Source organism: Amphiura filiformis, unplaced genomic scaffold (assembly GCF_039555335.1).
Source record: "Amphiura filiformis unplaced genomic scaffold, Afil_fr2py scaffold_593, whole genome shotgun sequence".
NCBI classification, from domain to species: domain Eukaryota; kingdom Metazoa; phylum Echinodermata; class Ophiuroidea; order Amphilepidida; family Amphiuridae; genus Amphiura; species Amphiura filiformis.
Window position 1 is genome coordinate 70,043 of NW_027306057.1, and position 72,089 is coordinate 142,131.

At 36.1% G+C, this 72,089-nt stretch overlaps 1 protein-coding gene across 1 annotated transcript; it reads left to right on the forward strand.

Annotated features, from left to right (window-relative positions):
- Positions 1 to 4,924: 4,924 nt before the first annotated feature.
- Positions 4,925 to 48,800, forward strand: LOC140145671 (calcium-activated chloride channel regulator 1-like). Its single transcript, XM_072167358.1, has 15 exons — positions 4,925 to 5,330; positions 7,140 to 7,431; positions 8,200 to 8,332; positions 17,548 to 17,725; positions 18,315 to 18,447; positions 28,685 to 28,797; positions 31,815 to 32,042; positions 33,535 to 33,724; positions 39,155 to 39,264; positions 40,172 to 40,295; positions 42,518 to 42,633; positions 45,043 to 45,325; positions 46,313 to 46,498; positions 47,293 to 47,541; positions 48,352 to 48,800. Exons 1-15 carry the CDS (start codon positions 5,151 to 5,153, stop codon positions 48,798 to 48,800), a joined length of 2,964 nt encoding a protein of 987 aa, XP_072023459.1. The 5' UTR covers positions 4,925 to 5,150.
- Positions 48,801 to 72,089: the final 23,289 nt, after the last annotated feature.

A 72,089-nucleotide genomic window follows, 5' to 3' on the forward strand; every position in this document is an offset into this window, starting at 1 on the left:
ATATTTATAATTATTTAAGTAGAAGATATAGCAATATTATATGCATCTTATCCGTAAATTCAGTTTTAATACTGCATGCATTATTGTTTCGTGTCAAATATTTACTCTATCTTTTTTGTCCTTCTTCTATTGGTATAATATAGGCACTCCAAAATAATATTGTAATAGGCCTACGTATGAAAAGTACGAGTATCAAACTATTAAGGCTTGGATAGGGACAGGTGGTATCATATAGGTCTTCATAATGATGATGATGATGATGATGATGATGATGATGATGATGATGATGATGATGATGATGATGATGATGATGATGATGATGATGATGATGATGATGATGATGATGATGATGATGATGATGATGATGATGATGATGATGATCATGATCATGATGATCATGATCATGATGATCATGATCATGATGATCATGATCATGATGATCATGATCATGATCATGATCATGATGATGATGATGAAAGAATTTTTTTTTAATTATATCGTTGTTAAAAAAACCATCATTCAAAATGAGAAGGTCTTATGATAGGAACAGCTACTTAAAAAAATTCAACTCAAATGAACACTAAAATAAAATGCTGAAATGTTCAACTAAATCGAACAATTACTTCATTTGGGCTGGGGTGGGGGAAAGCGGGGTCAAACATAATAAATGAGGGGCAGGCATCGTTCATGCTGTTTGGGTTTGTAAGGGGTGGAGTGGGTCTGAGGAGTTAAGGGATCTGCTTGGAATGTGTCCCCGGAACATTGGCGTAGATTTCTTTTTGACATGGGGGGTGGGGGAGGTGGGATTGAACAAAAATTATGGTACAAATGCCATATTTAAGGTATTAAAGCTGGTGACATATAGGCCAATGGTACAAAAGTGAGATAAATGCAATTTATTTAACCTTAAAAATTGAGTTTTTAAGGTTAAAATGACCAAATAATGAGGTTAATTAATAACTCTCAGAAGTAGACCTAATTTACCTTTTTTATGTGGGGGGCAAGAGCCCCCCTAGGCGCGACTGCTTACTCATGTTAATTGAAAGACCGTCAAAAATATGAAAGATAAACTTTGCGTTACAATTTAAATAATTTGTAAATTGAAATAGACCAAGGCTTACGACCTAAGACCTGCTCTGAGGATGGGCCAAGAAAAGCCGCTGTAAGCCTGGTCTAACAGGCTTGCGTAGACTACGGCTACAGAAGACTGATTTCGAGAAATGCAAATTTTACTGAAGCCTGGGGCTAATCCTACAAGCCTGGCCCACGGGCTAACGAAGCCTCAAGGCTATGGTAGCCGTGCTTCGGGAAATACGTTTTCAGTTAAGCCTGGTCTTACGACCTCTTAAGCCTTGAGGCTAGACAAGCCAATTGCTAAGCCACCCGTCGAGAAATTCGCCCATGGGGTTTTCCATTAGTAACAAGCCATGAATCAACTTTTGTGACAAGCATAGGCCTACTTTGTGACTTTTGAAAAGGGCAGTTTTTGCCTTCAATTTAGGCTCATTCAGCCCTGAAGTCATTAAAATCTCTCATTTTCACACAGCACTTAGTAAACAGTCATATAATTATTTCAAAGTTAGTTTTGTTGGTACAAAACGAAACCTTACGATGTTATGACGACATGTTCAGAGGGGGACTTATTTCTTTTGAGGTGTTTATTACAAAAAATGGGCACATCAGCCTTCATTTCAAACTGTTTTCCCATTAAAATCGACTAATGATCAGCGAATGGAAACACTGGGTGTTATCATTCTTTAGGATAGGTGCGGACCTGATTTAGTGGTGTGATCTCTGGAATATTTTTTAAAAACCTAGAGTGGGGCTCCCCGACCTCCCCCATGGTCATATTTGATATCCGGTCCTACCCCCGGGTAAGGTGTCGAGGTAATAACTCCATCACTAAAATGAGCGCAAAGGATGGATCTACGATTAGCTCAAGCCGTTTGGGCGTAAACACGCGCGTTTTTTTTATATGGCACGATGAAAAACCTTAGGGGAGGTTGTCCTCCATAGGACTAGGGTCAACCAGTATTGACTCGCAGATTGTCTAATTGTGATGGCATGCACTGATCAATGCCGAATATCTTTTTGGTTCAAAAGGTGAGTTTCAGTTGTTTAGTGTTTACTTTAGGGAAACTCCTGTGCTATCAGTACCGTATTGACCCATCGTTATTTACTAAGATTTGATTGACGGAATCTTCAGCCACTACATATATTCAGTTCCAACATAAATACTAATAATAATTGGCGTAAATATTTTTTCGAAGCGTTGCATCTCGATAGTTTGTGCAATGCATTTTGAGCGAAACCATTAATAGGCCCTATGTCATAGATGAAGTTGCCCAAACTTGTCCGAAATTGTCAAAATATACCAAAGTTGCACAAAGTTACATTAAGTTGCCTAAACATTTTGCAAAATTGTGCAAAGTTGCCCAAAGCTGCTTAAACATTTTGCAAAGTCACATAAAGTTACCGAAACTTTTCATAACGTTGTATAAAATTGTGCAAAGTTACTCGAGATTAATGCAAAGTTGCAAAAAATTGCAAAAAATAAAAAAAAATAAATGACAACTTTGTGCACTTTAGCACAATTTTGCAAAATTGTTGTCAATTTGGACAATTTTTGACAACTTTGGGCAACTTCCCCTTTTATATGGGGCCTATTAATGCACGGTGTGACTTATGTTAATTTCAAATGACATTGTTGTACATAATAAAATACTACAGTGAATGGGAGGCTTTGGATTTATGGTTCATATGTGACTGAAAACTACGAATGAGCCGTTAAGACGGCAAATTGTATTCTGAGTTACAATGTAAAATGTGCGTGAAGGTCTTATTCATAGGTCCCTCAATTTGGTGCGGCAAGTATCTCATAAAACACTGTTTAAACCAATCAATAATCCTATTGCTGAAGAGGATAATAAGCTTCTACCTATTTCTATAGAATAGTTCTTGTCTTTGTTTACTTTGGCTAAATCCTGTCCAAGTGCTGGATAACAAAGCATTGTATTTTGTCTAGGTATGTATAACCAGAGAAGATGTAAAGAAAGGAGATAGATCCAGCTATCCTCAAACAAAATATGTGTGTTGCCGCTCATTCAAAAGCAATCACGCTATTTAGGTTTAACAATAAAATACAACCAAAGGGTTCGAACCCATGACGGGTGTTATACACAAGTCGCTGCTTACTAGTTTTAGGGAAAGGTCAGTGTCTGTATACCATCAATACTATGCATACCATGCATGCAGATCCTAACATCCAGTTTATTTCAAATAAAATATGACCGAAGTTCCATGGCAAATAATAATTTTGCACGCTTGGTTACGCTTTCAACCTCTACGATTTATGATACAGCCTATTTTCAATTATCAAAATATCTTTATTATGGTTTGCAGGAAATAACAGGAAAATACATAAAACAATAAAATATAGATGATCAAAAATAATCCTTTATCTAACAAAATCCTAAAACACTCTCCTAAATAATTAATATATTTTCCAAAATGGGCGGATTTTTTTGGAGTCTTTACAAAACTACATTTCTTTCTTATAGTATCCACGTGTGGCATCCCTTCAGAGCAACATCAGGTACTTAACACACACACGTGTCATACTTTCAAGGGATTCTCTATAGAAACATTGGATATGGTTTCAATTCTGGAGTGAAAATTAATCAACCGTAGTCGGCAACCCACATCACATCAAAGGCTACTTTCAAGTAGATGTGTAACTACTTGAGAATAAAGGACTATGAATAGGTGCGACAGGATTACCTACGGGATTATCTCAAGGATATAATTCCGTTCTCCCTCCTTCTTTTTCAACTTTCCTGGTATAACCAACAATTAACAATGAGAGGACATTCCTGAACCTCGTTAACTTGGGGATGATTTGAATTGGCCGCCAATTATGACTGTTTGATATTTATTACCAGAAATGTGGAAAAAGAGCCGAAAAAAGGTACAATTTTGTTGAAGGAACATAGTTCAACAAACCATAACCCCGCTTCTGGATATCGTTTGAAGTCAAATGATATACCATTTTAAACCTTTTAATATATATTTTCTAAACACGAAATAACACAACATTGACAGGGCCGACTTTACGGCCGAATCGTGGTGTCCAGTCACATATCATCTAACATGTCTTATGAAAAAATAGCTCAGGCTACAGGTAAGAGTTATGAAAAAAGATGAGCTTTCTTCAGATGCCTAAAGATTTGACCAGTGTTAAGTGCTTCAATAGATTCCCAACATAAGTATGCCTGTCATAATATTGCACTATTTCGTAAGTAAATGAAAATCTGGGGAAGATTAGCAATGAGTCAAAGTATTTACCTCCTAAATCAAAGGGCAATATCATGATAATCTGTTGTATTAACTTAGAGATACAGAATTTAAGTGAGTAGGTAGCTACAGCTTCATACAAGTATCGACTGTTCAGTGCCAGGAGTGGGCAAGTCCAATAGCTGCCATGTGGAGCTGCCACGTGTAGATGAGTACAATATTATGTGTAACTTGTTGTCAAATGTTACATGGCAGCTATTACACTTATACACTTCTATAAGCACCTGTCTCATCCAAGTAAAAATGCAATACCCGTTGTTTCAACCTGTTCACTGCCTTTCTACTTTGGGCGCAAGTACGTAGCACTGTCAATATCAAAGTTCATTACCAATTACACTCCCGGGGGTTACTTTTTTTTTTTTTTCGACGGGATGTATGACTCAAGCTTCCGAACGCTCACCAATTTCTACGGGCAATTTTACCGAAAATAGGGGTCTATATTTAAGGATTTCCCGAAAATAAGGACCCATATTTAAGGATTTGCAGAAAATAAGGACCCATCTGAGGATTTGAGCTTGAAAATAGGAAAAGCAGCATGTTGTTCACACAGAGCATGGAAAATTTTAAAAGGAGACCCATGTCTAAGGATTTTTTTCTTCAAAACAAAGACCCATGTCTAAGGATTTTTCATGGAAAACCTACCCATTGGAGCGGCACATCCCCGTATGCCTTTACTATGTGAGTACCCCTCCCGGGATACCACTGACAAGCTATAGTTAAAATGATTAAATTGCTGCAGTCTTTCGAATTGTGGCTTCTGTACTTGTCTGACGTTCCGTGCCTCATGAGCGCACAGAATGGCACCTAAATTGGTATTCAGTGTAGCGGCTTTGGTAATTCTGGCTGTGGGGATTGGGCATGTTAGTTCGTTAACAAAACCATCGTCGATTAAACTTATTGATAATGCCTATACTGGGGTAGTAGTGGCGATCCATCGGGATGTTCCGGAGAACCCAGAGCTAATCGACATAATTAAGGTATTTTGGATTCATTTTATTATCATTCAGTAGGCATGACTAACGACATTTCATTTGTTAATAGCCAAATAAAAAGCTGTCTGAAAAGCGCGAGGCCTAATAAGTAAGAGCCGTCAAGATTTAGAAGATTGAATTATACGAAAGCTGAACAATATGAAATTATTATTGTTGGACTATTAACCAATGAAATGTCGTTATTCATGTCTGATAAATTATAATGTTGAGATACAGAGAAGAGCTAGAACCGGTAATTTTTTCTACCCATTCATGTCACGTATGATATATTCATTTTCACAATCATTGTTGTCATCATCATTACATCATTTTTATCATTGACAATGATTAACAATGATCATTGTCGATACAGAAATAGACAAGTCTAAACGCTAAGGGGTGGGGTATGAACGTATGGAAAGTATTTGTGTGGGACATAAGAGCACATCAGACATCGAATTGCATTCTAAATATTAAGAATGTCCTTCTGATATCAAATAATTTTGTTTGTTTTTATAATTCACGATATAATACACATTTTATGGCATTTGATTTGATTTGATTTGTTCGGGTTGTGACAACCCTGGATAACCCAAGAAAGCTTATTTCCATTGGGGTCCATTCGAACACCGGGACGGGTTGGGAACAGTCAGGGGTTAACACCCTACTCTGTTCGAAACTGACTGAGAGATACATGTACAGGTATGGCTCTCTGCACACGGGACCGACGGCTTAACGTCCCCTCCGAAGGACGGAGTACTTTTATGATTCATTTACCCAATTCTAAATGAACCATGGGGAGAGCGGAAGTCTAAACTTAATCTACAGATGTTGCCAATTAATTTCAGACTTTTTTTTTTTTCCCAAGTCAATATCCCAGCAAATCGCCACCGCCGGGAATCGAACCCGGGACCTCATGCACCAAAGGCAAGTACCCTAACCATTGCGCCACGCTCTCCCTTTGGCAAATGATTTAAAATTGACATTTTTGATATTTAACAGTCCTCGAAGTAAACTTTATAACTCTAATTATAAATAAATCCAAGTAAGGTAAATCATCCACAGTAAAGTGCTCAACCAAGAAGGGAGCTGGAATACATTTAAAATAGACTTGGTGATTTATTAAAGCATTATTTACAATATTGTTTCATGCAATCCAGCCGAAGCCGACCTACACTCGTCAGAATATGCTTATCACTGGAATTTTTGACTGTAAATGTATGCCAATTAAACTTCTAAAGATCTAGCACTAGCTCCGCGCGTTTTACGCTCGGTGATCGCGCTTCGCGCTCGCCGTCGCCACTTCGCGGCGTGAGCATTCCGCGCTAGAAATAGAAATCAGTTTCCAGTGATAAGCATATTCTGACGAGTGTAGGTCGGCTTCGGCTGGCTTGCATGAAACAATATTGTAAATAATGCTTTAATAAATCACCAAGTATATTTTAAATGTAACTCTAATTATATGTACTTTAAGATTATGTATCTGGGATGAAAAGCCGACCATCAAATGAAAATTGTGACCTTTCGTATTAAAGATATGGATTTTTTCCACAAAAAAATCGAACTATCAAAAATTTTAAAAATAACAAATTTTATAATTTGTCATAAAATTTGTATACTATTATTTGATATTAGAAAGACATTCCTCGTATTCAGAATTCAATTCAATGTCTGATGTGCTCTCATGTCCCACAGAAATACTGTCCAAACGTTTATACCAGAGCCCTTAAATCTAGATAAAATTAAACGTCGATTAAAATGTATACAATTTTTTTTGCTCCTGTATTATCAGAATATTAAATTGCATTATTACAGAAAATGTTCACCGAAGGCTCCGAGTATCTATACACTGCAACAAGAAAAAGGTCTTACTTTGATGAAGTAACAATTCTCATCCCTAAGACATGGAGCTCGAAACCCGAGTACATACAAGCCAGCAACCAATCGTTTGATCTTGCTGACGTTATAGTCGCCCCACCAAATCCACGATGGGCGCCAGATCCGTACACCAAGCAATACCAGGGATGCGGTAAAGTGGGTGTTCACATTCATTTCTGGGATCTCTTCCTTCTGGAACCCGACGTTGAGCTTTTTTATGGACCATTAGGTAAAGAGGATTATGTTAATTATCCTTTGTGTTTTTCTACTCTCTATAATGTACAATATACATTCCAAATAAATAAGCTTCCGAGCCTTAATTATTGGGATTTGAAATAATTGGAGTCTTATACAAACATTTTATCTGAACGGCTTTCGACGAAACATCGTAATCAACAGGCTTTAGTCATAGGCGTAGATCCCGTGGGATAAATCCCCCCAATATTTCAATAGGGGGATGGTCCATATCATGGAGCTATCATATCCGTGGAGGCGCAATAGATTACATAACGCATTGTTCCTTTGTGCCGATTTGATTTACCGACAAGCTATTCATCAAAAGCACACAAAAGTACACTTTATCGTGGATGTACAATTATTTACCACCCACCTTAATTTAAATTTAAATTAATTCAATAGAGGTATTGATCGATTACCCGTAACTACGTGCCATGACCAAAGTAACCTCATATTTGGCCATTTTATCCTAAAAGTGTAATTTTTCACGCGAATTTATACCACTTTTATATCATATTTCACCAATTTAGCTTCATTATGGATTCATCTTTTCAAGAACAATTTTCCAACACCATCTCCCCAATGTCAATAAGAAATCTACGCCACTGGCCTTACTTGAAATTTCACCCCTTGCATAAACGGAAACTCCCGTTTACCTCATGTTATTTGATCGTTTTTTGTTCGAAAAATACAAAAATAGGAACTATATAGAAATTTATCAGAAATCTAACATTTTTTTTATTAAATTTCGACGTTTCAGGACGAATACTTGTACACGAATGGGGCCACTATCGTTGGGGTCTCTTTGATGAATATCCTGATCCTGTAGGAGACTCCGATAACTATCAAGAATTCTACTTCTCTATGGTAACAAACCAGTGGGAAGCTGTCAGGTAAGCAACAAATAGCAAATTCACCGACAACTATCTAGAATACTACTACTCCATGATAACGAACCAACAGGAAGGCGTCATGTAGGCAACAAGTAGCAAATTTGCTGGTAAATATCTAGAATTCGACTATTGGTTTTCAATGGTTCTGTAGCCAAGAAAGCGGTTCTTTGTAGAACCTTGAGCTTTAAAAACCTTTAAGAAACCATTAAGAAAGAACCCTCGAAGGAACAGTAAAAAGGTTCTTTATCCAAGAAAATGATTCTTAGTACCAATAAAAATTCCCTTTAAAAGGGAAAGCCAGCCTCAATGTAGAAGAGGTCTTGTAATTAGTTTTGGTCAATGTGAAAGGCATTTTTAGGATCACGCTTACATCTACATGACAGTCCACCAAACCATCAACGATGAGAACATGCACACTGAAACAGCAGAAAACATTAATTCCTAATCTCATGTCAACTCTTTTAATTCATTACATGTACTCCAAATTGTTCTGGTCTGTTTGTTTTGTTGTTGTTGTTGTTGTTGTTGTCGTTGGGTTTTTTGTCTTTTCAGCTTTTTACCCACGATATCTCAATTTCCAATTTTGTAATACCAGAACTTACGAACTCAATATCTTCGCTTAGGAATGTCCGATTTCACTGCTTTCGATATATACACTGCCGGTTTGAGTTAACTTACATGTACATTTTATTTTAAAATAACTTAATTAATTCGCAATGTATAGTTTAAGCCTACTATATTATAATAGATAGTGGCCAGCACATTTATAAAGGACTGGTTACTCACTACAATCTTCACTCTTAAACTGTGTTTTTCTGAATGTGCTGATCATGTTGATTGCTAGTCGGAAACTCCTGCGAAGCTATGGACATATATGGCATCTTACATACTCCATTCTATAACAGTCTGCCTAGTGCCTTGTGTGTTTTCTCTTCAATCATTTTGTTGAATGTAATTTTATGAATCAAATAGTTATGTGTCATTTTATTTATAATAAAGAAGTTATTAAATTAATAAAGTAAGACAATTTATTTATCTATAAGTGCATGTCAAATGGGGTACATTGTTCAATACTATATGCATAAATTATGCCCATATTATAGCTAGGCCCTAAAACTTTATTTTGCATCGGATTTTTCCCGTTGAAAAGACAAAACTGATGTTTATGATAGCAACCATTTCATCAATAACATTTTGAGTCATTTTTATCCATAAAACGACACAGGATATGATAGATAACTACTTTCACATCAATATGGTCCATATGATCACAGATTGTTGAGAATCTGTGATATGATCCGGGGATATGATGAAGATTTTGATTCTATAGATCTGTTATCAACATGATATCACGCTGTTCAGTGGTCAAGGAGCAAGGACCCCCGAACAAGGACACTGATATGACATCATAGGTGATGTCAGATTTTCTTCTGCTGACCATATGATGCTATATATATTAACTATTATTGTTACATTTAGGCCTTTAAACTTTTAAAGTCATAATTAATTAGTTCAAACATAACTTTGGTAATACTCACTCGTTTTCGTTCGTTGAAACGGCAAAACATACTTACTTTTCCTAACAAATCGAATTAAAATATTTAAAAAAAAATTTAACCACAAAAAGTAAAAAAAAAAATCATTCCAATACCACTAAAATATAATCTCTTGAGTAAACTGACCCCAAACCTGAAACAGGTACCAGCCCCGAATGGGCTGGCGAAAAGTGTTAACACTACTTTTGACTTTTCTTAACTTTGTGATGAATCCCTGAATTTATGAATTAGAACGTCCCTGGACCAATTTAAAGCTTTAAGAGTCTTTATAGAACCTTATCACTGCTTAGGGTTCTGCATACAGAACAAAAAAAGGTTCTAAGTTGCACCTTTTTTTTCTAAGAGTGTAGGAACTAAAATGGTCGCTAATGACGCCTATTGTCTAGACCATGGATACATAACAGGACGTAAATTCCTCCCCGGTCAATTTTGTTTTATTTCGTGTTTAAAAAATAAACATCATAAACTTAAAAATTGTATATAATTTGACTTCAAACGATATCCAGAAGCGGGGTTATGGTTTGATAAACTTTGCTCCTTCAACAAAATTATAGCTTTTTACGTTTTTACATATGTCTCTTTTTCCACATTGCTGGCAATAAATATCAAACAGTCATAATTGGCGGTCATTTCAAATCATCCCCAAGTCAACGAGGTTTAAGAAAGTTCTCTCATTGTTAATTGTTGGTTATGCATACCTGTACAAAATACAATGCCTGGTAACCCACCACTTGAACAGGATTTAGCAAAAGCAAACAAAGACCAGAGCTATTAAAAGTTCTATAGCCATCTAAGGTAGAAGCTTATTATCCACTTCAACAATAGGATTATTGATTAGTTTTGACTATGAAAATGAGACGGATGTCGGGCCAGCAAGTTACCGATGAATATGACCTTCGTACACATTTTACACCGTAACTCAGTGTCAGTTCATGTGAAACTCATAATTCATTTTGATGTTTTTCGCGAGCATTTTAAATCATCCGCAGAAGATGAGTGTTTCGACCAATACGCGGATTTAGGGTTTCTCTACCAGAAGTCAATTTGTGCCGAAATTCCTTCCCACAATGCAATATGCGTATTGCATAACAAAGAATATTGATTAACCTCCGAATTGTATCTAATGTTATGCAAAACGCGTATTGCATTATGGGAAGGCATTTCGGCACAAATTGACTTTCGGTAGAGAAACCCTAAATCCGCGTATTGTTTGGTATCTTATTCTACGGCTGAAGGTGATGATACGTTTCCATCAACCACTTATTTACCACCAGTTCAATGACAAAAGGCGTGTCTAAGTCACAATTTCAAACATTTGACAAAAACCTGGTTTCTAAACTACTTGAGTACATAACAGTATCTGATTTGAATCTAATCACATAGTGAACGGTGTATGTTAACTTTAAGATAACGCCCACTCATCATGCTCATTCACACCCATACCATGTAGACAGAGCTATCTCAAACATACAAATTATAAGCACACCCATTCAAAGTGCGGTCTGTCAGTCAATATATCGAAATGAAACTATTTCAATCTAGCTATGCATATCGTAATCGAACTTTGCTCATTTGCATGCATTACAAAAGAATTCTGCCTTTCCAACATTTTTTTTACATGTTTGTCATGGTGCCATTTTGTTAATTAGGGTTCTTGGTTCTTTCACTCTAGTATTTTGCACGACGTTAGAGAGATGACATTTTGGTATTGAATACATGAATACAAACCCACCCAAGTCCATGGAAAGTGATTTTGAGAAAACAGTGTGTCAGTTTAATTCCTTTAGTTAGATTTACCTGGTCAATAGGGCAAGTTTTACATGCAAATGAGGGGATTAAACTGTATTAGGTATGACGTTTAGCATTTCAGGGACTTCGTGGGGCTCATTTTATACGCCGGTCTTGGGTAGGTTGTTTTTTGAATCACATACAAAGACAACAATATTGCAATGGGGGTACCACTAGTGAGATATTACAAAATAAATGTATGTTGATAAGCACACTGCCAAGGAATATAGACCACACAATTTCCTTGATTAAACCCTTTTTTTCAAAAGTCACTCTCCAACAATGGAATGTGTTACAAGCCCTGGACGTGGGTTGTTCTTTCATACATAATGGATTTCAATGAATGTGATCCAAGTCCCAAGTCCTGGACTTGGGTTGTTCTTGTCAAAGACCAATTGCCACCAGATCAAAAGACCGTTTGAAGATGCACCTCAGATAACGTGTCATACCGTAGCCTCTCAAAAACGTATAAGTTAAATTTTATATTTAATTATACCTGGATGAATTCAGAGACAGTATGGAATATTCAATAAAATTTTGAAATAAAGTATGAGGAACGTGCTTCTTTTTTTTTTGGATAGTGTTAGTTAATGCAAAACCAACTAGAATCCGTGTATATTATGAAGTCGCATTTTCGGTGATAGTCTTTTCAGTGATAGACTTTTCACTGAAAAGTCCTTATTAATATGTGCAGTAAGATATAATTTTCAAACTCGTAGCTGTATCAATTACGATTTAACCCCGTTAATAAACACACCCATTCAAAGTACGTTCAGATCCCACATACAATGTTGGAAATCCGGGTCAAACATACCAATTCCAGGGTTACAACTAAATTACTATCGTATAACGCAGTTAACAACTGGGTTATCTACATATGCCATGTCTGGGAAGTTCCGAACAAAAGCTGTGAGCAAATAAGTTAGTTTAATTTAAACTTTATCTGCCTTATAAAAACATATTAAACATGTTTTAGAAAAATGTTTTGTTTGATTATAAATCAATTAAATGATTAAAGTATAACTATCAGCGTAATTATATTTAATTTATGTATACCGGTGATACATTTAAAAATGTATTTAGAAATCACATTGCAAAAATGAGTGGGATATTACAGAAAAAAAAATAATGAGGTCAAACCCTGTTCTCCATTAACTCTACGAGGAGAAAGCTGAGTCAAATAACATCTCACGACCAGCAGAGGACAGACATTGCACTATTGCAACATCTGGTGGTTTTAAATATGTAGTCCTTGTACTTAGTTGACTTTCTAAGGCTAATATCATGAGAGAGGAGTGATTAAGGTATGGGGAACCAGAAATGACCAGGAATTTTGTTGCAAATTGTTAACACATATTATTGAGAGCTGCCTCTAAGTTAGCGGGCTATAGTAAAAAAGGTAGTAACTAAATCTTTGTGGGTTTTTGGCTTCTTTGTGTAACACATCAACTATACATTTATAGAGCTAGCTATTCTTTTTTTAATGAATTCCTGAAAGTACTCAAACCATTATTAAAATATTAAACATTTTAAAGGAGCAGATTTATTTGTTGACCCTTTTACAATCTGCATGAGAAATCCGCTCTCAACTAAATTGATATTATTGCATGTTAAGGGTGTTGGCTCAAACCATGGAAGTAAGAGACATGGAAGCTGGTCGATCCAACACCTATTGAATTATTTACGTAACATTCAATAGAGGGTCCGTATCAAGCTATTGTGATAACAATGTAGTCAGCGTGTCTTTGATGTGGATCATACTTGCCGCCTTTATTGCCAGTTCGTTTTTACAGGTTTATTATTATGAGCAAAAATCGTGTTTTTTCTTGATTATGTTTCAAGTATGTTGTTTATATTCGAAAAAAAGTGACAGGGCTGTTAGATTTGTAACCCATAATTACAGAAATCCAATCAAAATATCGAATTCAACCCTATACTTACAGATTTTCTTAAATTTCAAAATATTGGAAATCATGCATTTACTTCTAAACCGCTAATTAGCCGTAAAACTTGATATGCGCACTTGGCACATGCGTTACATTATAAAATTAATCCCTCATCTATTTGTGTGCCTGGGGCTGCCCTGAAATTGCTGTTGACCAGAATTTTCCAGGGTCGGGTATTATTTTTACATTCTGCGTAAAATAAATTGTATTTCATTTCATTTTCTGTTTTAAAACTGCTATCTGAGAGTCTAGCATATATACATTATTTTAATCGGTAGGTTTTTACATAATTACATATAGGCCTACCTTTAATAAAATTGTATAAATTAAACTGATAGCATTCTGATCATTACGTAGGGATTTTATAAAATCTGTTTGTGTTCATAAACCTAGTCATGCACTGCGGTAATATAACACAGCCCATTCCCTCATTTCAAATATATAGTTTTGGTTTCTCTATTGTTCAGAAACCAAAAATCAAGGGATTAAAATGTGGAGATGAACTGGTATGCAATCATAACACTATTGTGCTGGGAGGACACAAGAGGGTATATATAATCAAAAGTATAATGGCCTATAACCATACGTATATAATAGCCTATTGTGCTAACATTTTCATTATCGATATCTATCAACGCGGACGACTTTTGATGCTCTCTGCCGTAGTTGGCACACTTCCATGACACCATAAAATGTGACCTGTCACGGCGAATGAGCCGTAAATTCCTCCCCCGGTCAAAATTGTTTTATTTCGTCTTTAGCAAATATATATCATAAGCTTTAAAATGGTATATTATTTAACTTCAAACGATATCCAGTAGCGGGGTTATGGTTTGTTGAACTTTGCTCCTTCAGTAAAAAGGTCCATTATTTTGGTGCTACAATATATCTCTTTTTCTACATTGCTGGTATTAAATATAAAATGGTCATAATTGGCGGTCACTTCAAATCATCCCCAAGTCAACGAGGTTCAGATACCCTCTCATTGTTAATTGTTGGTTAACCCACCACTTGAACAGGATTTAGCCAAAGCAAACAAAGACTAAAGCCATTTACTTAAGTATAAGCTTATTATCCTCTTCAACAATAGCATTAAAGATTGGTATTTGACTGGACTGAAATGAGACACTTGTAGGACAGTTATTAGGTACATTATGAATACAAGCTTTATGCACATTTTGGACTGTAACTCTGAATACAATTTAGGGAATTTACGGCTCGTTCGAGCTGTACGGTCACAAATTACATCCGAGTTCCGAGATTCGTTTGATAAGTTATGCATAGACATCATGTGCATATATTGAGGGGTGGGGGTGGTGGTGTTTTGTTTATTTGTCTGAAATATAAACGATGCATGATGATGTAGATGATTTGATTATGAATTAGATTATTCCCGGAAAGCACAACCCATACCTCTTACCTATGTTCCTCCGCCACCTATATATAACCTCCTCCTCCCCCTCCCACAGTCGATATCGACTCTTCCCTATTATTTCACTCCACTCTTGAGCCCCCCTCTCCCCCTCCTTCCCTTCCCACTTCCAATGCTCTCTCCCCTCTGTTTCTCTTTCTCCCTTACCCTTACCCCCTCCCCCTCACACACACATACCCTCTTTCACTGGCGATCTATTCTATCTCCTCCTCTCTCTATTCTCCAATAAATAAATTGAATAAAAGTTAGTTTAAACCAGCTTTCTATGATATTGATCTTCCGTCATGCGACATGCACATAAATAGAGTTGTGTATAATAGTGTTTATAACACTGAAGTCATAATCTGTCAAGTGCCTATTGTAATGTCTGTGGAAATATTTCGATGGTCTATATATTTTCACAGTGAAATCAGCTTAGGCTAATTCGTAGTCTCAAGTCAATGCTTTCAAACTAAATCAATGCTTTCAAATGTAGACTGCTTTGTTCGACTTCTCTGCTCGTGAATATTGCAGTGCCTCATTTCAAATATATAGTTTTAGTTTTGGTTTTGGTTTTGGTCACGTGGTTTCCTATTGTCCTGCCTAACCACTTGAATCATAAGATATCGAACTCATTGTTTCTACCTTTTGTTTAAAACCGAACATTTGTGTCAGTCAGTTTCGGTTTTGGTTTCAGTTTCTTATAAGTGGTGTGGATCGTAAAATTATTTGATTTGAAGTTACCTACTCTAAGTATACAAAAGAAATGTTTAAATTTCGCAGTGCAATATTCACGAGCAGAGAAGTCGAACAAAGCAGTCTACATTTGAAAGCATTGATTTAGTTTGAAAGCATTGACTTGAGACTACGAATTAGCCTAAGTTGATTTCACTGTGAAAATATATAGACCATCGAAATATTTCCACAGACATTACAATAGCCACTTGACAGATTATGACTTCATTGATATAAACACTATTATGCACAACTCTATTTATGTGCATGTCGCATGACGGAAGATCAATATCATAGAAAGCTGGTTTAAACTAACTTTTATTCAATTTATTTATTGGAGAATAGAGAGAGAGAGATAGAAGAGATCGCCAGGGAAAGAGGGTATGTGTGTGTGTGTGTGTGTGTGTGAGGGGGGAGGGGGTAAGGGTAAGGAGAAAGAGAAACAGAGGGAGAGAGCATTGAAGTGGGAAGGGAGAGGGGGGCTCAAGAGTGGAGTGGAATAATAGGGAAGAGGCGATATCGGGCGGGGGGAGGGGGGAGGAGGAGGTTATATATAGGTGGCGGAGGGAACATAGGTAAGAGGTATGGGTTGTGCTTTCCGGGGAATAATCTAATTCATAATCAAATCATCTACATCATCATGCATCGTTTATATTTCAGACAAATAAACAAAACACCCCCCCCACCCCTCAATATACATATGCACATGATTTCTACATGTAGGCCTAGGTCTCGTATATATCCATACTTTATGTCTCAACGATGTCTATGCATAACTTATCAAACGAATCTCGGAACTCGGGTGTAATTTTATGGTATCATGGAAGTATGCCACCTACGGCAAAAGTCGCCCGCGTTGATAGATATCGATAATGAAAATGTTAGCACAATAGGCTATTATATACGTATGGTTATAGGCCATTATACTTTTGATTATATATACCCTCTTGTGTCCTCCCAGCACAATAGTGTTATGATTGCATACCAGTTCATCTCCACATTTTAATCCCTTGATTTTTGGTTTCTGAACAATAGAGAAACCAAAACTATATATTTGAAATGAGGGAGTGTCAGGACTTAGTACACGACTTCGTACTGCTATTGATTTTTAAGCGGGAACTTTGATTTTAGACATGGTACACGTTGATCATGCGTTGACTCAATTGATCCCCTTCCACCTGTACTTCTTTTGTTCAGTATCGCGGCAAGTATGATACTCACTTTCATGTAGTATTTGACCAGCTTCCATGTCTCTTACTTCCATGCTCAAACTAACGTTGTTCCTTGTTATGCAAATGAGACAGTTTACGCTTCTGTAGCTTCTACACAGATATTTCAGAGCTATACAGTTGAATAAGCGTGAAAAAAATCTTCCGCACGACTATACAGTGCAAAGTAAATATCGTATTTGTATACTCATGAAATGTAATGTGCAAAATGACCTTGGACCTATTTTGTCAACAATAGTGTAGTTTGCGAATAACATGATTCTTAATATAGGACCAGTTGACGAGTTTAATTCTGGCTAAATATTTTAGTATTTTGCGTTAAGGACATCAAGTATGGCAAAAAGACTGTTTGGGTACCGCAAATTAAATTCCTGACAAGTTGGGTCAAATATAGGGTAGTTCCGGCGAGCCTCTAATTAAAATTGCACCATCTCCTTTATTATTTATTATTGAAGCTTATCCCAATATTTTTTATTTAAAACTCCCACTATAATATTTAATTCTAAGCTACAACAGCTATTTATTTTAACTTTCATTTCTCTCCGTACAGGTGTTCCTATGGTTACAACGGGTTACCACTCAAGTTTTACCCCAACCACTTCCCTTACTATAGAACATGTAATGGTAACGAAGATGTGGGTTACGAAGAAGGGTGTGTGTTCGTTACATTTGAAGAAGGAACTACTGCAACAAGTTCTATTATGTATGGAAGGCAATACTATGACCAGGTAAGGCAATCAATCAATCAATCAATCAAGCAAGCAAGCAAGCAAGCAAGCAAGCAAGCAAGCAAGCAAGCAATCAAACAAACAGTATATTAATCAATCCATATAACAAACAATTTATTAATTAGTAATTGCAGATATATAGAAGGCCAAACATGAAACACTCCACCCTACGCCATACATAAATTCGCTTAGCCCCATTTCCCTAAAATAAAATTTTCAAAAAGAAATCTAGTTTGGCAGAGGAGGGCCTTGAAGCCATGTCACACCTTGTCGCTATTATGGCTATTCAACTTATGTCAGTATTATACATGTATAGTACCAATGCGCTAGACCAGTCACCCATCATCAGGAAACAAAAATTGATGTCCTTTATTATAGGCGCAACCGTCCTGTTAATTCTATTTAACTATTTACATAACTCAGACTGCAAAATTCCTTAATGACTGCTACTACACGAATTTTGCCAGTAGAGTAAACACTATTATCTTCATAATTTGTCTGCTTGAACAATATTGTGTAAATTTTAATTTTGATAACCCTGATCAAAGATCGTGATTGTATTGTCGTATTTATAATTATTATCTGACAGATCACACAATTTTGTGATGGCAATTCATTTGACGAGACGAACTTCCATAATTCTGAAGCACCAAACAAACATAACCGTCTTTGTGAAACCAAGAGTGCGTGGGAGGTTATGCGTGGAACATCAGACTTTGAAAGTAAGAATATACGATACCAAAATTTCCAGCAGGGCTTGCAGTAAATAATTAGATATAAAGAGTGGTGCAATAATTGATAGACGCAATGCATTATGGGGAAAGCAAAAAATGTGTGAACCAAAATCAGTTCTCTAGCTTCTCTTCTGAGCTGAAGTGTTTCATACCCCCTCTTTTTTTTTTATTAATGCGACTCAAATAATGTGATTACTTCATAAGTTAGTAGATCTAATCAAGACGCCCCATCAACTTACTTTAATCATACTTGAATTAGCATTGGGTAAGATATTATACTTCCGTAACTGTTTTTTGATAATGTGGTTATTATAACTAGTACCCAGCAAACACAAAACGTTTTCAACATCATTCGCAAAAGGTTATAAAAGGTTGTCAGAAAACGTTATATAAAGGGTACATTAATGGCATAAAACCTTTTCATAACAATAATAACATTTGTTGGTAATGTACTGCACAGCAAACACAAATGTTTTACAGAAAACATTTAAATGTCGGGTTATATAAAGGGTATAAAAACGTTTTAATAACATTTCAAAAACATTTTTGAAAACTTGGTACAAATCATTCTAAACAGAATGTTATTTTGGGGTTGAAAAAATATTTTGCAAAAAATGTTTGCCCAAAATATTTACAATGACGTTTTTAAAATGTTTTCACGACCTTTATATAACCCGACATTTAAATGTTATTAAAACGGTTTGTAAAAAACATTTTAAGAACGTTTCTGTGTTTGCTGGGTGCAAATATTTTAACATAATGTTATTTAAGTGTTGACAAAATATTTGGCCAAAAATGTTTGCAAAAATAGTTTACAATGACATTTCGAAAACATTTTAAAAATATTGTTGCAGTGTGTTTTCATACAAAATAACCCGACATTTTAAAGTTATTAAAACGTTTTTACCTAAACCAAACCCCAAAATATAACTTATTTAAAACGTTTTAAAAACGTTTTTGTGTTTGCTGGGTAGCTATTAGTGACATGAAAGACTAAGTGACGAATGACTTAAAGGCCCATTCAGTGATTTGCTCATCCAGACGATCGTAAAAATCATCAAAATTCAGATTTTGGTACATTTGTCATTCTGATAGATAGCCTGCGAGTGGTTCAGTCGAAAGCTGTGTATTTAAGACAAAATAAGACATTTTACACGAATCTGTAATTTAGATACGGACATTATCTAAATTAGCTACATGTATTTGAACGGGGCTTCACCTTTGTCAGTACTGCTGTTTTCTTCGTTTTTTGCCAAATTTGTCATTTCAAAAATACCAAGTGACAGTTTGAATGACTTATCCTTTACTTTTAAGCAATTTATAAACAATTTTTTTTTTACACTTGCGCTGGGATCACTGAATGGGTCTTTAACTGTATTTATAAGCTGCGTAGGCGATATGTGATTACTGCAGATATGAAGTTCAGGTTGTTTCAAATGTGTGGGCGGGAAGCTCTACGATGAACCTTGGTAGTCACTAGTCATGGTAGTTCGGAGTTTAAATTCGTTTTCGATTTGCCGCTTATGCAGTGTCTCTGAAAGAACTATACCGTCAGAAAAATAATGCAACAACGAAACAATATACTAGGGTATGTTATTGCATGATACAGCAGCCACCACATGTATTTTGACCTCTCCGTTCTGGAATTTTAATTATGTTAAATCCAGTTATAAATTCATGCTACCACGTACCCAGTGCTTTATACTTCACATAGGCGTAAATCGGGGGGGTAAATCCCCTAATATGTAATATTTTGCCAGGTGATACAATAATTCCCCCAATGTTTTTTTTTTATCTTTCGACAGCCATAGTGTTACTGTCTATGATTTATTTTAAAACAAATTACAAAATATAAATGATGGCTGATTTTATGATATAAAATTTTTAACACCAGAAAAGACAGAACAAAACGAACACAGACAACAATGAAACATACACAAGGACAAGTTTCCCATGTTATTTTCATTGGGTATGCACAGAATGTGAAAAAAGGGTTTAAAGGCGAGGAAATGCAAATAAAAATAGGATGGCAGGCAAATTATCTCAATCCTCATTAAGGTCAAACGAAAATTTCTTAAAATGTTTGCCCAATTTACCTTTACCTTCAGCGATCCTATATTCAGTATTAAGTTTCATTCTCACAAAGTTCATAAAAGCTTGGAAACTGGGAGAGGTCTTTTCAAATTTACATATATGAATATAAAACTTCAAACATGAAAGTTGATTACAATTTTGTGCTCAGAGTCATAAGCATTTATCCCAAACATTTTTTGGTAGTTAAAAATTGTAATAATTATCACCAGTTTTGCTTTCAATAAATTCAGACTGTTCCACAAGCATTTGATTTTATCACAATTACAAAAATAAATGCACCAAGGATAATTTCCCCAATGTTGACGCTTGAATGTTTGTTTCTGACCAACATAACCTCATATATTTGGCCATTTTAGTCCACAAAATACCAATTTTGCGCGCTTCGCGCGAGTATATGCCACTTTTGCACAATATTTCATTTTAGTGTCAATTTGCAAAATTTTTCTCGCACGAATTTGTACCATACATTTAATCGGTCGCCAAAAGGTACTGGATTTACTACACTCCATTTTTTTTTCAAAACCACCCCCCCACCCCAACGTCCAAAAAATATCTACGCCACTGAGATTGCTTCAGGTACAGCGCTCACTGACTGCTTTATGGAATCCGTGGGCAGGATTCAAAATTAATCATTGTAAATGGTTTATATTAAGTAGTAAAGTTTCAAAGAAAGCCAACACACCTGTTTGAGAATAGCTCTTGGTTAACTTTGCGCTGCTGATTCCAAATCACGTATGTGTTCTTTATAGACGTTGTAAAAAGTCCTCAAATGAGGTATAGTACATTTTGTGTAATTTGGTATCGATTTTACTTGATTGAACAGTTGTTTTTGGTACAATAACCCTAGTACTGCAAAGGGTTATGTACCAACCCACACAATGTTTCCATGCGGTGTAAAATAACGCGCATGTTTACGCCCAAACGACTTAAGCTAATCGTAGATCCATCCTTTGCTCTCATTTTAGTGATACATCGTTTACCCCAGCCCTTTACCCAGGGGTATGACCGCCCGTCAAAAATGGCTATATAGAGGGGGTTGGTGAAGTTTCTACAGTAAAATCCACTATACACACTATAATCATGTGTGTTTTCTTCTCGTGTATGAAGTAGGTTAATGAACGCGTATTGCTTGTTGCTCGAGAAATTAGACAAAATAATAAAATTCGGGGCTCGTGCATTAGACGCATCAACATCAATCATTACATGATTAAGAAACTTGTGTGGAGATGTTTGTCTCTTTTAGCTCACTACAAACATGACAAATAGCTACCGCGCCATCGAAAAAATACCTCGGCCCAAAACAAAACCCCCCATTTTCACACAATAAACTCAAAATAGATGGTGCAAAGTTATTATTGTCATTCATTACTGTAGTATCTGATATTTTGAACAAATCAAAATGGCATTTAATGTTATTTTATGCCATAAAACGCCGTTAAATATAAACAGTTTTAATTATACAGGGTGTCAAAAAAAGAGGCCCCTCATTGCGCCCTCTTTTTCGCCTATTTTTGAAAAGTTGATCAAATATATTTTGGTATGTAAAGAAACCTTTAATTGTTAGCTTTAATAAACCAAAACAAATATTTCAATCGGTTTACAACTTTTGAAGATATGCCCTTTTAAAGACAAGTACCCGTTTTTCACTCTGTCCACGGATAGCAAACAGAGTGATTGGGATGGGTCATGCTGTGGAGTGGCCTGCAAGATCACCAGACCTCACACCACTTGATTTCTTCATTTGTGGCAAAATCCAAGATCTTTGCCAACGTATTACTGCTATATTCGCAAGTAGGCCTATCCGGCGCACAATGTTGGTACGCAACGCAATTGATACAATGAGAGCTAATGAGGACTAGGGTTGAAACCTGTATTCGTCAAGGAGGCAACCAGGTAGAGGGCAGAGCAGCACAGTAAACTCACTTCGAAAGAACCAAAGACAAACTAAACAGCCCTTTTCAGTTCTACGTTTTATTCCAAAAAGAGAAATGACTTATGTTGTCAATAAGAAGAATGCAAGAAACAATAAAGTAAGAAAGTAAGAAACATAATAGAACAAAAAGGCATAAATTAACAGAGAAAAAACATAAGTAGTTGCAAAATTGCAAGTATAGCAAAAGAAAAGTCCCATCCCACATCAATTTCGCCCAAATTAATGACACTTAACAAAATCCATAACCCATAAGCCCACCGGTAAAGCCCATTCCCTAAAATAAAGTTGTTATTTTATAAGTTATCATCGAGGAATGTTTTACATTCATGCATGGTATAATGCACTTTTCAATCTTTGAAGTAGCCAAACCTCCTCCGTGGACAGTGAAAAACGGATACATTTCTTTACAAGGGCATATCTTCAAAAGTTATGAACCGATTGAAATAAATGTTTCGGTTTATTAAAGCTAACGAGTAAAGGCTTCTTTATACATATTCTTGATCAACTTTTCTGAAATAAGAGAAAAAGAGGGCGCAATGAGGGGCCTCTTTTTTTTTTGGGACACCCTGTATTATAACCTATCCTACCAAACAAATAGACCATACGAACTTGACATTAGCGCCGACAACAAGAGCTACCAATTGAATACATTAATACAAAAGCCACCTAAGTCCATGGGAAGTGATTTTGAGAGAAAAACCTGTGTATCATTTTAATTCCTTCAGTTAGATTTACCTGGTCAATATGGTAAGTTTTACGTGCAAATGAGTGGATTAACCTATATTAGGTATGACGATTAGCATTTCAGGGACTTCGTGGGGTTCATTTTAAATTTTGGTTTTTTGAATCATATACAAAGACAACAATGTTAGAATGAGATTACCACTAGTAAGATAATACAAAATAAAGCGCACAGGTATGTATAATGTTGATAAGCATTCTGCCATGTAATATAAACCACACACTTTCTTTTATTAAACCCATTTTTTCTTCAAAAGTCACTCTCTAGCAATGAATGTGTTACAAGTGGACTTTTATACATACTGGATTTTAATCAATGTGTTACAAGACTCAAATCATGGAATTGGGTGATTCTTTCATACATGCTATTTTTCACATGCTCAATAGACACAGAGGATGAATTTGAGTTGTTCTTTCATACATATGACAGGCCTATGTAAAGCAACACTTTCCCATGCTTAACTCAATTTGGTTTAAGTATGGACTTAGGTGGCTTTTGTATTCATATATTCAATTATAGAAGCGTGTGCGTTGTCATAACGCTTAGCGTATACATGCACGCGCGCAGAAGTCATTTTAGAGTCATTGTGTGAGTTATTAATGGCCACGCAATAAGTGCGCGGTCAGGCAATCAATCTCTTTTGATTGGATCGCACTTGCTGCGTATATTAAAGAGGTTATGAATAAACCATTATAACTACAACTGAATAACATGTATGGTAAATATGCACGGTGTGAGCATCGCCTTGCTGAAATCTCCTTTTTAGAAATTGCTAGAAACAAGTCAAGTTAAGAGTAGACGCGGTATTGTTGGTTGAAGAAACCAAAATATCAATTTTCATTATCTAAATCAATATATTATTGAAAAATAACACTTTCATGTTTTGTAAAAGTTCATTCTACAAATCATATACTTTGAAAACTTGCTTGTTACGTACGTTTTACAAAAGTGTTGTTGGCTCAGCCCTCTTTTCAACATAACTCAACAACCACAGGACCTATAAAAGTATAATATCTGTGATAATTTTTGCAAAAGCTCACTACCATTCGCAAGAGGCTGTGAACTACCAAATCGCAACAGTTTAAAATAGTTGCTAACCTTTAAAAAAGTTAAACGATACAGTCATACAAAACATTCTGTTATCATGGAAATCAACTTTGACCTTTGACACGCCACTTACGTGCACAAAGTGGTGTGTTCAAAACATTGCACAATATTGTTCTTAACATAGTAACAGACTTTGATCGGCCAAAATTATAAAATATCAGCATTTGTTTTTATTTATCTCCTTTTATGAATGTATATATCAATAGCAATTTAAGTGAGCATTTATTTCCTTTTATGCCTGCTGTTAAAGACCTATTCAGTGATCCAAGCGTAAGGGTTAAAATTTTAGATTGTTTATAAATTGCCTAAAAGTGAAGGATAAGTCATTCAAATTGTCATTAAGTATTTTTTTAAATGACATATATGGCAAAAATAACAACCCAAAAAACGAAGAAAACAGCAGTATTGACAAAGTTGACAGCTACCTTCAACTATATTTATAAATACGTATTCATAAATACGTAACGTGACCCATAGGTACAACATACCAAGACCAACAAGCGTGACCAAATCCTCATGCCATTGAAAAGAATAGAAACTCTTTTGATAAATATCATCAAATTTAAGTATTAGTTGAATAGCAAAATTATTACACATAGGAGGATTCCGAATTTGTAATAATATTATATGTTATTAAAAACAATATTGTGAAAATATTTGTTGACGAAAAAATATTTATCGACAGAAGTGTTTACAATAATCACAAAGTTGAACAAAAATATAATATATATATGCACAGTCTCGCAGTAGTTTACCGCCTTCGCATTCAAATGTACAGGAAAACCACCCGCTATGTAGAAGGTCACTTCGAGACACACTGTCTACAAGCTGTCATGGCAACGCGGAGGTGGTAACGTGCGTATTTATAAATACATCTATATTTATAAATATGGTCGAAACATACTGGTTGAACCCCATTCAGCTAATTTCTCTACTTAAGAAGAGAGATTACAGATTCGTGTAAAAATATTTTCTATTGTCTTTAGCTTAAGCTTCCAGCTTAAGGGGAGGGGTAAACCATTTTTTTTTGCATTTTACATCCTATTTTGGTTCCGTTATGGTTAATGGGTACTTATGTGAAGACGACACAAAATATAAAATTTCAAGGTCAAAGGTCAAAGGTCATCTCATTTGCATAATAATGGGCGGCCATCTTGGATTTGGGGTACATGTAAATCCCACAGTTTCTTGGGATAAGCTATTTGAATGATTTTTTTTCCTTCAATACATACAATAAAGTATGTTACATTGCGTAACAGAGCCCCTTTTTGAGATTTTAACACTTCAAGTGTCATTTTGAGGTGCGAAAATAAAAAAAAATTGGCCAAAATCGGGCAAAATTTCAAATCATATCATATCGCCACAAAATAAATAGAGTACAAATTGCAACTAGAAACCACAGTTGTGTTTGAGCAAACACGAATATCTATGCCCGTGACCACACCTAACCCCCCTTCCGCTATTCACAAACGAAAACTTTAAGCTTTCATTTGATATACATGTAATGCTCATAACACCAGACTGGCTCACACTCTCTCTAATACCCTACCAGGCCTTTTTATGCTAATTAACTAATTTGCATATAACTCAAAACAGAAGCAAGCGTCCAATGAAAAAATAAATCGCCTATGGGTTGTTGCTCATAAAATTTGCACATTTTGGTACCAATGACGATACACTTCGGACAATATTTGAGAATTTTTATGCTAATTAGCTAATTTGCATATAACTCAAAACAGAAGCGTCCAATGAAAAAATAAATCGGCTATGGGTTGTTGCTCATGAAATTTGCCACATTTTGGTACCAATCACGATAAACTTTGGACAAGATTTGAGTATTTTTATGCTAATTAGCTAAATTTTACACATATTGCTCCCTGTAGCTCTTGACCTTTGACCTCTGGAGTCGAGGCTACCACAGGGAGTATCTGAGGGTCATGGGTCATCATTGTACCAAGTATGAATCCTTTGGGTGCTGTAATTCTTGAGCTAGAGCTGTTTGAAATTTTACACATATTGCCTCCTGTAGCCCATGACCTTTGACCTCTGGGATCGAGGGTACCCTAGGATGTTTCTAGGGGTCATGGGCTATCATTGTACCAAGTATGAGCTAGAGGAGAGCAAAGAACTGTTCTTGAGAAGAAGGAGAAGAAGAAGAAGTCGAAGACTAAACACAACAAATACAATATCTATGCCCCCGTTCCACGGGCATAGATAAAAAAAGGGCTCTCTTACGCACTGCAGTATGGTTACCAAAAGAACATTCCCGGATTACAGACTTCTACTACTTTCCGTTAACGAGAAAAACCCTGGGATTTGTCGTCAAACAGCCATTTAAAAATAACGCCTTTAAAACCTAGAAACACCTATAATTGTGCCAAAAGACACCATATTCCGGAATATAACGAGATTGGGCAAGGAGACATTCCCAACTTTCCTCTCTGTTACCCCCCCTTCCACCTCGTCTCAAAAATCAGCAACACACCATTCGGGGGAACATGCCACTGATTTTCCTTATGTTCAGAATGTTTGATTTTAACTCTCCCTCCCGATTATAATTTAATCATGTCCGTTTCACCTCGAAAAAAATTCCCGCCGGATGCAACCAATGTCATGTCGTGAATTATGAGCCCCCCCCCCCCCCCATGGTGGTTTTGAAAGGACCAAAAAAATTGTTCCCATCCTGGCCTCCCTTGCTAGTGGCAGGATGTAAAATGTAAAAGGGTGGAGCCATGGGCTAGGTATTATGATTTTGTAGGGGCCCATACTGTTTTCCTAAGCCTTTTAGAGCGTGTTATTTAAAAGGCATGGGAAATCCCCGCCAACTTGGGCATTGGCCATCAGTCATCAAGACTGACTTTTCCTCCAGGGAAGCCCGTAACCGGGATGTATTGGGAGGGGGGGGGGTGATTTTGAAAAGGTGGACTGGGGGTGGATTTTGTACTTTTCTTTCAAAATTTGGACGTTTATGACCAAAGAGGCCTAAAAAAACCCTATTTTTTGCTCGCTACGCCCTTAAATTAGATTTTTGGGGTCAAAAGGGGGAAGGAAAAAAAGAGGTGGACTGGGGGAGGATTTTTAAACAGGTGGATTTTCTTTCAAAATTTGGACCTTTATGACCAAAAAGGCCTTAAAACCCCTAAAATCCAAAGGACTGCAATATTATTGTAGTTGAGAAAAATATTAGGACACATCAATTATCGCCCATGCCTAAATAGTACGTCATGGTGACATGCTGTACTTAGTTGTTGCGCGAAATTGTGTAAGCTTTTACTATTTATTACTCCTCTTTTTCTATATCTTCATGCATGTTAACTGAAATTGAATCCATTCTTATAATATTTGGATCAGTTCCATCCGTTTCCATCCATTTCGCTAAATAGTAACTGCCATTGGATGAGATGCTGTTTTATTGAACGTGGCATTGAGAGGGCGAGATGGCCGCGCGGTCTAAGGCGCTGAGCCGTCGGCCGGGATAATACGATCTGCGTGGGTTCGAGCCTTGGGCATGCCTTTGGTGAGAATTCATTAACCTATCCCAAAATGTTCCTACAATTATGTTCAGTTACTGCGAGGTTAGTGTATCAGAGATATTTTCTCTGAAAGTGTGAAGCAGTCTCTGCTTCGAAGCAGTACAGAATATAATTGTATAATTCCTTCTCGCCCCCATACACTACGTAGCACATGCAGATATATGTAGTGTATGAACGGTGTCTCGTGGTTCGGAAAGTCACGTAAAGCTGGTGGTCCCGTGTACAGGAAGAGTCAAATCCTGTGCACGTTAAGTGTCAGAGCTATTCGAAAGAGAAGGGGACCATCCCCGGTTCTGATATCTGTATAATCACCTCCTCTAAGTTCCAGAGGACTTCCAGTTTAGCTCAAATGAGCTGCTATAGGAAGTACTAGAAAGGAAAGGAAAGGAAAGGCATGCGCTATCACCACCGCGGCCGGTTTTCGATTCACCCGGGCAGATCCCAGGGGTTCCCTGTTCATTTTTCTTCTGTATTCGAACATTCTAAAACCTTTTTCACATGGTAGGCATGGGGAAATCGGGAATTACCATTTTTTTCGGGCGAAAACATTTTGTACGCTCCCTTGTTTCTGGAAAGTCGTCTAAATCACCCGCAGTGTAAAAATATTGCTCGGTCGTTAACTATAATGAAAAACAGGTCATTGCACGTATACTATACAATCCAGAAAACATTCATCCACATTCTATAATTTTACAATTTTGTAAAAATCCCAAACTCCTGATCATAGTTGTCACACAACTACAATATATCTTTGGCCGCTAAATAATACTAAGTTTGATTGAATAATACTAAAACTTCTGATATTTTAATTTTCAGATGAAAACAACCCTCCCACAGATGGAGACGCCGACACTCGCCCAGACTTTATCTTGGTTCAGCATACTGATATACGTGTTGTCTTGGTGCTTGATGTATCGGGAAGTATGAATGTAAGCACATGGTTATGTACATTATAATGTTCTGCTTGATACGCTGGGTTTGGGTGGAGATTTATTTGTGCCTATTATGCTGCGATCACATAGAAGTATACGGTACACGGTATTCGCTATACGAAATACGCTCATTCGATCAGGCTGAGTTCACATAGTATACTCCTATGTGAACTCAGCCTGATCGAATGAGCGTATTTCGTATAGCGAATACAGTATACTCCTATGTGAACTCAGCCTGATCGAATGAGCGTATTTCGTATATTTCTATGTGATCGCAGCGTTAGCGAACGTCTGGCACTAGGACTAGATCTATTCATATAAACCCTTCGACCACTGTGACCCAGGCTTGGAAGTACATACTGCTTCCGTGCGAGTAGTCCATGAAATACACCGGTTAGTAAATGTAACACGTTTGATAATACAATTTTTTTGCATTAATGGGCAATAAGAAGATATATTTTACAAGATACGTTTTTTACTCAAAAACATTCCTGGCGATAGTTTGAGACAGAATGTATACCAAAAATGTTGAATTTTTTACCTAATAGAGGCCTTGCATGTGACGTATCATCCCGTAAATATGGCGGACTACTCAAATGCATTCAACAAAAGCATGATTGCAATCTACCGTGACAGTTCGTCTCGCTCATATAACCCTGCACTACGATCGAATAGGTTGATGACAACATTTGATTGAATGGACTGCACTCCGCCATAACTACGGTGAAGGACACCGGTTCAAATCCTTTGTTTGGAGCCAATCGATAAAAGAATGCAAGGCCTCTATTGGATTTGAAGTGCATTTTCCAGCCTACCTCATCATTGAAATCATTGACAATAGAGTACAATATGGTTAAAGCGCCAAGTTATGGTAGTTCAGTTTATAACATGAGATCGTTTACCACGGCTTCAAAGACTCTTCATCGTGTTCATATGAATATTTAACTTTGGATCCCGGTTTTGGCTATTGTTTGAAAGTATATTTTCTTTACGAGTTGACGGAGCAACGAGTATTGGATGGGTTATCAATGAAGTGTCTCTCCGTTGGCTAAACGTAACTGACAGAGGACATTTGGCGAGGTCAATTGATGATTCGCCATGCCTTTGTGCTTCTTTCATTGTCTGTAAGGTATCGGTAACACTGACAAAGCGAGATGGGTTCAAATGAATTTTTCTTGGGGGATTTAAAAGATGTGAACGACAAAAACCTGTATTCAAGTTTTATTGGATTGACTTTGACAGACAATTTCTGACGAAAGAAAACTCTGATCATGTTTACAGACAGTGAGAATGATTTTTTCCAGATTGTGCAAACATTCGGTGACTTTTTAGGGTTATTTAGCATTTTCCATAACAAAATCCCAAGTTATCAACGCTGCTACCGTATAGAACAGGTTTTTTCGTCGTCTTATACATTAGAGCTTACTTTAACCACTTATCACAACACAACTAATTTTTGTAACATTTTAAAAGGTACACAAAGGTTGCCTGAATAACTTTAGATATCGGATTTTGTCCAAAAATGAGCATTCATTGCCCAAATTTGACCTCACAGATGAATTTATCAAGTCTTTGCCCTTCTAAAATGTATACTTTTATATTCTTTAGACCAACAATTTGGCAGTTATGAGGCCCGAAATTTTCCATTACGTTTCACTACCTGGAGATAATTGATCAAAAACTGGACTCCCCCTGAGGTTCGTATCTGTCAATGACTTGACCAGATCACAAGGATGTCATTATAGCTAGAGGCAGTATTTAACACATATAATGGGTCAATGAGTTACATAAAAAATGACATTGTGTGGTATTTAGTTCCCAAGAAGTGAATTTGTCTGAGGCAAATTGCGGTCAAATGTTGATCCCTCACTACAAGAGTTATTACCGCCGATTTGGTTGAAAAAGGAGGTGAGACATGATCAAATCTCTCCAGGTAACAAAACGTAATGCCATAATTCCAGGGTTAAGACCACCCTTAATTAAAAATTACATTAAGAAAAATGAAAAAGGCCGACAATGTTCTTTTTTCCCTTTTCCTAATACAAGTATGAGAAATAAACAAAGAGAAACATGGAAAAGCAATTAATAGATACATTTGTTTTTCTCGATCTAATTGCAACTAAGAGAACAGAAAACATCCAAATATGTTCACGTATTCGTTTTTCTAACACAAATGTAAAAATATATGTAAAAAGATGTAGGTGCAAAAACGCAGTTTCCGACTCATTTCGGTGGTTGGTTTATACGGTTACAATGTTCATGATATTTGTAAACATCATAAACATGTCACGTGTGCTGAGAAATATTGATTTCATTCTCAATTATATTTCTCAGTGGCCCTTATTAATCATGCATAGCTCTCAATTTGACCTCAAGTTGTGGAATATGAGGTTGGGAACAATTACCAAGTTGTGCAACATGATGTTTGTACCCAACACAACCCAATGTCACACCACCAAATAAATCCCCATACAGATATGTACTAAATTTGCCTCAACAAAACGTCATATTTTTCTTCGCAGGAGCGACTCAGTTCTTAGCGACAGCTATGATGGTTGAAATTAGCCCTGGCCTGATACCTCTGACTGGAAAAATATAGGTTGTTCGTCATTATTTTTACGACTGACCGTCGAAGTATACGATGTCTGAGAAATACCTAATTTACATGCAAAATCATGCCAGTGTTTGTACAGAAAAAGCTCCTTAAAATCATTAAAATATACTCGATCTCTCCCATCTGTGGTATACTTGCAGGATTTGATATTACTAATCATGACCAATCCAAATTTAGCCAAAGTTATGCAAATTTCTGCTCATTTGAATGCTTACTTTAGGCCATCTATGAGTTTTTCTGAGAAATGCATTCAGGGCACACAATCAAATAATACTATTTGGTGGTGTGAAATCATAAGCATATTTTGGTTACGGTATACTGGTACGGTGACATTCTCTATGAGTGTGATTTCAAACTATTAATATCCTATTAATTATTTAACCCGTTTTGTTCTAAACAGGATGACCAGAAGTTTGTCAAAATGATCGGTGCAGCCGCTAATTATATTTCTTCCATCGTCATAGAAGGGAGTAGGATTGGAATCGTTTCGTTTGCCAAGAATTCAAAAATATTGAGCAAACTGGTTACTGTCTATAGCAATGCTGACAGGAATGCTCTGTTAGATGCCTTACCTAAAACTGCTGAAGGCGCTACGTGTATTGGATGTGGTCTCCGAACGGCAATAACGGTAAGGCGACGATAAAACCCTAATCCTGACCGTCCCAGATTTTGTGTTCTGAGAATGTTTTAATTTTGACTGATATTTTTTGGAAACAAATCAGAACATTTTCACAAATATGTCTATCAAGGTCATTTAGCCTCTTCCAAAGAGAAACGTTTGAACAAAAAGCCGAGCAACTGACCCTACTTGTCTTATTGAAAAGGTGCCCCTGCAAAATTGCGTTCCCCGACCCCCTCCTTTGTCGACCTGCCAAAATTGCTTCCCTTTTGGCTTTCCAAAAAAAATCTTTCACCATCTTGCTTTGCATCTTCGTTCTTGTTTGGTCCTGAGACTAATATACCTGAATTTGGCCTGCATGAAAAGTTGGGTTTTTGGTGTTTTTTTTTAATTAGTAGGCCTAGTTTGTATGGCATTTCTTAAATATTTGATAGATACCTCCAGAAAGACATGAACAGGGTGGGAAGGGAGAGAGGGAGAGGTTGTGATGGTAGAATTAATGTTAGAGGATGGTGGTAGAGTTAGTTTTTGATATTATTATTTTGTTGATTATCAAAATATGCTACTAAATTCAAGGTATAATTTTAAAATTAAAGGTATAAAAAAACTTGAGACTTAAAGACTTAAAACTTACGACTGTCAATATGAGATTAGGGTGGCAACATGGGGGAGGGGGAAATTGTGATAAAACAAGTGGATATTTCAGGTCATCACTTATTGTCAGTGAAATGATGTTTACTCAATTCTGAGAATTGCAATACAACTAAGTTTTGAATTTCGAACTATTTTAAACGTCGAATTTTGGTAATAAAATGGGCAGGAGGAGGGGTTCGAGATGCAAGGTGTTTTGTGGCAAAATTGTGTTTTATAGTAGAGAGAATCACATTTTGTATGTTTTTAATAAATTTGTTATCTTTTAGGACTAGTTTGAGAAAAATATGGTTAGTTCTGTGTTACAGATACTATGTATTGTGTCAAAATGTGTTAAGTCCATGCTATTTTAAAACAAATTAATTCATTTAAAAAAATCAAAAGTCTCTAGATTTTAACTTAACATGTTTTTATGGTCCTATATATGTCACCTTCACTTCACTGTATTTTTATAGAAATCGAACTTCCATGTCAGAAATTGCGTTTTGTGTCAAAATGTGTTAAGTCCATGCTATTTTAAAACAAATTAATTCATTAAAAAAAAATCAAAAGTCTCTAGATTTTAACTTAACATGTTTTTATGGTCCTATATATGTCACCTTCACTTCACTGTATTTTTATAGAAATCGAACTTTTTTTCATTGCCATAAAGAAAATTCCTGATTTTCTTCAAAGTGAATCTTGTGGACTTAACACGGTTTGGAAATAAGCTCTTCATATATTCAAGTTCAAGCAGATTAACTTATTTACCGATTCCTCACTCAATTGCTTTTCACACACACACCAGCTCCTTTGACAAGCTAACACTTATGCTTTTGGACTAACGTTTTATATTCACTTTTAATTTTAGGTTTTAGAACATGACGGAGAACTAAATACAGAGGGCGGGCTTATTTTACTGTTGAGTGACGGAGAAGAAAATGAAGCTCCTTACATAGATGACGTCAAAGATGAGATCGTTGATGCAGGTGTTATTGTAGACACTATTGCCTTCACACAAGCTGCAGAAGCAAAAATGTATGAGTTGGCTATACTTACAGGTATGTTTGATATTCCAGTTGGAAGACATTACCTTAATCTCCCCACAGGGGGGGGGGGGGTTGATTTCAAATGGGGTACTCATAGCCCATTCAGGTAACCTCATTCGAAATTGACACTTCATGTGTGGCAGAATAAGGTCACGTCTTTTGTGGGTGTATGGATTTAAACTTGAATAGTCAATGGTGAGTTGAAAAATGATCTACATCCTACTTGAATGAAAATTAACGTGTTCTTATGATAGAGTATTTTTTTTATACCATCCACAAAAAATCAAAAATTTCAATCAAAAGATATTGCAATTTTATGAAAACTGCCAATGTTCATGTAACCACACAGGGCTGTAGTTGGTGTACTTCAGGTTGCACTTTTGACCTACCTAATGTCAAGTTTATTTACGACGCTCGAGTCATTGTTATTCAAAAGAACACCAAAATCACTTTCAAGTATCGAATGATTTGAATGATTTTTGTACGTAAACTATGCAGAGTTTATACAAAAACCAAAAAACCAGTGTGAATCAATTGAACACCCGTATGCAACGGTAGTTTAACCAGCTATCCCTGGTTTGAGCCGTTTTTTCAAATTGTATCGTTTAAACCATTATTATAAGCGATGCATTCATACAATCGAGGGTTCAGAACCAGAAATCCTTAACTCTCTTTGACAATCAAGTAGTAATTTTTGTTTGGCAAAACCAGTAAGTTTTTACTTACTAATATTTCGTCCATCTCGTCGGAGGACTTCATCAGATGTGAGCATCTAATCCACTTTCCCGGGAAACTGGCTTCCGGTTTTGAGTAGTCTTACTTCCAGTCTTCAAAAGTGGGTCAAATACGTGACTTAGGAAATAAGTGCCTTCCTCTATATTCATGGTCTTGGTCCCCCTCTTTCTGATCTCCATCGCTTCTTGTACTTCTCTTGACTTTCTGACATGCTCCTTGCCCAGTTTCTTGGAGTCATCCCAATTGACTACATGATTTGCCCTTGCGACATGATCCGATATGGCTAACTTTGTTTGTTCTTGCTCGGATGCCCTACGTTCTGACCGAGTAAACTTTTTCTCGTTGGCTTTCTTTACTTCCGCTTTGTGCTCCGCAAGTCTTATCCCAAATAGACGCGAGGTTTCGCCATCATAAGTGAGATCGCAATTTTGGCAGCCAATCTCATAAATACAATTGCCTGTTTTTAGCTTGTCTATGTTGTCTTTGGGGTGGACAGGACTTTTTTGAGGGTTTGATGAGGTTTCATAGCGGTGTCGACTTTATGCTTTTTGAAAATTCTTTGAACACGCTCGGAAATTCCATTGACATAAGGGAGCACTACCATACCCTTGCTTTTGTCCTCATTCTTTTGGTCTTTCTTTGCGGTAGGTTTCACAGCTGGTTTTGTTTTGAGTTGCATTTTTGATTTCACTTGGTCTACTGCCCATTTTGGATAGCCACAGTTTTTTAGGGCTCCTCGCACATGTTTCTCTTCATTTGCTCTATCCGCTTCGTCCGTGACCACGCTATACATGAGATCAAACAAGGTTCGGACTACACCCATTTTCTGATGGAGAGGGTGTTCTGACTTAAAACTGAGATATTGGTCAGTGTGGGTTGGTTTCCTGTATACCAGGAGCTTTACTGAACCATCAGGTTTCCGGACAATTAGCGTGTCGAGAAATGGAATTTTTCCTTCTTTCTCTTCTTCATAGGTGAATTTTATACTGTCTGTTTTGTCGACTGTGTTGAGGTGATCAGTTAAGTTTTGAACTTGGCCTGCTTTGATTATTTCTAGTACATCATCCACATAGCGACGCCAATACCGTGGCTTACAATCAATCGGGGCAGTCGCGATCGCTTGCTGTTCCAGAAATTCCATAAAGAAATTTGCTATGATGGGACTGACTGGGCTGCCCATCGCTGCGCCAAACCGTTGCCTAAATATGGCACCTCTAAATTCAAAATACGTGGTGGTTAGTATAAATTCGAGGAGTTCGATGATATCATCAACTTCAAGTTTGGTACGCAACTTAAGATCTTTGTCCTCTGCCAGTCTATTTTTAATCACATCTAGGGCCTCCTTTATTGGCGTGTTTGTGAACAAGGATACCACGTCGTGCGAGTTAAAGATTTCATTGTCCTCAATACACACTCCACTAAGATCCTCCGCTAATTCTTTCGAATTTTTAACGTGGTGTTCTGTGTTACCGATCAAAGGATTGAGCAAATCGGCAAGGGCTTTGGATGTCTCATTGCCGAGGGAATCTGTGTAATCGACGATTGGTCGTATTGGGTTATCTTGTTTGTGGATTTTTGTGGTACAATAGAGACGTGGTGTGTTTGCCGTGGTAGGGTACAAAAGCTTATATGTGACCCGGCAGCACAAATGAGCCGTAAATTCCCTAAACTGTATTCTGAGTCACGGTGTAAAATGTGTACGAAGGTTGTATTCATCGGTAACTTAAGCTGGCCCGACATCTGTCTTATTTTGATAGTCAAAACTAATCAATAATCCTATTGTTGAAGTGGATAATAAGCTTCTACCTTAGATGGCTATAGAACTTTTAATAGCTCTGGTCTTTGTTTGCTTTTGCTAAATCCTGTTCAAGTGGTGGGTTACCAGGCATTGTATTTTGTACAGGCACAGCGGCCTTCGCCGTTGGCCAAAGCGTTTTTAAAATGCGTTAGAAACAACTTGGTTTCAATGCTAATTATTGCGTGTTCTAGGGAAGTCTGATTATCTTTATAAAATAGCAGGGTGGGCGGGGTTTCGCTTAAATATTTTTTATGTAAAAAGTGAAGCATTCTACGTATAAAGGAATATATGAATATTAACTGCACAACATGTAGAACGATTCGTGATACCCAATTGTGGTACATTTGGTGTTGTTTAGGAGGGGGAGAATTTTATTTCAATTTTATATACGTCAAAATATTTTTTGAATTTACTGAAAATAGACGCTTAAAAAATGATGAAAAATCTATGTAATTTTTACATAGAACCCGATAAAGATTACTGTATCGTTTTTATGATAATCTAATCTTCCATTTTCTAAAAACATCTTGGGGGTTCTATGTGGAAATCTTGAATAAACTGGGGGAAATCCCAACGTCTATTATACTCCGGGGACTATAGGCCTACAAGAAAATTGCAGAATTCCTATACATTGCACGGACAGATATACCATGCACGATGCAGCCAAAATCGATATTATGTATTGTGTGCAGCACAATACACGTATTGTTGTATTTCTATGCTATACCCGAGAAATGTTGGAGTTGCCTATTGCCAAACCTGCGATTTGGTAGCCCAATTGGGCGAATTTTGAAGATTTTCCCCCCTTCCCCGCGACTTTTGACAATTTCCTGTCCCATAGAAACCAAACATTTGAGCGACTTTTCAACATTGGCTCCCGCGACTTCCGATAGTTTCCTGCCCCATAGAAACTAATGGTCTGAAATCTTTTGGCAACCCTGCCTATAACCTATATATATGTTTAAAATTCAATATGGCTACCAACAACTCATGTGGTCTAATGGATTAGCGCGCTGGACTTGGAGATTCTGTATGCAGCTGCGGCGTGGGTTCGAGGCCCACCTCTGCTGAACTGAAATTCACTTCTTTTTTAAATTTCATATTTGGGAAATATGACTGGGCGAATTTATCTATGACGAAGAGTGGTGTGTTGTACAGGTATGCATAACCAACAATTAACAATGAGAGAACTTTCTTAAACCTCGTTGACTTGGGGATGATTTGAAATGACCGCCAATTATGACTGTTTAATATTTATTGCCAAAAGAGACACATGTGAAAACGTAAAAGCTATAATTTTGTTGAAGGAGCAAAGTTTAACAAACCATAACCCCGCTTCTGGATATCGTTTGAAGTCAAATGATATACCATTTTTAAGTTTATGATGTTTATTTTTAAACACGAAATAAAACAAAATTGACCGGGGAGGAATTTACGGCTCATTCACCGTGAACGGTCACATATTGTTTCTCATCCATTTTGTTCTCTTTCTTAAATCTAGCGAGAATGGCTGTTAACTTTCGCTTGTACTTTGGGGTAGGATCAGCTTTCAGTTTTTCATAAGTTCTTTCATCTTTCAACATTTCATGGACTTTTTCTTCGTAATCTACTTTGTCCAGGACTACAGTTGACCTACCCTTGTCTGCGCCCATAATCAAGATCGAATCATTTTTCTTGAGGGAATTGATGGCTAACCTCTCCTCTTTCGTGATGTTAGACTGAGGGGGCTTCGCATTTTTAAGTACACCTACTACTTCAGCTCTAAGCGCCGGTCTTTTATCGGCAGGGATAAAACTGCATGCTTTTTCAGTGGCAACAATGAATTCTTCATTGGGAATATGATCGCAACTTACCGCGAAATTAAGCCCTTTCTGCAGTATTTTCTCCTCCGGTTCCGACAGTTTGTGCTTAGATAAGTTAGTCACCCATTTCTTGAGTTGATTTCCTGAAAGAACTACATTGTCCTGGCATTTGAGGGGCGATAATTTAGCCTCACATTTCTTTTTCAAACGCTCGAGCTTCCGAATTTGTCGGGTTTTGCATTTTTTCACTCTCCGCGACACGTGAGCTGTTTACATGGAAATCGACCTGGGTTTTCACTTCCGGGTTAACTATCGTTTCTATGTCAACATTGATTTCGTTGTGTTTACTTTCTAAATTGGAAATTTTATTACTGATCACTCGTATACGCTCCCGAACCAGTTCTTTTCCCGCTTTTTCTATGATCTTGTTCGCGTTATTCGTGCGTATTGGGCATTTCAATTTCAAGCTTACCGGCGTCAGATTTAAATCCTTACAACGGTGCGTAAAAGTCAGATGATTGTTATGTCTAGAGATCTTCTTGTTTACACTTCCAAATCGCGTATCTTCTTGACCGTGGATTGTCCGTATAAATTCCTGACTTCAGTGAATAGATTCATCAGGTTTGTAAACCAAATCAAGTAGTAATTTTTGTTTGGCAAAACCAGTAAGTTTTTACTTACTAATATGTCGTCCATCTCGTCGGAGGACTTCATCAGATGTGAGCATCTGATCCACTTTCCCGGGAAACTGACTTCCGGTTTTGAGTAGTCTTACTTCCAGTCTTCAAAAGTGGGTCAAATACGTGACTTAGGAAATAAGTGCCTTCCTCTCTATTCATGGTCTTGGACCAAGATCGTGATCTTGTTTCGAACTGGATATGTTGCTGTTAATTGAGATGACCATTTTGTCGCCGGAATTCAAGTTCAAGCCGTGTAAACAATATATTTTACCATCAAATGCCTACCGCAAAACGGGCGCGCGCGGCATCTTTGAGAAATACCGCATAATTAGCCTGTACGGATTGAAATTCCAGTTCGCGTGGGAACATACATTTCTTGTGCAGTTTACCATCGGGTAATTACAGTAGAATTTCTGTCCTTTTACAGGTGGCACTCCTTATTATTATTCCAACGAACCTGGTGACAACACCCTCATCGATGCATTTTCTGCTACAATGGAAAGAGGAGAAATTGATGACCATGACAGACGTGTTCAGGTTTGTTTCTGTTTGTTTGTTTATTTGTCTGTACTATAGAAAGGTAGAGGGCTGCATTATCAATAAAAAGCGTCGGTCATACGACCATGCACTAACATCGAATTTATAAATTAGGTATGAAAGGTGAATTCAAATTTGCCATCAAACCGCATCATTTTATACATCAAATTAATGCCTTTGAGTAAAGAAAGCCAAAACTGATAACCGTTTTGACATAGGACTTTCCGTAGCAAAGTTACATCTTGTCAAAGATTGACTTTCATCAAAAATATTCAGCCAACATTTAAATAAAGTATACATAGGCTTATATTTAATATTGAATGCAACCTATCTTAATGGCATGGCTCACTTCATACTAAATAATTCTGATCTTAGAATCAACCAGTTTGTTGATAGCGAAAGCCCGGGTAAAAAACAAATAACCGCAATTCAAAGTAAGTAGTCCACTTGGGAAGTTAATAAACAGAGGGAGTACGGTGACTGAAAAGATCAGATGTAAAAATCTATCAATTGTGCACAAATTAATACAAATCCCGGCTTTAATGCAATAATGCACAATGGGCAAGTGGACTACGGAGAAATCTAAAGTCGGTCAGGACCAATAGCGAAAAAAAAAAAAAAAAACCGCGAAATCGACGGGTTATATTGTGGCCTTTAGACATAACAAATACCTTTTTTGATCCATGTGGCTGGAAAACAATTTTCATAATCTGTAATTTTTTGAAGTGTAATAACACCAAAATGGGTTATGTTGTAATTTGTTCCAAAATACCAAGTTGACTTGATTAATATAACATGATGCGTGTGTATACATATTGAATTACTAATAAATCATATTCTAAGGACTTTTAAACTACAAATAAAACTAATTTATATTGTCGGGATAATTTTTTCACTATTTCTACAGCTGCTCGGAAATTCTTGGTTGTTGGATGCGCTGCAGACTCGTTCTGCCAGCTTGTATCTCGATGATACTGTCGGCAAAAATACAGAGTTTACCTTCCGATGGACCAAGTCAAATTATAATCCAGGTTAGTTTCTGACTATGAGGTCCATACATTGCTGTCAATTTCTTTTATGATTAATTAAGCTGATTAGGACCTTGGTTTGTCGACTAAGCCGTAGCAGAAACATATCAATTTGTAAGCGCTCTTTAGCAACGTCATAGTTCATTGAATTTTCAACCGTATGACAAAACAGGCGAAAATAGTAACTTTTTGCACAAGATTTGCAATTTAAAGAGAATTGGCCATTGCTCATTCTAGTGACGCTAGTATGTGGACAGTATAAGTGTGCTTTTTTATTTAATGACATAAATTTTGAAACATATTGTAAGGAACACTTGAGGTTTTGACTTTTAAAACCTACATTTTGGTCAAAAAATGTGTTTGGACAGGTAGTTTTCAACAGATTTTCCACATTCGCCTGGCTAAAACATTGAATTGCGTTATCTGTTGACCTAGTGACGAAAAGTGTTTTTAGAGGGAATTCAGTGTTAGCTTTCGTTTGATATTTTAAAAATCTGATTGGATGAAGGGATCACTTGAGGTTTCGACAAAAATCAATCAAAGAGGCACATTTCTAGTTAGAAATTCCACAGCTCTTACATTGCTATGCACTCAACCATGTAGTGTTATCAAAGACTGTGCGGAGATAATTCACTTCTTGCTTGAGAGCTCTTGGACGAAAATGTGTGCGCAGGTGTATCGAGGTGGAAACTGTGCGCATGATGGTTTATAAGAGAATCGTTTTTAGAAACCTTTCCATATGAAAAGTTTTCACGATACCCCACACAGACTTCCCTATGTGTGTCGAGTTTACCTCTTTTGTACTCACCAAGGAGGCAGGGTAAGAAGTTCCCCCCCCCCCAGCTCGAAATACCATACTGGGACAAAAGTGACCACAACTTTCTTTGGACCGGCTTTAGGCCTGAATTGTTCTCATTTTGGCACATTTTAAAGGAGGTTAAATCGGCGTAGAGAGGATATACATAAACAAACTCGATATAGGCCTTAATGTAACTCGCCCTACAGGGAGCCATTAATTTCGACAGATAGAGGGGAAACGTTGACGTACGGGTTAAACTCGGCGGTTTTGTCCGCTACGGCTTTCCATACCCAAACGTAAATGTAAAACCCAAATGTAAGAAGAGTAGAAGAGTAGAAGACCCGAAAGGCAGATTACTTAATACCCACATGTTTCATGGCATTCCTGATTACCACTCGTTGTGATTTCTTGTTCGAGAGTCTCTATATAAAAGGTGTCTTAAGTGCAGACTTGACATTTAATATGGAATAATTTTTTTCGCAAAATTCCAAGACTGGTCTGGAATTATTATAAAATTTTGATATTATAAAATTTATTGAGGTTTGATGCGATCTTACTGAACTGAAATACCAATAAGTGTTTGTCAGAACTGAAATGCACCCGTCATCTACCAGTTTTGAAAATGGGAGGAGCTTAGAAAAATATGGCTCTTAAAAGTGGTACGCACTCAGAAAATTTGAATGGTCCCCTGGGGCCAAATGTTATAAACTTACTGTACACAAAGAAAGAGTGTGAGTTCATTAGACAACCAGGAATCCGCACAGTTGTTTTGTACCGTAAGTTATTAACATTTGACCCCAGGGGGCCATTCAAACTTTCTGAGTACGTACAGCTTTTAAGAGCCATATTTTAAGTTCCTCCCCTGTTCAAAACCTTGGTACATTGTAAGTGTATTTTTGCTGTCATTAATGCCAGTTGCTGACGAAGTTTAAGAAATATCACCTTAAACCCCTATAAATTTGATAATAACAGAACCATGTTGCATAAAGTCCGAAATTGTGTCCCCCACAAAGCTCAAATTCAGCATCTCTAAATCCGCCATTTTAGGCTAATTCGCTACATTATGAGCACCATAATGTAACCATATGGAAAGCACATTTTCTATCAAACAATTATTTTACACCATCTCCCGACACACCCTAAGTAATATTTAGCCCGTGCGGTCTATGCAGACTCCGTCCAGACCAGTCTTGGAATTTTGCGAAAAATATTCCATATTAAATGTCAAGTCTGTAATATAAAAAGGTATTGCCGTCTATTCCATTTCCATATTGGGTTTGCTCTGCAGAATATAATATCATCTTTTCATTGAAATTTAATGTTAAGTACCGTTCGTTAGTTTCGGGTCTACCAATATTAATTATTGTTAGATATTAGAAGTTGATAATAACTGTATTTTGATAGATCATAATATCGTGTTACATAGGTATTGAAACCTGGGTGATAACTCCCGACAACACTCAACTAGACTCAAGTTACGAAGGATACACTTACGATTCTAAATTCAAGATCATCACATACAAGATAGTTGGTACAGCCGAGGTATGTATATACAAAATCTGTCAGAAAATGTATCATTAATTATTATTGTTCTTTAACATTAACATAAAATGGTATTTAAGGGGTCGACTGATTGCAACACTAGAGATTCCTATACGCCATGATCAAGGTCGCTTACGAGGGGCGGTCAGTAACTATTGAGTTGACTTGCAAGTTGTAACCCCGTATGTGATGCCATCAAGGAAAATCTGTCGGAACTCGGAAATATTAAGTTTTCAGTTTCTTAGAGGATAGTAAAAATATTTACAAAGCTGCATTTTGCAGAAAACCGCATTGAAATTGAACAACTAGTTCCAAACATAATGTAACATAATGAGCAATTCGGAGTTTCCAAAACAACAGGAAACAGAAGAAAATATTTCCTTTGAGTAGCTATATCTCAAAATATCTCAATATTTCCGAGTTCCGACTGATTTTGCTTGATCGTAGCAGATATGGATTATATGGCATTTCTCTATTATCACATAAACACTGTACCTTATCCTTTCAAACAACACAATTTATGTAAAATTATATGACACACCTGATTACGTAACAGCATGAGCCTAAAATCAATGGTGTACAGTCACTGGCTGAAAATTAGTCGTTTTTTAAGAAATGAGGTATATTTTAGATTTTCTCGGGCATTGGAGTACGAAGAGTAATGCTGCTTTTTGTAATAGTAGCAGACCACAAACTTTTGGGCTGCAAAGGTTTATTGATAATGTGTAGTCAAATATAATGTTATTTTTGGTAAAAACAAGGACTTTCTTTCTATAAACACTTTAATATTGCCAACAATAGCAAACATGGAAATTTATTTTCTGGCACTGACTAATCCCCAAACATTAGAAAATTCTACGTTAGTTTAAGGGGTACTACACCCATTGATTTTTTTGTGCATTTTTTGCATTTTGTGAAGAAATTACAAAAAAAATTGGACAAAGTGGTATGCAAAATGAAGGGCAAATCTTCTCGTTTTATTGGTGGCATCGGTATCAACGTAGCTTACATGCTTTTAAAAGTAGAAGCCAAAAGGTGGTACATCACAGATGATTTAAATTCACTTCATTTTGGAAAGCTTACTATCAACGGATTTCGTTAAAATTTTGGATATGTGTTGCTAACACATTAGGGAAATAAAGTTGATATGTAAAATGGGAATAAGTGGTTACTGATTTCTTTTATGACTTCATGAACTTGGTGCTCCACAACTATCAAAAAAGGAACTGGTTAAAATGCTTCTATTTTCAATGTTGAGCTATATTTTGTATTTTTAACTTGCGACATTATTTCACTGAAACTTAATTAAGCCACGGGTAACAGGTTACCACAACCATACTACAGCAATGTTGAAAAAGGTTGTATTTCTTGTCACCTATACCACCATATTGGGTAGTTTTCCGTAAGCTTAACTTTTGTGATTTTGGTAACTATTTTATATTTATTTGTGAAATCCATCTCAACTAGGCATTCTAAATTGTACTCACCATTTACATCCCAAGGTATATTAGTATATCCACCTTGCACTTCTCGCTATATATCCAGTTAAAGACAGAATATCAAAATTATGCCTCATTATGATATCACAGACTCTCACATGTGTATTCAAAATTGATGCTTAAATTTGACCTGAACCAATTGACCTATAACCTGACATACGGTGACCTAATAGCCTTTTCTTCTCCTAACAACACATGATAGTATTAAATTGACTAATGACTATGCATCCATTGTGTAAGTGTTTATTTAATTTATTCAGTGTTATATATTTTGCATGCACCACTAGATTTTCTATAGAGAGTATAACAAAGGATTTAATGTATTCTATTCATGTACCCTACTTGAACATGTTGAATAGAATAAATTATGGTTTGTTATGAAACACGCATCTGAGTTATTAGGATACAGTAAACAAAAAATATATAGGGCTAAAATGACTTACTAAAATGGTTTAAAAGCACTTTGTATGTAGATATATTTTATAAGTTCAGGACATGAGATGATGAACATATTTATGTACTTGATAAATTTGCAAGAAAAAAAAAAGAGGGGTACTGATGAAAATCAGGGTATTATTCCCCCTTAATTGGTCAAAATGTAACCTTATAATGTCATGACGAAATGTTGAGAGGGGGATTTATTTGTTTATTACTAAAACACATTTTGAGATATCATTACATTTGATGGGCTTTATTTCGTTTTTGGGACGTCCTGTATACCATATTGTAGCTAATGACGCCTACCTTTGAAGAACACTTTGTATGTTTTGGGTACCGGAGCAAGTCCGTTAGCTAGGCTAAATACACTTGTTAAATATAGGCGTCATGGACTACAAATTATGGCATATAAGACATATTGGCCCATTATCTCATTATATCTGTTAACTTTTAGACCTTTTTCTTTTATTAGCCTGGTTCATGGACATTCGGAGTTAAGAACCCAGTACCCAACGCGAAAGAAGAAGTTTTCTACACGGTCACATCCTACGCCACAGATCCCAATGTGGAACCTATCCTGGTAGTATCGGAACTAAGTGGTTCCATTACCGACTTTAAAAACGGAGAACCGGTCATAGCTTACGCAGAAGTAAGACAGGGATTCAGTCCTATTATTTATGCAGATGTTTGGGCTACCATAGACCGTCCTGGAGGCTACTCTCCTGTACTGATTCAACTACTAGACAACGGTGCAGGTACGTCCCAACTGTTTTGATACTATCCAAATGAGTACTAGTGGTCTGTTAGGGTCTATTCCCGATTTCAGGGGGAAAATGAAGTTTTTTATTTTCTCAAAAACGTGTTTCATGGACTTGGGTCGTTTCTTTATGCAAATATTCATATAGACCTACAGACTCAATAACATTTAAGATAAAAGTCGTTCTCGAGGTCCCGTTGTCTTAAAGGGAGGTAACGTAGAGCGTGTGTCATCATACAAGTACCTTGGCATCATGATAGATGACAAACTGAACTGGCATATACATGTTGATCATATGGTTAAAAAACTCAGCTCTCGCATGTATTGTTTCAGGAAACTGAATTTTTTTCATGTCGATTCTCGTATCCTCCTTTTGTTTTATGATTCAGTTGTAGCAAGTGTTTGGCGATATTGTTTACATTTGTTGGGGAGGGAACATTAAACCATTGGGGACAGGCATAGGGTGGAAAGGGTAATCAAAGAAGCATGTAGAATCATAGGCTCACCACGACAGGATTTCGAGACAGTGTACACTGATCTTTTGTTGAAGAAGCTCACCGATGTGATGGAGGATCCCCAACATCCACTCCACCATCGCTTGTCATATCATCATAACTCGAAAACTGGTCGTATATAACTGCCGCGTGCAAATACAGACAGTACCTGAACTCATGTCTCTCAAGCTATTTTTGTTTTATCATAATTCGAAGTACCGCGGGAAGTACCGTCGTTAATTTATGTTTTCATACCATTTCTAGGGAGTGCCTTTCATGTTGCTTATAATACCTGTTTTTTGTATTATGGTTGTTCTCTAATGTAGTCTATTTATGATCTCTTGTGCATGTAATTTCCAGAAATGGATTAATAAAGTTTAACTTGACTTGACTTGACTTGATTTTAACATGTCGCGGTTTTTTTTCAGACAATAATGACAAAAATACAGGCTAATTATTAATAGCTATTCTGTATTTTTTTTTTAACACAGGAGCCGACATAACAAAACACGACGGCATCTACTCCAGGTATTTTACGCAATTTACCACTGAAGGATTTTATGGTTTCAAGATCACGGTAGTTAACAACGGAACCGCCCTTAAACTGGGTGATCGTCCCGTGTCGAGGGCCATACCAAACTTACCACCAGAGGACGGTGATAAGCCACCCAAAATTGGTAGGTGATTTCCCACACCGCCTGATCGAGTTCGTTTATTTAATGCTCTCGTTCTTGATTTCAACTACAATTAAGCCACGCCTACCATGCCTATAATCGGAAACACTGAGGCTTTCGTCGTGACGACCGCTTGACATGTGACATCATAGTCCGGCAGTATGCGCGCGAATCAAGGCAATTTCCATTGTTCTTTGCCCTGTTACAACCGTATGACAAAACAGGCGAAAATAGTAACTTTTTGCACAAGATTTGCAATTTAAAGACAATTAATTGGCCATTGCTCATTCTAATAAGGCTAGTATGTGGACAATATAAGTGTGCTATTTCATTCAATGACATAAATTTGAAAAATATTGTAAGGAACACTTGAGCTTTTGATTTTTAAAACCTACATTTTCGTCAAAATTGTGCTGGGATAGGTGGTTACCAACAGATTTATCACATTCACCTTGTATAAACATTGAATTGCGTTATCTATTGACCTAATGAGAAAAGGTGTTTTTAGGGGATGTGTTAGCTTCGTTCAATATAATATAACATTTTCTGATTGGAACAAGGTTTTGACAGAGGCCTATTTTCCAGCTAGTAGCTCACACAGCTCTTAATATGCTATGCACGCAACACCGTGGTGTAATCAAAGACTGTGTAAAGACAATTCACTGCGTGCTTGGAAGCTCTTGGACGAAAATGTGTGCTCAGGTGTATCGAGGTGGAAACTGTGCATAGATGATTTTAAACCTTTCCATAATGTGAAAGTTCTCACACGTTTCTGTTAAACGTTTAAACTCCAACAGGCAATGACACCATCGTACCACCCTGGAACCCACCCCAGGAACCCACCGGTGATCCAGTGCCCTTGTTTACCCGTGATGTATCGGGTGGATCTAGCAATGTTCCCGAAGTCCCTCCAGGTTACGTTCCTGACACAGATTACATACCACCCGGACGGATCATAAATCTAAGAGTGACAGCAACATCTTTTGATTCGAAAACGGTGTCTTTATCATGGTCTGCTCCTGGTGATGACCTTGACTTCGGTGGAGGTATGAATTTGTGTTATTTGTAAATATTGAAGGTGGCGACTGTTTGATATTATTCAGTTGTGTTTTTTATCGTACAGTATATGTTAGGCCTACCACCAAAACAATATGATTACTAGAAGTTATTATTATTGCTTTAATTGTTTGGATATTTGAATATAAATAAGCAAAATAACTATGGCCAGTACATACTGTTGTGGTGTTATTGGAGGGAAGAAAGGTTTACTGGGGCTATGAGACAAATTAATTTTATGCAGATGCTAAAATCTATAAGGTAGTCAATCCAATCTAGTCACCCGCTACCTTTATGCCAATTTGTGTTATAAAATATCGTAACTTAGTATATGGCATTTTACAATCATTGGGGGGATGAATATCAAAAATATTAATATTTAATAATTTGCCATAAAATTTGTATTATAACGCAAATTTTATGAATTATTTGATATCATCAAGACATTTTAGAATGCAATTTGGTGTGTCTGATGTGCTCTCAGATCCGAGAAAAATACTGTGCCGAACGTCCCTCAAATATAATTTATTCCATAAAAGATGCAAAATGATTGTAAACTTGAGCGACGAGCGATTAGTATTTGACCAATAAAGTGGCGCGAAAACACGAAAAAAGCCCTCAAAAACCAATCGCTATCGCTCAGCGATGTAGTATAAATTCAGCTTAAGTCTTTGTGAAACGGGCGTGTCGTGTGTGCTGTCAAAACCGTAATCTATTTACAGTTGTTTGTAGAGGTAATGGGCAAAACATTAATGTTTTTTTTCTTTACACGTGTCTTCTATATTAATTTAACTTGATAGCATCATTTTACGATATAAGGATTGCCGACACAATTGCCGAACTTGCCGATAATTTCACTGAAGCTACCCGACTGGCACCAGAAGATATTGTAACGGGTGACCTCAACAATCCACAGGAATTTGGCAACACTGAACAGTTCGTCATCCGGGTCAATGTGACAGCGGAAACGGTTTCTTACGCTTTCGCTATCCAATCATGGGACGATGCTGCTTGGTCTTCTGACGTATCCAACGTAGTGCTTGCAACGATTCGGGAGTATATCCCGCCGACAGGTGGTCCTCCAACTGAACCGGGTCTATCAATTGGGGCTATTATCGGTATTGTTGTTGGTGCAGTTGTTGCTATTATTATAGTAATCGTTATTATTGTGGCTTGTTGCTGCACAACAACAAAGAAAGATAAAAAATCGAAAGATAAGAAAAATAAGAAAACACCAAAAAGTGTCTGAAAACCTAGATCAAATGTAGTAAAACAGACAATTGTCTCTAATATACCTTCGTAAAACGTCGTCTACAAGCATATAGAGTGCTTCTGATGAAAGCTAAATTAATCTAGGCGTCATTATGGCATTTGTGCAAATAAATTACAGATCCAAACAAACAAGTATTATTGTAAGACCAATCTATAGTCTTGGCATATTTACGCACGTATCGTATTAATTTAGCTTTCATCAAAAACGCTATATGCTTGTAGACGAGGTTTTACGGTATTGCCCTACTTACTGGTATATTGTTGACAAAGTAATTTGAACCCAGAATATTGGAGACGAGTTCTTCAAGTTTAGCTTTTAATAATACCCGGTATATGACAATGTAACAGCAATATCAATCATTGCCAAATAATTCATTATTATAATTTTGGTAATTGTTTATTAAATTATGTTAGATATTCTATAGAATAAAATGAAATGCGTGTGAATATTTGTGCTTTGCAACATGTTAACAAATTTTGGTGTTCGTGCTTAAAGGTAAATTAATCATGTCCTTCCATTCCATCTAAAAGCTGTAATTCCATTAAAAATACAACCATTAAGATTTTAGTATAGCGTAACAATGCTGTGGTATAATTTATTACGGTTTATTGTTTAATGGTTGTTTAATTTTATTTATTATTTTTTTTATAACAAAACATATACATTGCAATTCTAGATTTGGACAATACCAAAATGCTTTCACACAAATATGCGCAAGTATTTTGTTTAGGTATTTTTAACATTGATTTTCGTTTCTTTATAAAATTATTGATATGTTACTGCTTTTTTGTGGTTAGTTGTCTTCCTGAAACTGTTTGTGCGAAAATTGAGGGTGCTATTTATGAATATTTTAAATTTCATAATAAAAGGTTTTCAAATGAAGCTTTAGCGTTCTGTTATTCATTTTTTGATGTTTCATTTGACACTATACAAGTCTCTATTCCTTGTAAATATGCAAGCCATTTACAATAAATAGCGCCATCAGTGTTCATATTCAATCAATAAAGACGCTAGTTCTACGTGCATCAGGAATTTGACAAGCCATTTCGCCAAGCCAAGCTAAGAAATGTGACAAACGTTTTTAAGGTGTACGGAAACAAATAAGTATTTGATGATTTCGGTTATGAACCTGGAAGATAAGCTTTTTCATTTGTTTGACATATCGACTGATTGGAGCCAACTGGTGTACAAAATGATTAACCGCCTTTGTTTAAGCTTACCCCTTTTGTTCACCAAGCAACTTATACAGTAACAGTCAGTTGACCTTTTTATACTCGTAAGCAGTTGATATATTGGCACTGCCTACATGATTTGTAACACTTGGACCAGAAGTCCAGAGACAAATTTTATCTTTTCCAAAAATATAAATGTCCTTCACACGATCAACATCATGTAGTTTGAATAATAAGCACACATTATTTAACAACAATAATCACAAATTAAATAACAATATGAAAACGTTGTGAAGTAGGTATCAATAATCACGAAAATACTTTTAGCCATTGTTGGTACTTTGTAAATTTGTTTATTGTTTTTGTACTTAGACGCCTAAATATATTTCTTTATAGACATGTTAGAGGAAAATACAATTTCTCAAAATAAAGAAGAAGTAATATGAGTGTATGTGGAGTTATATTTGAATTAAATAAAGTAATAAATATGCTCAATAATTCCAAACTTTGGTCAACGAGTGCATAATTACCTACAGAAATGATGTCGTCTTCATAAAAATGCAATTTCCTTTGCCCTCCTAGGGGAATTTCCCATAATGAAATAAAACACCCATGGGATCTGGACAAATTTTCCAGAAATTGAACCCATCTTGGTTTCTTTGTCAGTTTTTGGTTTTTTGTTATGTAAGGCGCCACGTCAAAGTTAGTTTTCATCAAGCTTTGGAAAACCGATTGTGCGCCCCATTGTTCACTCGTTATGGCTGATCGATTTCAATTGTTTGGAGTTCCCTTGCACATCGAAACAAGATATTCCTGAAAAAAATTGGTGTCAGTTCCAATTTACAATGTAATTATTATTTGAATGTAATGTTAAAGATGGTTCCGAAAAATCAATTCGACAAATAGCAATTCGACAAATAAAAAAATAGGCAAATGTGGTGACTAATTTGCATATCTTGCGACAAAAATTGCATCGGATCTTACGACTGCCGCTTACCACAACCTCATCAAGTTACATCCCTATACATTTTTGTACGTCTCACCAGTTCGAAATGGCAAAAAAACCACCCAAAAACAATTTTTAAGTTAAGTATGCAAATTAGCGACCTAATTTGCGCCAAAAATTGCATCAAGTCTTAGGGCAGCCACTTACCACCACCCTACCAAGTTATACCCCAATACACCTCACCAGCTCCGTGAAACTGCCGCTTACCACAACCTCATCAAGTTATATCCCTATACGCCTCACCAGTTCTTCGAAATGGCAACAACAACAAAAAAACCAAAAAAACTATTTTTAAGTTAAATATGCAAAATAGCTACTTAATTTTCATATTTTGCACCAAAAATGCATCAAGTCTTAAGGCAGCCACTTACCACCACCCTACCAAGTTAAACCCAGATACACCTCACCAGCTCCGAGAAACTAATCTGGAAGCCAAAGGCATTTAAAAACAAAGTTCACACAATACAAATGTATAAGACCCCATTATAGCATAAGGCAATTTATAAGTCATTTTAAATGATTTTAAATGTGACGTATACAATTTGTCTATAACACAGGAGATATAAAATGTAGGGATTTGGGTACTTTTTGTTCAATTTTCACAGAAATTGAAGGATTTTGACCTTTGTTTTTGTTTGTCTGTTTACCCCTGGGTCGCTGAAACAAAGAATTATATTAATTAAATCACCTAATTTATAATTAATAAAGGACAAAGAAGGATAAAAGCAAAAGTGTGCTTCATTTAGTTAAAACAATAGTAACATCCCTGTTGTGTACAAAAATATAACTCTATACGACAATGCAAATCAGGATCAATTCATGGACTAAGTGCACAGGGATATGTTGAGTATGTAAATTAAATGGTACAGCCAAAATGCCAATGGGTATGTAATTTAACTAGAACAGCCTTAAATTGATATCGATATTAACATTGACGTCACAGATTCGATTTGTCACGTGATCGTCAAACCTGTACTAAAGGTGTCAGTTCTGCAGGAACTGACACAAAAATTATTATTAGTTTGGATGAAAAAATGCGGACATTTATTCTCAACCAATCAAACAAGTTTTATATCTACGGAAACCTGAAAGCATGAATAGGCATGTCCATACGTGGAAAAAGTAACGAGTGACAGGCTAATTGGATGTGTACGTTAAACGGACGACCCCCTCAATTTTGGCTACTTTCCCATTGAAAACCCGACGCTTGAGCCAAGATTTAGAATTTTTAATGAAAGATCGCGGGTTTTAGTAGTCACATAAATTTTTGAAGTAAGGTTTTTGTTGTCAAATAGGCTTTTAACTTTCATATCCCGAGCGTGGTTTTGCACCTTTAAACACACTCTGACCAAAGACAGAACAGCCGGTGAGAAATCAACAGCTGAATTGCCGTGTATAAGAAGTGTGTAAACCAGTGATTAGGTAGATGCACAAAAAGTGTTTTCATATGAAACACAGCTTGGCTCAAAACAAACGTTACATCACAAAATGCTCATTCGAGACATGTCTCTCAGCGAATAATGTCTAACCATAAGGACCAAAACCAAATCGCGTCTCGTAACCTCATTCAATTGACACGTGCTACATTTCAGACGTGACTTGAATGTCAGCATTTGGACATGTTTTGCTTAAAGACGCGAGTTTATGTCTGAAAAGCGTCTCAAACTGGCTACCATGATGAGGATGTATCTTGGATTGATTTTGCAGGCAAGAGAAATGATTTTATTTTTTCTATTCAAAGGATAACATTGGTATCCTAAAGATCTTAGAGGGTAACATACAGCCTGTCAAAGAAAAGATTGTGCAAGTGAAAAGCGCCCTCTTTTGCAATTAGAAAGTACCGTTGTGACATGATGCTTACGTCAACGTCAAGGGCGTAGTCTTAGCTCTTAAGGTTGGTCTTAACCTTGGAATTATGGAAAATTTCGGGCTTCATAACTCCTAAATTGTTTACAATCTGCAATTCTATGCTAAATTGTTGGTCTAAAGTATATAAAAGTATATATATTTAGAATGGCAAAGACTTGATAAATTCATTAGTGAGGTCAAATTTGGGCCAAAATGCTCATTTTTGTCCAAAAATTCAAAAAAACTGTTTTTGGCTCACTTCTTTTTCGTTAAACATAACCAAAAAAATTTTTGTTTTATTAATTTTAAAAAACTAGATTAAAATGGTCACAAAATGCTTAATTAAATAAAAAATCATAAAAAAGCCCGACATTTGCCCAAATTTCAAATATTTATAAAGGCGATTCTGGTACTTTTCGAGAGAAAAACAGTTATCAAAGTTATGACAATAGAATATTAAAAGTTGCCTTAGTATAAACATTTAACGTGCGTGAAAAACAGTGGCTTTTTTCGACGGGAATAAGCTAACTATGATGCAATTTTATTAGTTTCGCCGTCGAGCAATGATTAAAGGAGGAAATATGATAAGTGATCCCTCCCGGGAATCGAACCCAGGATCTCTGGTTTACGAGACCAGCGCATTAACCACTTGGCCACGGGAGCTTCATGATTAGGCAGACTGGGAATTCAACCAATAAGCGGTGACTTATCTCCTTCGTGCAAGTCATCCCAATGTGGCTCGGGCTTGACAAGCGTGAATATGAGGATTCAACCAATAAGCAAACTATGATGCAATCTTTAAAGGATGAAATAGGAAAAGTGAGTTTGGGTGAACTGGGTTCAATTCCCGGGCGGGATTACTTTTGATAGGTACATCGATACAGTGAACACAGCGCTTTGCAAAGAAAAACATGTAGATAAAGGCAATACAACATAGGAAACCCATCTCCCAGGCCATTGAAACATTTCTAAACATAAAACATAATCTTCTACTGATTACGATCTTTTACGGGCAACCAATGCAATTCGTTTAAGGGTACACGATGTATTGTATCGATTTTCATTATCTAAATGAATATATTATTGAAAAATATCACTTTGGTGTTTTGCAAAAGTTCATTCTACAAATCAGGTATTTTGAAAACTTGCTTGATTTATTGTTGTTAATGAGTTATGTACGTTTTACAAAAGTGTTGTTGTTTCCTTCTTTACAACATAACTTGAGAACCACAGGACCTACAAAAGAATATCTGTGATATTTGAATTCTTCTACACACTCGCTATGAAATGATCAATGATCGCCCGGCCACAGCTTGGAGATCGACTCTGCAAACACTTTAGGTCACATTCGCGTGCGTCCAGCAACATATAGTTTCCATAATCAATGTGCGAGAGAACCAGCCCCTATAAAATAAGTAAAGTATTTAGAACAGTCAATATGAAATATAATATTCATCTAAGTAAACAATCATAATTAAGCGATTTATGTTTTGGATCAAAATAAATCTTCAATTTTTGAAAAATATTATTCACATATTCTTTTACGAAGATTGAAATTGCACATCAGTATGAAATTACTAAATCGGAGAAGGGAGCTCAGTTTATTTCATGCCATACGAGGAGACACTGGTGCCTTAAACAAATATACGGATATTATAATCGTATATCCAAAATAAAACGCCTCTTGTATTGCATGCAAAAACAAAACAAACGGGAAATTTAACTCTTTACAAAAACAGTGAATATGGAGCAAGTGCTTGAAAATTCAATTGAATAGTCAATTCTGTCTCTCTCCTTTTTCAATCATTACAGACTAAAATACCTTATGTATATAGTATAATAGTTCAAACAAGAGTGCTAAAGACTGCGCAATAGCTATGAGCTCGGAATGCTGGGTAAACTTTCCAAACGGAAAAAAGTGATTTTTTTCCAAAACGTGAAACCTGTCAAATCATACTTAAAAAGACCAATTAATACATTCCTTTCTTTCAGTAGTTTATAAACGATATCATGTGTTTTAACACATGATACTGGGACAGGAGCAAACTAGAATATACATTAAAATTATCGTCAAGAAAAGGACCCTATTGGGGTGTCTGATATAAGGTTGTTTGTGTTTTCAACCAGGAAGGTACGTGCCTCGTGTATTGCAATTTTATATAGGCATACTAAGCACCAAGAGTACCAACCACAATTTTCCAAACTTATCGGGCTTATGTTGAGGAGTTTATTTCTCGTGTCTTACGGGTACAGATGTTACGGTCATTGTCTGATGAAACCAATTTTATTGAGCCTTTCTACCATGTCTACATTCTTGCAAATACAAAATGACTCAAAGGGAATAGAGCAAGAAAATGAGCAAATAGAACTCAATGTTGTTTAAATTGTACTCAAACTGAGGAAAAAAATAATTTCACTCATGTTGTTGCTCTGTTCCCCTTTTACTTTTAGTGCTGCACAGAAACTATCCAAGGGTAAATGTAAAAGGAAAATGGCTATGACTACGTAGCAGATAATTATCAATTCAAAGCAAGGTAGATACTTGGTTGGAAGGTACAGTTACTTTTATACTATTTGCTGATGAGGACGCCCTCAATATTTTTCAAAATTCTGTTTTTTTAAACAATTGTTATGTACTTTAGTAAACTAACATACCCTGCAAAAATCAAGACTTTATGTGCTGTAGTTTTGTCGATGTTCGAGATTTTGAATAAACCGCAAGACCCGTCCTTCGAACTCGTATACGATGTGCATAACACAGTACATACGATGGCGTGCGGGCAGTCGTGACATATCAAAAAAGGCGACAAGACTCACGTTCGAGTGAGTGGCTCGCATTGGCGACATATGCGCTACTATCAAATAGCGATTTTGTTTGTATTGCCTCGCCTGTTTGGGCCCAAATTAAAAGAGGACATAATCTGACAGTAAAATGTAACATTTTATACCAAAAAAATACAATTCTATTTCTTATGGAGAAGGAGGCGGCCTATATGATTCACCCTAGCACCCTAGCAGGTATATGTTATAATATGACTTTAAGAAATGTGGCTTTAAGGAAAAATATCATTTCAGGCACCAGTATGTTTCTAGGTATTAAGAGTTTTGAAATGAAAATGAAGTTTTAGCTTCCTATCTTGGATGAACAGGTATTAAGCCCTTACGATGTTAGAAAAGAAGTGGGTCACGTAAACGCTAAGCCACTCTCCCCGTATGTGATCATATATTAATTTTTAACAAAACATTATTATGATGTTCAATTCTAGACCTGAATAATACCAACAGCTATCAAATTAATAAATTGTATGTACATATATACGGGTATTTTGTACCAATTTTTAACATAGATTTTCGTATTTATATCAAATTATTCATCTTATTCTGCTTTTTGTAGTAATTTTAATTCTATAAACTGTACATTTATGTGCATAAAAAGGGCACTGTTTACATATATTCAAAATTTAAATTAGCCAAATAATATGAGTTATACCTTACATTTCGTTATAAAAAGTTTTTTGAAAATTCCCTTGTCGTTTGACAGTCTGTTTGTTGATGTTCTAATAGCATTTTACATGTGTCTACCATTGTAAAGATGCAAACAAGATTTTAGATAAATAGCGCCATCATTGTTCAACTTTTTTAAATCACTCGATTTTACATGCCATCAAACAACAGTGAAGCAATAGCGAAAGAGCAAAGATTAAATGTTAAGTATGGTGTCGCTCCAATTACACGGTGGTTGCTTATTAGTGCATTCTCATCTCAAGACCCTACAAAATTGACATGGAACATGATTGCAACCGACATACTAATAACCCAGCAGAAACGTTTTTACTTCATTAGTGCATTCTCAAGTTCGTAATTACAGAGAAATTATAGGCCTAGGTGCACAATAATTTCTATTCACCATTAGTAAAATATTGCTATGTAATGGGATGTCCAGGCATTCTTTATACTTTCAGAATTTCTCACAGACCAAACAAGTAAATGAAAAGAAAGTTCAACTTGAATTCGTGGCAGGTACATGTTGTTAAAGCTGACAGGTTTCAGTAGTTATCATGTAATAATCTGATACTAATATATAAATAAAGACTGAAAGAAGGATGATTTATTTACGCGCATTTTGATACCCCATTTGTCCAATTGCGTTCAATATTAACAACACAGCAGTGTTTTTAAAGAGAAATACCCGAAATTAAAAGTTGCAGCTATTGTTAATATTGAACAACATTTGACAAATGAACATGTATAAAACATTACGAAACTATACACAACTGGAGTGTATACATGTTGAGGCGCCAAGTGGACTTACGGTCGGTCTTCTTGTGCTTGTCTTCAGAAAGAAAGAATGAAAGAAAGAAAGAAAGAAAGAAAGAAAGAAAGAAAGAAAGAAAGAAAGAAAGGAAGAAAGAAAGAAAGAAAGAAAGAAAGAAAGAAAGAAAGAAAGAAAGAAAGAAAGAAAGAAAGAAAGAAAGAAAGAAAGAAAGAAAGAAAGAAAGAAAGAAAGAAAGAAAGAAAGAAAGAAAGAAAGAAAGAAAGAAAGAAAGAAAAAAGAAAAAAAAAAAAGAAAGAAAAAAAGAAAGAAACTTTTGATTACGTGTGATAGGGCTGACAAAATGATAGAATAGGTGACATACGATTGATTGGAGTGCATAAATTAAGTGAGGTTTTGTAATATAGTACTAGATTTTTTTAAAGTCCTGAAATGTGTTATCGAAATAACTGTTTGGCGATAACATATTGATTTGATTACCATTAAATAATATGTAAATAGGTTTTCCAAATTAAATTATTGCTTACCTTTCATTTAAATCTAGAGATCCAAAATGTACCACAGGCCATAGCATGTTTGAGAGTGATTTGGTGGAAAATTAGACAAAATTGAATTGGAAATATTGAACAGAGTTTGAATAATATAAGCCATAAATATTCTGCAGCACTTTAAACCAATATGACTTCTAATTATTTCCTAGTTATCGGGTTATATGTTTTAATATGGAGAAGGATTTAAAGCTAAAGTTAAAAGCTTGCGGCTTGTACGAGCAAGCGAAATATTATTGCAGTAATGCTCATACCATAAATTGCCTCTCCTCTGGCATTATAACAAAATGGGCACTATAATAATGATATAAAACACAATATTCCTTGAATGTGCTGACTGCTGAGTTGTGTAATAGCCATCAATGGATCAACACTATAGCCCTAAGTTATATGCCATTGACGGGTTAAGGGATATATGTATACAGGCATTACACGGCCTTAATATTATGACAGGTTCCGGGACAGGTTTAAACATTTAAATGTCGGGTTATATAAAGGTCATGAAAATGTTTTCAAAACGTTATTTTAAAATATGTTTGGCAAACATTTTAGCAAAATATTCTAGCTGTTTAGAATGTTTTGCATCAAGTTTTCAAAACTGTTTTTGGAATGTTATTAAAACGCTAAATACGCTTTAACCCGACATTTAAACGTTTTCTGTAAAACGTTTGGTGTTTGCTGGGACGTAATCACTAAAACAATGAGAGGAAGATACTCTTATTTATATGCCACATAGGTAACGAAGGGTTAAACCCCCCATTTATGTCTACATTCGTGATCGACATTAAAACGCATTCATGTGATGCGCTTCAACGTGATCTACTTTACGCGCAGACGGCATCACAACATGACTGCCCTTCACGCACACGCACTGTAACGCACTTACAAGAAACGAGCTCACTACACGATCATTTCCCGGAGGAAGATTTAAGACTTTTTCGATTATGAGTGTGCATCCCATGAGATGCATTAAAACGTTTTAATTCGGATCCAGCTCTCGTGTGGAGTCACACAGTGTCTGTTTAGTCATTTGTTTCCAGATACTATACGATTGTATTTCAGAGGGCATACAGTCAATTAGACACTCTGCCATTTGCTTACAAAATAGGGTACTACAAGCGGTATCAAAATGTTTGGTACCCATCAGTTTCGGTATTGTTAAGCCTGTCTCTTCAAAATGTAACATTGGATCCTCTTGATATGACTACAAATTACAATTTTAGAACGTGTATCTACAAATGAGATGGATCTAATGCTGCATTTTGATGTAGCAGTCTTTGTCGATAATTATTGGAAATTGATGGGTACCAATCATTTGGATACAGCCTGTATGTTCGGGACTTTTACTCGTTGACAAAATATCCCTAGATTTCTATGAATGTCGATGAAATCATGCTAAAATTATTGTCGAAAAAAAATGACATTGGCCAAAAGCATAATATCATTATCTAACTTATTTTATTAATTACTCCAGTGTGACATGTATTCGATTTCTTCACGATGACACGATTACACGTGACTTTCATATAATGCGTTCCTACATAAAGTCTTGCTGTGCACCTGCAGTATAAATATTTGAAAAGTGCAAGAATTACACGAATTACAAGAAATGCACGGTTGCAATTTGCCGATACATATTACATTCAAATTACATTACTTGCTCCTAACGAGGGTAAAATTGAATTTCATGAGAAAAGGTCAACGAAGAGATGTTAAAAACCTGGAATCCGCAACAATGCTACGCTTTATATATGTTTATGGTTTAGGAAACAATTTTCTTCTTTACTTGCACAACTCTATTAATTTTACTCAATATGGGTTGGTGTATGCTGTTTGTGAGGGGTGTTTACTTGTGGGTGTGTGGACAAATGTGTGTTTCCACGTGAACTAAATAGACCAATGACCACCACGTATTTTGCTATTGTTTTGTGCTCTATTGTCACTCTCCACCCAGGTGTATAAAAGGATACGGCATAGATTAGTGCTGGGAAGGATAAACAGGCTCGTTGTGCGAGCAAGTTTATTCAAGGGAATCGGGTCTCTGTACGTGAGCATTGCGCCGGCATGATTTTACCTTACGTAGGGCCGTATGGGACACATCGCTTAAGAATGACATTTGCGTTATATAAAATGTTCTTAGCAAATCCAAGAAAAGGTGATGTTGACATACCTCAATGACGTTTGGTGCTGTATCACTGCACTTTCTCAGAATGATCAGCTTTCTCGTCGCTTGCTTCCTGTTGGTAGTTGACGTAGATGGAGCTGTTAGTAACTGATCATAAATATGCGGAACGAAATAGTTGCCACAATCCTTGTTGAGTGTGTTAGCCTGTCCCCTCTTTCTTATCCATATTGATTCCTTTATGTGTCTTCTTTTTCTGTTGAATTCAATGTCTCTTATTGGAGGGGGGGGGGGTGGAGACCCCCACCAACAAGTTGATACTTCAGTCTAAAGAGGGCTAAAACCACGTGTCTCCGAAGTAAGACTGTATCAGTTGCGTGAAGTTATTGTGTTTTTACTTGAAAATACAGGGTAAGTCAACCAGTCAAGCAACCCCTCAGTCAATGCTCTATCCTCTCACTTGCTCACCATGTACGTTAAGTGTTCTTGACTTTTATATTTTGACAATTTTGGATATTTTAATGCCAGTACTACCCACAATTATATAGTTGATGGGTTAAGAAATTAAACTGCTATATCATATTTTTAGAGTACGCAGTGATTGGTACTGATAAAAGGCGTACGTTATCACTAAAATAATGAGAAGAAGATACTTTCGTAAAATGATATATTTCAAGAACAGTATGATCAATTGTTAAAATTTAAAAATGATGTGATAGCTGATTTATTTTTCAAACAATCTGTTATCTAGTTATATTTGGTTTGGGGGTTAAAATACCAAAAAAGTTAAGTTTCCGACGATACAGTAATTTCAGGGACAACATGTATTCGCATATTTCTATGAATGTTACATGCTTAACATGTAACCATTCTGAAACAAATTGATACAATTATTGTATTATATTACCCATTTCTTCAATTACGTTATGAAGTCCTTCTGAGCGAAATGCGATTTCTCCATGTAGTTCATATTCTTTCCTTATCTTTGTTTTTACATCGTGTCTTGTTTCGCATAATAATATTCATGTCTATGTACAAATTACATTTCTTGGTCCCGTGGCGATAGATTTGACAAATGTGAATTTTATGAGAAACTGACGAACAAGGAAGAATTCTACAACTTACTGGACTATCCATTTTTTATATTTGGCAAAACAACCAATGTTTGAAGATAATAAGATTACCAATATCTTACTCAAAATGAGGTATTTTGTTTCATGGCGAATTTTTCAAATGAGTTTCAAACAATGGTTGAGGATATGTGAATTTCGCATACTTTAATAACAGTGACACAGTATCTAGCTATGAACCCTGGTCTATTGAGGCAAATGTTGTAACACGAACTGCGAAGGTGATGTCAACAACCCCTTTCATATTTTTAAACGATAATATCAGATATACCACTGTGGTGATGTACTATTATATTTGCTACCAATGTATCAGTATCCAGTGATACCAAAGTAAGTACAAACATTCCCCACATAATATCGCTATGACGTCATTATATGAGTGCGCCCTCGCAAAATTTGGGAAAATATGGGATAATTGGGGAAATAATTATGTCTATGTATAAAAATAGGCCAAACGTTAATTTGAATATACGTTATGGAACTTTCTGCTCATTATGAAAGGAAATTTACATTTTAACATAACTATCAAGTTTGATTAAACATAGACTGTAGAACTTCTTTCATCTACAGCCTATGGGTTAAAGCTATTATACTTTATGATACTTTTACAAGCGCAAAAAAAAACCCAAAATGTTACTGAAGAAACCCCTCATAGGCTACACCATTCCTGGCTCTATTTTTTTTATGGTCGGCCTTAATTCAAGGCTATCTTTACTATAATCAGCTCGTAATACATGTAGATGAGAATCATTCGGTTTTTGTTACTGCGCGAGTCAAATAAACTTACGCCAGAGTTTATTCACAAAAGCGCGCGGCAGTTATGCAATGTGCAAAGCGCAGTTCGCGTAAGTGCTGCGCCGAGCTGTGTATATATGCGCCATTCTATATCAATACACGATGTCATGAGTCCAGCTATTACGAGTTGTTTCGTTTATAAAGCGGTGGTCACAAGTTTTTATCACTGCGATTAGCCAAAGTCATTTGAGTGCAAATCAAGCAAATTAGAGCGTTTTACTTGGAGGGGGTTGGTATAACCTCCCAACCTACAGAACCAGAGATAAGATTTTTTAACATTGTTTAATGACATTCGATAAAACAGCGACATTGGTAGGTGGATGGTCCGATTTCATCGCATGCATTGACATTTAACTGAAAACATTATGTTTCTACGCTATCAGGAATTGCTTTACAGTCCCGTGTTTAAGGATCATCAAGGATGTGCATGTATCGGTAAATGTGTCGTGTCTGGGGAATGGGGAAAAGCGCTGTATTGCCTGTGCTGTAAAATGCTTAGTTTTAGTGTCTGCGATCTTCAAAAAATAAAAATAAATGTTTCTTCGTTATTTCAGTGTGGTGTGTAGTGGTGGGGGTGAGGTGCGTATGTTCTGTCCGGAGGGGTGGGGGTGTTGGTGTGTGGGGGGTTTGATTATTGATGTATGGGTTTTCTTTTCTTTAAAATTTTCAATGTATCCATTGCTCAATTACCCAGCAAACACAAAACGTTTTCGACGTCATTCGCAAACGGATATAAAAGGTTGTCAGAAAACGTTTAAATGTCGGGTTATATAAATCGTATATTAAGAGTATAAAACGTTTTCATAACCTTAAAAATCATATTTTGATAATCTACTACTCAGCAAACAAAAATGTTTTACAAAAGTCGGGTTATATAAAGGGTATAAAAACGTTTTAATAACATTTCAAAAACATTCTTGAAAACTTGATACAAAACATTCTAAACAGAATATTATTTTGGGGTTGAAAAAATATTTTGCAAAAAATGTTTGCTCAAAATATTTACAATAACGTTTTTAAAATGCTTTCACGACCTTTATATAACCCGACATTTAAATGTTATTCAAACGTTTTGTAAAAAACATTTTAAGAATATTTCTGTGTTTGCTGGGTGCAAATATTTTAACATAGTGTTATTTAAGCATTGACACAATATTTGGCAAAATGTTTGCAAAAATAGTTTACAATAACATTTTTTGAAAACATTAAAAAATATTGTTGTAGTGTGTTTTCATACAAAACGTTTTAAAACGTTATCATGACTTATATAATCCGACATTTTAATGTTATTAAAACGTTTTTACCTATTAAACCAAAAGCCAAAATATAACTTATTTAAAATGTTTTTAAAACGTTTTTGTGTTTGCTGGATAGTTTAATTTTTTAAGTTCGTAAACATGTTATTATATAAGAATAATTATATACATTCAGACTGGCATTGTACTGATTGAATCATTCATCATTTTTTATTTATCTAATACTTTGCCGAAAAGGAACAGTCTTATATTATTTTCTAAACACAATTGCCTCTCAAATGAATAAAGATGCGTACACACGATACAATAGAGACCTTGCGGAATGAAGTTACTTTAACTTTAACTTTAACGTCTAGAGGATTATAGAGGATTATGTATTCAAAACCACTCTGCCATTAAAGCCGCTTGAAGTTAAAGTTAACGCGAGAATCTATAGTGTGCCGTAAATTATGATGAAATAAGTCATACTTTAGAACAATAGTTTGCCTATTTCCTCATAGACTACATAATTACCACTTATGTATTATCTAGTTAATAGACCAATTATTGGAAATCTAATTTGGTTTGGGTAAACAACATGCTACATGTTGCTGAAAATTACTGATTGAATTAAATCAAAATAAATTTTGTTCCAAACGTCACACTTGATATATAATTTTGTGTGTGCTCATGACGTACACCAAATCAGCTTGCGGAACCAAGTTTTTGGCTTGACTTCAACGCCAAGGGGATTAAGTTCCCGTAAAATGGTCTGGTTTTACTTGCGCCAGCAGTGTACGATACTTCTGGAAGAGTAAAGCAGGTGCATAACATTTTTATATATAACATGTCATAGGTTGTGCCTGGTAAGAGAGAGAGAGAGAGAGAGAGGGGTAGGGAGGAGGAGAGGGAGGGCATTGGAAGTGGACAGGGAGGTGCTTTGCTGGTAGCCAGGGGGGCTCCCCGTGGGACATCTTCTCTTCCTTCTTGGCCCTCCCTTTTGGATGCTGGCCGCCGTGATATTTTACGCTTTTAGGCCTTTTTCTGCCATGTTAAGCCCATTTTTGTAAAAACGTTTCCCTTTGAGAATCGGCCCACGCCCTCCTAACAGAAAAACCCTGACAAAATCACTGGGGAGGGGGAAACAGGAGTGCGAGTGGGTAATTATAGGAGGGTCAAGTTTGAGAGAGCGAGTACAGATAGAGGGGAGAAGGAGGGGGAAATAAGGAGAATGTAGGGAAGGGGAAACAGGAGGGGAAGGGGGAGAGAGATTCAGAAGGAGGGGAAAGAAATAAAGAATATGTATTTCATTAGGCTTTGCGAAGTAAATTGGAATATGGAATTGACAAAGCTGACGAGCCTTTATTAAATAATATTATATATATATATAGGCCTATAACTATCGTAAGAATATTAATTGAAACGTATAGGGCCTAGCTAGTTTCAAAATAATATGATAAGGAGATTAACGCTGGGTCCCGACATAATCCATGTTGAGTGGTATCGCGAGTTCATTCATGTTTACTCAAACGAAGCTCTTAAGGTAGAGTCTTTTGTCTTGAAGTGGGACTAATAACCATTTGACTAAACAAAAGAGAGACATTTGGATGTAGTTGGTAACAAGCTCTTACACATGCCCTTCTTTTGAACGCACATTGATACACATGTCCCGAGTTTAAGCAAAAAGACGCTGTTGGTACAGAAACCAATTTGACGTTCGCGTTGAAGTGAATTTGAGCAAGAAATCCAATCAATATTTTTGAAGTTGCCGTTAAAGTTCCAGTAACTTCATTCCGCAAACTCTCTAATAGGTAATTTCTAACGGCAGAATGATAGGACTATGCATCACTCCAGTTCAATTTCAATTAACTGCTGAAGTGTATCGCTTGTATAGACATTATTGATTGTAACACTATAATAAAGGCATTGATACCTCTTTTTATTATTTTGTCTATATAGTATAGTATATTATGTCTTTAGTAATAATATGTTATAGTAGAGACATTGATCCAAACATGATATTCTTCATTATCTTATAATTCGCAACAACATGATATCCAGATTTATGTTCATAATCAAGTTCTACTTGATAACTTTTGACATCATTCGGGTGACTGATCAAGTTGATTGATTAAGCGAGACGCCTCGTTTTTTTATGAGATAAGCCGGCATGTTTCCACGCTTCTATCTGGAGGAAACGAAGCCCTCAGGTCATATTGTAGCAAAGGATTCCATTATGTAACTAGACTTGTTAAGGTGACCCTCACACACATCTCTTTCAAATGATTGTTCTTTCGTGTCCAGAGACAAAAAGTCGGAACAGAACCCGTTAATCGTGTAAAGAAAATATACGTTAAATACGAGGCTGGCTTAAAGGGGCTACCCCATTCAGCAAGTTCGCCACATAGGAACTAACTTACACCTGTTACTTTGATGACAGACACATTTTTCAACTTGGAGTATATGGACTAATTCCCTAAGGATCTTTAACCAAAAGGGGGATGGCAAGTTAAGTAAATTGTAACACATTGTAATAAATATAATGTCATATCCTGCGTAGTACTACTCAACTTGTAGAGGCAATAAACGTCAGCAACATTCCTGGTGAAACGGCTAAAAACACTTGGGAAACGTCGAACATTTATTGCCTAAATCACTATATAAAATAGTGAGACTTCAGCACAACATGAAAACATAAAAGTGTACTCTAAATATCAAATAATAAGAGAGTTTAATTAGTTCAGTTTTTAAAATCTCCATTGTCATGTATAAGCTAAAAGAATAATAGTGCAATCATAGTAAAATCAGCAAATTTCAGTGGCAAATAGTTATCTATCGTAGTAACTGCTGCAAAATATTCAAAGTACAGAATATTCGACCTTTTAATGATGTATAGCAATGTGAATTTTCAAGATCTTACTTGTTTCTTCTTTAAAGCCCCTTTTTTAGAGCAACGTGAAGCATTACATTCTTTCAGAAAGCTTACTGAAACTAAACCGACAGCTGGGATTGACCATAATGTCATAATGTGTCATTGTCACTAACTTTATTCGGTTGCGTAGATAACTTGTCATGTAATACGGTGAAGTACGAGTTTAACGGGTACTATCCCTCCGGTGAAGCTTTACCGGTTAATGTACAGTATTTGATCTGTTAAAAGGAACTGTCAGGAGAATAAACCTTCGAGAGAATGCATCAAAGTCGTAATAATAAAGACACATTGTGTTGTAGCATTGTGATGTATAATCATGAACCATCTTGATAAGCATGTTTGTGTACATTACTTTCTCTTTTTAGCTGTTGCTGATAAACTTGCAGATAAACTTCTGAGTGTTTTGCAATACATCACTGACTCACTCACCTGGGATGGAACAGAAAGTGCTTTTTTGATACGAGGGTTATTCAAGAAGTTCTACCTCTATCATCATATCTCTGTTATCTTACATGCCAGGCAACTAAAATTGCCCATGATTATACTCTCAAATCTAGGCTAAAAAATAAATGTAATTTGATGAAAATGTGATTTTTGGCTGTTAAGATGTGTTGGTTAAAGCAAATACAGATTTGGTACATTGGAAACGGTTCAAAACTGAAGACAAAAGTTTAGTAAGCATCACATTGGAGTTTTGCTCAGGGTAAATATTTTGGTCCCATTAAAAACAGAATGAAACATGTTTGATACGAAATGAAAATATCGAAGGGTTCAACAGACACATAAATGTTAGTGACATTTGCCACTTTTCCACTAGACCACATTTAATGCTAATTCGTAATTATGTCCTATTTTAAACAATGGATGCATCTCGACGTGCAAATATAATGAACAGTTTTTTAATAACATTATGTAAAATACAAACACTTTGCACAAGACTTATTTAATTTTAACTTATGAACCAATTAATATAACTTAAACCAACAAGTGCTCACCAGATCAAATTCAACAACCTATGGAAGAAAGGTCAATACGGAGGCTATTCTGAACATGTATCGGTTTTGTTGTTTAAAAGACACGATACCCAGTAAAACTGTACTATCAGCAAGCATTAGATATTAGATAAGTAAAGCAATTTTATCATTTCATAACTAAATCTGTTAGGATTTCCACATAGATGTTGGCAACCTTTTTAATCAAAATTAGCATTTCCTTTCAGACCGTTTCCGACGTACTAATCTGTATCCACTTTAACCAACACATCTTAAAAACCAAAAATCACACTTTAATCAAATAACTTTTATTTTATTGCCAAGATTAAAGAGTATAACCATGGATAATATAAATACTCTGGCCCATAAGATAACAGAGATACGATGATGGAGGTAGAACTTTTTGAATGACCCTCATGTTAACGCTGACAGCCAAGTACAGGGTAATATCGCTAAGATAATTTTGAAACATGAGTTGACATGAGACAACATGGTAAGATACTGTTTATATTACATGTATCTGCTACAATTAATTTTGCGCCTCGATGATACTCAGTCGAGACAATGACTCTGATCGATTTTTATTATTTAATCAATATATTATTGAAAATAACACTTCGGTGTTTTGCAAAAGTTCATTCTACAAATCATACATGTATACTTTGAAAACGTGCTCGATATATTACCAAGTTGGCAACCTTTTTAATCAAAATTAGCATTTCCTTTCAGACCGTTTCCGACGTACTAATCTGTATCCACTTTAACCTACCCATCTTAAAAACCAAAAATCACACTTTAATCAAATATTTCTTATTTGTACAAGATTAAAGGGTATAACCATGGATAATTTAAATACCCTGGCCTATAAGATAACAGAGATACGATGATGGAGGTAGAACTTTTTGCATGACCCGCGTATTAACGTTGACAGCCAAGTACAGGGTAATATCGCGAAGATAATTTTGTAACATGACTTCACAAGAGACATCATAGTAAGATACTGTTTATATTACATGAATCTGGCACACACTCGTTGTATATTTGATACGCAATTAATTTTACGCCTCGATGATACTCAGTCAAGACAATTACTTTGGTCGTTACGACTTGCCTTTAAGGTTACACGACATATTGTTGGTCGTAGCAGCAAGAATCAAATCGATTTTCATTATTTAAATCAATATATTATTGAAACATAAGACATTAAATCATATACTTTAAAAACTTACTTGATATATTGTTGTTAATGAGTTATGTACGTTTTACAAAAGGTTTGTTGGATCAGCCCTCTTTACAACATAACTCAAGAACCACAGGACCGACAAAGTATATCTGTGATATTTGAATCCTTCTACATCCTCGATATGAAATGATCAATGCAATGTTGGTCAAAGCTAACTACCATTTAGCAAGATGCTGTGAACTACCAAATCGCAACAGTTTAAAATAGTAGCTAACCTTAAAGCAGGTAAAGGTTGATCTATCTATTACTACCAGATAAATACAACTGAAATTTTTCAGGAAAATATCGCACGAATAGTTTTATCATGATGGAAACATGGTTGTGGAATCAAGTTGTTGATTCAAATAACAGTTGTAGTGTACAAACGAATTGTTTATCACCTGATTTGTTATTTTGAATAAAATGGAAATTAAAACTTTTCATCACGTTTATAAAGTGATAAAAAGAACAACTTTCCACTTGAAATGTAACGCCCTTTTAAAACTTAGAACACCAAGTGTTCTGTTAAAACTTTTACATAATGATGCATGCTTCACTACAACACAAGAGTTTCGAATAAAATAGACAATTGGGTAGCTTCCATTTAAAATATTCACCCCAGCTGTGGAAGAATAGGTAAAGCTACATGTATAATCCAAGGGGAATATGTGTTTCAAAATGATTAATCCTGAACAATTACATTTGAAAAATTCCCCCTTGAAGTTCCAAAATCGTCCACAGAGGTAGTGTGGATTTCAACTGGAATAGTCCAATGACTGATAGAAACAGACAGAAGTCAAACATTATCTTGGATTGACGATGAAAAGTCAAGGATCATGTATCAAAAATTTCACATGTCTCAAAAAAGATCACTCATGCTTGAGAATATTCCTAAATATGCGGTTACTGAGAATGATAAGGTAGCGTATTGTGCGCTAGAATTGTACGTGTTTGGGGACGTTGTAGGATTGTATTGTTCAGACTGTTTACGTTGCTCTCCTCATGTGTCAAAATAAGGAATGGATAGAAACCTGTATAAGATCACAACTTTTCAAACAATCTATGCGGATAAAGGGGGAATACCGTTTGCTGAGGTTGAGTGGCATTTCAAATAGTGTCTTCAATAGTCTATCGCAAAGTCATACAGTCATATCGCTGAAACTAAATTCCAATCGTCTGGCACTTTTGACTGCAGGCTTATTTGAATCTTTAGTTTCGTTCTCAATTTAAAATTCAATCGGTTGGAGGCATTACATGAAGATATTTTATTTCACAACACTGGCGTATAGTGCTGACCTTACAGTCCAATCATTTGACCAGACTACCCCCTATACGCATTTATGGTACTCGCTCATTTTCTTCCTATCATCCTCCGCCAAACTGCCAAAGGTATTTCATTTTTGCAAAAGCCTTGAAACAACTGTTCTTGTGATCAAATCAATAGCATTTAGTTTATTTTGGTAAAGAAATGAGATCATTGCTTGCTAATGATTTTGAATGATTTGAATGATTTTAAATCATTAAATTTATATTGTAGAAAATGTGTTTTTGAATCCTGGCGTTTCTCAGTTGGTCGTGCACAATTACTTTATATTAATAATATAGGTTGTGCCTTTTAAAAGCTGTTATACATGCCTCGTCAAATTGAGCAACAAACAAGTTTGAATGCTTCTCGAAGGTTTATAGAGTTTAATGGAATAAATTGACTTAGAATACTTGGTTTTAGGTCATAATTGTCTGGAATCATTCGCTAGATGTATTTTTGACAATCAATCTCTTCCACCTACTTACATTGAAGTTTAGTAATAATAGAGTAACAAAATTGCCAAAATAATTTCAATATTCATGTCATTACAAAACTCGTATTGGATATAATTTATTTCCCAGAATGTATCCTATTTCTTGACAATATTTAAAGGTTTTCTTTCTTACTCGGTAATTCTAACATCATTGCATAGTGACTGGCACACGTCAGCTTAATCTAGTAGAAAATTAATCCGGACTACCCTCCCCCAACTAGTTATTATTACACTTGCGCGAAATGCTTCAACAAATGTTCCATCCTTCCTTCCCATTTCCTTCCTTCCTTCCTTCCTTCCTTCCTTCCTTTCCTTCCTTCCTATCTTCCTTCCTTCCTTTCTTCCTTCTTTCCTCCCAACTCACCAAAAAGCCCATGCACACAATCATTTTGACAAAGCTTGAAGCCGGCGGGATACTAGATAATTTATTCCTCTAGAAATACCCGACCTGAGAGAAAGCAACTTTTTCTTTTTCAAAGCGATTAATTTGTTCTTTGTACAAGTTCATTTGTAATGTTGGATTCATTGTTAACATGGTTCTTTATGAACAATTCCAATGAAAAATCATGTTTACTACTCACATTTTTAGTGACGTTTCACCACAACACTAGTGGTTTCATCGGTTTCATATTCCTTTTATTGGCAACAGAAACCGTTGAGGGCATGATGAGTTGGTAAGTGAATAGGCCTCCTTGTCCTAATTCAGAGTGTCCTTTCCGTCTCGGCGTATCCAAATGGCTTCCTTTAGAATTGATAGAATGATTGAAGAGGCAACGTGGTCAGTTGGTCATAGCTGATTTGTGAATGTCTGTGATCGATGATATTCCGCTAGCACGAGTGTACGGTATATTTTCAAGTTTCTCCACCACCTCTATTTGGTGTTCTTTTAAGCAAACGCCGAACGGACGGCCCGTTTCAAAGGATTCCTGCTTTTACTTAACTTGTAAGCGCTTGTAAGCTTTTATATATTTAACTTATAATGCTTCACGCTTTATGGTACTGTCATGGTATATCTGATGCTTTATATATTTAAAGTCTTTGCCTTTTGTACGTGTCGTATTGGGGATATATTCGTCCAATTTTTTTTCATATCCCATCTCGTTATTTCTGTTTTTCTAATGGGAATGAATGGGAATCGATGGTGATTTGGAATCGCTTTAAACTTGCCATTGAATCTACAAAGTTTGTTTTCAATTCACTCAAGCAAAGCATCTGTTTACTTCAACACTTTGACAACCGTAGACCTATTTCTAAGAGTAAAATAACCTTTCAGCTCCCAACGGCTGAATATAAGAGCCGCTCAACAATGCGTAGGTGTGATTTCGTTATACCCTACTTCTCAGTGTTGTTCCGCTGACACCGCATTTTCAGCTGATATCGACTACAGCTCAAATTATGTATACTTTATCAAAGCTAGACCTATATTTCGATCGGAGTTTACATCGGGGTAGACTTATTTTGTTTCATTCTGGTGCCATTGTGTTATTTACGTCCTCCTTCCTTGCAGTGAAGGAAACATCAAAACCAATCCACCGTCATCGTACTCTTGATACAGAACTACGAATGACAGTGAAATGTGTCGCACTCGTGTTCACGGACTTTGTTTTGCTTTGTGCCTTTAGCGAAAGTTTGTGTGCTTGTACAAAATGGTATCGTGACAGTTTCGCCTTAGGTTTATGCCTGGACTGTTTTATATAAACATCTCAAAAAAAGTAACTGACCCCCTTAAATAATGACCATTATTTCTGCACATTTTGACACTTCATTTGTAGCAATTGACTAAATATTGACGTCACAGCGTACATTTAAATCAATGTAAATTCTATTGATTTTGCATTCAGTATAATGGAAGGAAATCTGTGTAATGATATCTGAGTGTTTTTGTATTGTAAAAAATGGTATGTAAGTTCAACTTTCAAATCTCACTACATTAAATTTACCGGTGTTTTATTGTTTTCTGGGCTATCGTATCAAATGAGGTGTCAAAATGCGCAGAATTCTGCTTCCAACGCATTTTAATGATTTGCAATACAATAGCCACTTTTTGAATAATGGCCATTATTTAAGGGGGTTAGTTACTTTTTTTGAGATGTTTATTACCAACAAATTACTCAAATAACCCAATTCTGTTCACCTTGGCATTAAGTATAAGTGATCGACTGAGTAGATTATGAGGGGTTATCCATTACTT

What these genes read in the sequence shown, in the direction of transcription:
- LOC140145671 (XM_072167358.1), top strand. Translation starts at nt 5,151, where the DNA reads ATGGCACCTAAATTGGTATTCAGTGTAGCGGCTTTGGTAATTCTGGCT. An exon ending in ACCATGACAGACGTGTTCAG is followed by an intron (nt 39,265 to 40,171) that starts GTTTGTTTCTGT and finishes CTATTTCTACAG; the next exon opens with CTGCTCGGAAATTCTTGGTT. An exon ending in CAAGTCAAATTATAATCCAG is followed by an intron (nt 40,296 to 42,517) that starts GTTAGTTTCTGA and finishes CGTGTTACATAG; the next exon opens with GTATTGAAACCTGGGTGATA.